The sequence below is a fragment of the Musca vetustissima genome, unplaced genomic scaffold (assembly GCF_032173495.1).
Source record: "Musca vetustissima isolate MV318-11 ecotype Yass unplaced genomic scaffold, APGP_CSIRO_Mvet_v1 utg5179, whole genome shotgun sequence".
NCBI classification, from domain to species: domain Eukaryota; kingdom Metazoa; phylum Arthropoda; class Insecta; order Diptera; family Muscidae; genus Musca; species Musca vetustissima.
Genome location: NW_026874484.1, coordinates 14,435 through 86,523, shown reverse-complemented (window position 1 = coordinate 86,523; position 72,089 = coordinate 14,435). Strand labels below are relative to the sequence as shown.

The 72,089-nt window shown below is 36.1% G+C and overlaps 4 protein-coding genes across 4 annotated transcripts; 3 read left to right on the top strand and 1 right to left on the bottom strand.

Annotated features, from left to right (window-relative positions):
• The first annotated feature begins 37,377 nt into the window (after positions 1-37,377).
• Positions 37,378-42,441, top strand: LOC133334077 (heterogeneous nuclear ribonucleoprotein U-like protein 1). The gene is made up of 3 exons (XM_061542376.1): positions 37,378-38,432; positions 41,778-41,888; positions 42,315-42,441. The coding sequence occupies exons 1-3, from the start codon at positions 37,378-37,380 to the stop codon at positions 42,439-42,441; spliced, it is 1,293 nt and encodes a 430-aa protein (XP_061398360.1).
• An 822-nt stretch (positions 42,442-43,263) lies between these two features.
• On the top strand, positions 43,264-44,907 carry LOC133334067 (serine/threonine-protein kinase Wnk-like). Its single transcript, XM_061542368.1, has one exon. It carries the CDS (start codon positions 43,264-43,266, stop codon positions 44,905-44,907), a length of 1,644 nt encoding a protein of 547 aa, XP_061398352.1.
• Positions 44,908-63,420: 18,513 nt separating this feature from the next.
• LOC133334056 (keratin-associated protein 21-1-like) lies at positions 63,421-63,966 on the top strand. The gene has a single exon (XM_061542358.1). The coding sequence runs from the start codon at positions 63,421-63,423 to the stop codon at positions 63,964-63,966; it is 546 nt and encodes a 181-aa protein (XP_061398342.1).
• A 2,815-nt stretch (positions 63,967-66,781) lies between these two features.
• Positions 66,782-67,360, bottom strand: LOC133334045 (keratin, type I cytoskeletal 9-like). The gene has a single exon (XM_061542347.1). The coding sequence runs from the start codon at positions 67,358-67,360 to the stop codon at positions 66,782-66,784; it is 579 nt and encodes a 192-aa protein (XP_061398331.1).
• Between the last annotated feature and the right edge of the window lie 4,729 nt (positions 67,361-72,089).

Genomic DNA, 72,089 nt, shown 5'->3' with positions numbered 1-72,089 from the left:
TATAGAAGCTATACAAAACGGAATAACGTAATTCAGGTCTCAACTTGATACATTGTACATCGAATAAACATTAGGACTTTGGTGCACCATTTACATAAAATCGGACGAAAATATAAATGGGATCAGTAGTGTTGGCGGTTTATTTGGGATACCATTTGTATTTTGTTTTTGCAAAATAGTCAGACTGAATCCCAGTTTGTTGTTAAAAAAAAACTATTTATTAGCGGGGAATGTATGACATTGTTTGTCGAGGGGTAAGGCAGGGAAGCCTATAGCTTCGGATCACGCCACTGATCTTCATCAGTTCCCTTAGTGTTTTTTGGGATATTCTCCCCAGAAGCTATTGCTTCTATACAAAAAACCTTTCATACCCAAATGTCTCTTGTAACAAATCGAAGTACTTAGCTGACCAACGACATAAACTGCATGAGAATTTCGCTGGTGCCTCACTTCGAGGTTAACAAGGCATTTACAAACAATACCATTCCTTTCCCACTGTTGTGTGTTTTCACATCGCGACGACTTTGTTGGTGTTGCTAGAATACAGCAACAAACAAAACAGTTTAACCGTGCCTGCGTCTACAACTTCAGTAGTGTTGGCAGTTTATTTGGCAGTCTGAACCGATTTTCACGAAACTTAGTTCACATCATTGTAGGCTTAATTCAGTACGCTGTGCCAAAAATTCGTGCAAATCGAAAGAAATATTGAGACTGTGGTGCACCATTTACATAGGGGAGCTATATCTAAATCTGAACCGCTTTCCACGAAACTTATAACATCTTTCTAGGCTTAATTCAGTACGCTGTGCCAAATTTCGTGCAAATCGAAAGATATATAGGGACTTTGGTGCACCATTTACCTTAAATCGGACGAAAGTATATATTGGAGCTTTATCTAAATCTGAACCGATTTTCACGAAACTGAGCACACATCACTCTAGGCTTAATTCAGTACGATGGGCCAAATTTCGAGCAAATCGAAAGATATATAAGGACTTTGATGCACCAGTTACCAGTTACGATTTTTCCCAAATTCAATAGGCTTCGTCCTTGGGCCAAATAAATGAGCTGTGCCAAATTTCGTTCAATTACAATCATAAATGCGACCCGTACTTTGTTTACAATTTAACATGGACAGACGGACGGACATGTATAAATCGACTTAGAAAGTGATTCTATGCATATTCCTTTACTTTTGCCTGTAACATATATCACGTATATCTCGTTTCCTTTTGCCTGTAACAGCCAGTGAACAAAGACATAATACCCTGCACCACAGTGTGATGAAGGGTATAAAAAATCCAGGCGGACGAGTCCGACTGTTGAACTTCACCACTTTCGGTATATACAAGAGATGCTAATATATACAATATCCTGTAGATAGAACAGGCATAGTATTTTTGAAAGACCATTGAGATGGAATCAGCTGAAATAAAATGTGTGATCTACATAGATATTTGAACCAATAAACCAGTAAGTAAAGTAGTAAAGTCGGACTGGGCCGACTAATATCAATCCTTACACATGCCATTCTGCAATCGATTTCATACTTTGTATATAGACTTTACGCACGCTATTTGGTATGCTTTTTAAGCTGTATTATCAATCTGGCACCCATTGATTATTTGGTGTACAATCAACATGAATAGGTCGAACCGATTTCAAGGAAACTTGCCAGAGATTAATTTCAGCACGTTTTGCCAATCGGCCTTGCTATGGGTCTTTAGTACACCTTTTACTTAAAATCAAACAAAAGTATATATAGGAGCTATATGTAAATCTCAACCGATTTCAAGAAAACTTGACACACTTTCTTTAGTGCATAATTTACATTAAATCGGACGAAAATATATATCGGAGCTATATCTAAATATGAACCGATTTTCATTCTGGACCCAATTTCGTGCAAATTGACAGATATATAGGGACATTGGAGACCCATTTACCTTAAATCGGACGAAACTGTATATGGGAACTATATCTAAATCTGAACCGATTTTTTCGAAACTTGGCACACGTCCTTCTTGACCTAATTGATTTATATAGGTTCTTTGGTGCACCATTAACCTAAAATCGGTCGAAACTATATATGGGAGCTATATCTAAATCTTAACCGATTTTTTCGTAACTTGGCACCGGTCCTTCTTGACCTAATTCAGTTATATAGGTTTTTTGGTGCACCATTAACCTAAAATCGTCGAAACTATATATGGGAGCTATATCTAAATCTGAACCGATTTTTCCCAATTTCACACATTCCATACTCTATGCCAAATTTTATACAAATCGAATGATATATAGGGACTTTGGTGCACCATTTACATTAAATCGGACGAAACTATATATGGGAGCTATATCTTAATCTGAACCGATTTTTTGGCACACATCATTCTGGTCCTAATTCAGTACTCTGTGCCAAATTTCGTGCAAATCGAAAGATATATAGGTACTTTAGTGGCCAATTTACCTTAAATCGGACGAAAATATATATGGGAGCTATATCTAAATCTGAACCGATTTTCACCAATTTCAATGAGGTTCGTCATTGGGCCAAATAAGTGACTTCTGCCAAATTGCATCTAAATCGGACCATAAATGCGACCTTTATTTTGTTTACAATTTAACATCTACAGACGGACGGACGGACATGCATAAATCGACTCAGAAAGTGATTCTATGCATATTCTCAAAAGGAACCATGTGTCTATCTCGTTTTATTTTGCCTGTTACAAACATATGCACAAAGACATAGTACCCTGTACCACAGTGTGGTGAAGGATATAAAAACAAACCCTATACCATTCTGAAATCAATGGAAAATTGCATGCCATATGTTCAGACTTGGATTCTTTGGTGTTTTTTATAAAATCGAGCTAAATGTAAATATGGACCTACTTGAGCAAACGTCGCACCATTTACATAAAATCGGACGAAAATATATATAAGACCTACATCTAAATCTAAACCGATGTCCACGAACCATAACACATATCATTCTTGATTCAAGTGCATTCGCTATGCATAATATTGTCTTAACCGCACAAATATTGGGAGTTTGACGGAACATTTACAAAAAATCGGAAGAAACTATATGGGAGCTATATATAATTCTAAACCGATTTCAATAAAACTTTGCATACATCAAACTGGACGTAATTAAGTATCCTGTGCAAAATTGTGCCGCAATCGGACAAATAAAATCGGAACAAACTACATATGGGAGCTATATCTAAATCTGAACCGATTTCACCCAAACATTGCATACATCAGCCTAGTCTTAATTTAATACTCTGTTGAAAATTTTGTCTCAATCGGACAAATATTAGGAGTTTGGTGCATCATTCACATAAAATCGGACGGAACTATATATGGGAGCTATATCTAATCTGAACCGACTCCAACAAAACTTCGCCTGGTTTTTGTTGCTGTTACAAACATATGCACAAAGGGGGTATAAAAATCCACGCCTAGAGAGCTCGGATGATTGATGGAAAATATTATTTAAAAATCCACGCCTGGAGAGCTATGTAGTTGATTATAAATTATTCTATAGAAAGTTTATTGAAAAATATTATTTATTTGCAGTTATTGAAAAATTGTTCCTTTAAAACTCCTAACTTATAACGCAATGCAGGAGTACTCTTATAACTAAATGTACTCCTATGACTTTAATGTTCTGTGGCAAAACATATTCATTAAAAACACAAAACACCGATTTCAATAAAAAATCTGTTAGTCTTTCTACATATTTTTTTTATTCCGCTTCAATTGCTTTCCACCAAAAATTTTCATTTAGATGTTAACAACAAATTTGAGGCCTACATCAATCCATCAAATCTTAGATAAGTTCATAAAATACACATAACTATACGTTTCACATTTGATTCATTGCAATTAGATTAATAATTCGAAGAATTAGTGGTGAGTGAATGAATTAGAGCTGAATGGATTATGCCAACAACAACAACAACAAAATAAAAGCAGATTTTTACATCATCAGTAGCTGGAAAGGAGTTGTACATACCGATGTAATGCAGAAGAATAAACAACAGCAAACAAAACATCAGCTATCGACGATGTTCATCCGCAACATTTGTGGTGGTGGTCAGACTTGTCCAACAATTTCCAGACGTCTGCGCGGGGTGCTGTAATGGCGAAGTGATCTCTTAACCGTCAATGTGTAACCACCACGCTTTTCAACAAATAATGTAGGAAGTTTACGAACAAGTTTTTTGCCATTGTACGTAAAACGAAAACGAGCTTAGCTGAGCTGAGCTACAAAAACATATCGGTCAGTAAGCCAAAGAGCGTTTTGGTATTTTCATTTGGTTGGAAGATAGTTTTTTGTTTTATTTGTTACTTTTTCATTGGCTACGTCTGAGTTATATGTTTAGCTAAGTAATTACCACTTTTTAGCGTATCTTAAGTTTGAACGATTTTTTTATTGAAATCGAGTGCAGCAGCATTAAAACAAAGCAAATCGAAATGAAAAAAAAAAAAATGTTATTTCATTCATTTCGTTGTTGTTTTTGGTGTGTCTTTAAAATAATAACCCATCTATGCATCGACTAATTGGGTACTCCACTTGGAGTTATTTGAAGCATTCATATTTTGGCAGACAGCAGCAGCAGCAGAAAGAAGTAGCTGGAAGATTGCATAGTGAGTTATAGATATGCATTAGACTGTAAACAGTCCAGTCGATTTGTTTCTAATATTGCAATATTATAAGTAACATGTTATTAAATTGTGTACCACAAAAAACTACACTTAGATCAAAAGGATTAGATTGGTTTTCAAATGTTTTCGATATAAGATGACAGTTTATATAATGTCAGTTTTTAGGAAGATAATTTGATGGAAGTCATTTTAATCGGTATACTTATCGATTGTATATTGTATGTGGAAAGTAAATATTCGCATAGAATGCCAAACAAAAAAAAATAATTTTTATACTCCACACTGTGCCACAGGGCATTATGTCTTTGTGCATATGTCTGTAACGTGCAAAGGAGACGAGATAGACCCATATTTATATTTTTGAGTATATACATAAACTCACTTTCTGATTCGATTTGTGCATAACCGTCCCCCTGCAGCATTGCCTGTTAAATTTTAACCAATTTATAGTTCGCGTTTATGATCCGATTTGTATAATCGGTTCAGATTTAGAAATAGCCCCCATATATATTTTCGTCCGATTTTATGTAAATAGTGCATCAAAATCCCTTTATATCCTTCGATTTGCACGAAATTTGGCAAAGCATACTGAATTGAGTCTAGTATAATGTATGCCAAGTTTCGTGAAAATCGGTTCAGATTTGAATATAGCTCCCATATATATATTTTCGTCCGATTTTATGTAAATGGTGCTCCAAAGTCTCTTTATATCCTTCGATTTACACGAAATTTGGAATGCATTATACTGGACTCAATTCAGTACGCTATGCCAAATTTCGTGTAAATCGAAGGATATATAAGGACTTTGGTGCACCATATAATCAACGGGAGTCTGATAAAAGATAAAATTTTGAACAGTGCAGGATACCACATAGCGTGTGTCAAGTTTGTTTTAAAATTAGCTTATGTTGTAGAAGGGCATATGTAAGGTTTGTTGTTAGTCGGTTTAGATATGGGCAAAGATCACATATTTAAGTTCGTTCAATTTTATGTCAATGTTCCTTCGAAAAGGCGACGTCTGTTAGGATACATATGACAAATATACCCAAAGTGTTGAAGGGTATCATATAGTCGGCCCCGTTCGAATTTACTACTTTCCTTACTAGTTTTTTATACCCTTCACCACACTGTGGTACATGGTATTTGGAGTCTTTGTGCATATGTTTGTAACAGGAAAAAGGAATCGAGATAGACCCAGGGTTCCTTTTGAGAATATGCATAGAATCACTTTCTGAGTCGATTTATGCATGTCCGTCTGTCCATCCGTCCATGTATTTTTGTGAACAAAGTACAGGTCGCATATATGATCTGATTTGGATGAAATTTGGCACATGTCACTTATTTGGCCTAAGGACGAACCCTATTGAATTTGGAGAAAATCGGTTTAAATTTAGATATACCTCCCATATAGTTTCGTCTGATTTTAGGTAAATGGTGAACGAAACTCCCAATATTGGCCCAATTGAGACAAAATTTTACATAGAGAACTGAATTAGGTCTAGATTGATATATGTCGAGTTTGGTTGAAATCGGTTCAGATTTAGATATAACTCACATATATATTTTCGTCCGATTTTATGTAAATGGTGTACCAAACTCCCAATATTGGTCCGATTTAGACATAATTTTACACAGAGTAGTGAATTAGGTCCAGATTGGTGTATTCGAAGTTTTGTTGGAATCGGTTCAGATTTCGATACAACTCCCATATATAGTTTTTTTTTCGATTTTTTGTAAATAGAACTCCAAAGAAACAAATTTAGGCCGATTGGCACAAATTGGCACAAATTGAATTAGGTCCAAATTTATGTATGCGAAATTTTGTTGGAATCGGTTCATATTAAGATACAGCTCCCATATATAGTTTCCTCCGATTTCATATAAATGGTGCACCATACTTTCAAGGTTTATCCGATTGAAACCTAATTTTGCACAGCAAAGTTTTGTTGGAATCTGTTCAGATTTAGCTATAGTTCACATATACACTATAGTCCGATTTTATGCAAATGGTAAAAATGAAGGAGTCTATCGGTTCGCATTACATGAAATATTGCATAACATATTGAATTAAAGATGTTTCAGGTTTAAATATTGCTTCCATATATATTTTCATCCGGTTTCATCAAAATGATGTAGCAAGTAACTAATTAGTGAATAACGTGTTTTGGATTTTGTGTCGAAATACATTTTGGATAGCGCACTGTGCTGCAGCATACGGTTGTTCAAATACGTCCATTTATATATATATACAGAGATGCTTAGAGTACGTGGGTACCTACCTTGCGGTCTTACCCCACTGTCCTGTAAACGCCAGTTAATACAAAGCGTCATCCAACGCCCCCACACCGAAATGCAGGTACCAATCGATCACACGTATTTGGACGCGATCACCTCCTTGGATGAGGAGCGGAGCCCATCTAAAACTCCTGCCTTTCTATGGGTCAGGCACCCGGTTGTAATGCAACTCCACACCGAGCCACAGCTCTACCCGCGATTTGGGTATAAACCACATCCAGCACGATGCTCCCCGAAGGGCCAACACCAACTGCCAGGCTAGATCCGCAGACCTAGGGGCCCTGACACCCGTGCTACCGAAACCTTCGGTCAGGTTTATAGCCAAAGCTATTACCAGTAGAACCCCAAACAGTTCGAGACTGGTGACTCACAGCTTCATAGCCAAAGCTACTACCATTAGGACTAACATGCAGGCTCTCTACAATGAAACAATTGCTGAAAGGGGATACAATGCAAAAGTGGCCACCAACATCACGCGATATTGGTAGCCACCATGCATCTCACCCCTCCCAACAATTATTCCACAAGCCTGCTAGTCCGGGAATGGTCCCCCACAGACTAAACTCTGCACGTTTCCTTAGCCGAAGCTACTACCATTTGAACTAATAATTGCAGGCTCTCCACAATGGAATGACCATAAAGAAAGAATGAAAACATATGCAAAAACCAACACCTCTCGATGCTAATTTCCACACCGTCTCCATCCTCACCCAATGATCATTCCACAAGCCTACAAAGTTCGGGAATGGTGACCCTACTAGTTTCGATCCACGATCCGGGACTAGTAAACCCAAAGACACTAAAGACACCACCGGAACACCAGAATACCCTCACGGGCATTCCGCACAACACACACACCAAACAGCAAAACCTCCCAATCTCCCAACAGTCCACACAACCCATCCACACAGGACAGTGACCGCAACCACTCGTCGGATCAAATACACTGGACAGTGACTAAAAACCCTCACGGATGTCCAGCCCGTCGGACCAAGCACCCGAACAACGAGCAACCAAGGGCCTAGCCAAACACATCTAAACAGACGGTTCGACACCACCAACAGACAACAGCGACCGAAACCACCACCGCAACACATCTTCCCATCAGACCACACATCTCACACCCACACAGGACAGTGGTCATAACCACTCGGGTATCCGGCCCGTCGGATCACTCACACTAGACACCCTAACGAATGTCCAGCCCGTCGGACCAAACACCCAAAAATATATATAGATACAACCAAATTTAGACCAATTTGAAAAATTTTGGATTATCATGGGGTAGAAAATCTCCCAACAAAAAAATCAATATTGTCCAGGCAGCCGTCATATAATGGTATACCCACTATTCGGTATTTTATTGGGTTCAAATTCAATTTCAAATTTGATTTTTAAAACTGTCCGGTCCGGTGTATATATAGGTCCATATTTTGATATAACCTCGTCTAAGAGATCTGCTTCTTTTTCGGTATTATGGAGGATATAACAAATATCAATCAATTTGACTGAAAACACGGCATTTCAATAATAAGCAGCAATATCATGGGTATTCGTTGATATCAACGGTTGGGTAAAATTCCTATATCTGGAAAAATAACAAGCACTTGATTTATGTAGACTAACCATTTATTGCAACAGTTCGTCTTCCTACAGTTGGGTCAATAGGTCAAAATGGAAATGTCTCCTTGGACTTTGGAAAACTGAAAAAGTAAACAAAAGAAAAAATAAAAGATTTAACACATAACATAACAGTTATGACTAATAATGTTTCTTTTAAAAAAAACTCGACTGCAGGCGGCGGCAGCAACAACAAAAAATGCTCCACACCAACTAAAAAGATGTTGCTGCTACATTGCCTTTGGTCTAAACATCATTACCTAGTTGTTTTTTTTTTCATTTTCTTCATTGCGGTTTTTGCTATGCTTTCGATTATGCTTTCCAAAATGCTGGCCGCCATAGCATTTCCATTTTTCCCATATATAAAGTGAAGATATTGGTCTATGCCGAAATTAGTTCACTTACAACGGTACAACACAACGGTGCAACATATAGCCAAGCAAAACAAAACGTTCGGTATTAGAAAAAAAACGAAGACGGAACAGCACAATAAAACAAAAGGATTACCAGTCAATCAGCAAGGATTTTCCAAGGATGTCTCCACTATACAATATTGCAATATTTTTATTATGGGCCATTACGCTTCTAGTGGGCACCAGTCAGGCTGGTGTTATTGGCCACTATGACGGCAAAGGTGTTGAATCTCATGATTTTAGCGATGATTTAGCCAAGAGTGCCTCGGCCCAATACGAGTCCTTGGGTTCGTTGGGCGATCATTTGGATGAATCACATTTTCCCACAGACTTTGGTGAAAGTCAACATCAGGGAGATGAATATGCTGAGGGTAGTGAACACATCGAGTACGGTGCCCCCTCGTCCTATGAGCATGAATTCCATCAGCCACAACATTTTGAATATAGTGAACATCAATTCCATAGTGGGCTACATGATTTCGAGACAAAACCAGTGCCTGGCATTGATCATGGCAAGGGAGCTCTTAGCTATAGTACTACCTATGAATTTCCAAAGGATAATAAACCATAAGTGAATGCTAGAGATGGAAAAGGATTTGAAATGTAACGAAAGAAAGAAAAAAAAACAAGAAAGTGAATAAGTGCGTGTGTGTGTGTTGGGAAAATTACTCAAACTTTAGTGGGGTCTACTATTTTCCATGTGAATAATTACTAACATTTTTTCTCGAGTGTATGTGTGTAATAGTGCATGAATGAGTGAACAATTATTTTCATTTTTTTTTTCTTTTTGTGGCATGGTGTTATATGATGATGCCACAAATCTAGTTTTGTATCTAATGAAAATATTTCATTCATAGCAATTTTCATTTCAATTCATAACATTTCGTTTATTATGGCTATTATATGCACTAACTGCTGTTAAATAGACCAAAGAAAGTATTTTTCACAACTTTTGCCAAAACATGAAAAAATGTTTTTCAACAGTAGAACATGATTATAATGAACATATTTACATTTAAATCACACAGGGCCTAAAATAATTAAATATTTGCATTGAATGTTTTGAATATCTTGCCTCATTCCACCACATTTCGCGAATATCCAGTATTCGCCGTTCCACTGTACCTCACTGTGAGTGCATTCAGCAGTTACACCAAGTGATCGACACGTTCCAGGAAGATCGCTGTTCACATTTGGTGTAAACATTTTTGTTTATGTTTTGATTTTTTTTTTCATTTCTTCCACACACCATTTCCATTTTCACTTTGTTTTGTCTTGTATTATGCTCTGACTGTGTTGTTTCTATTATTTTTGCTCATAGGTTAATTATCTGCTACCATTGTTGTTGTAAAGTTGTTGTTATTTTTTTATTAATATAAAATTTTTTTAATTTCAGTATTTTTTTTATTTTTTGTTAGTTTTGTATTATTAAATAATAATTGTATTGTGAAATAAATTAATTTTTAGTTAACTGATAAATGTTGTTTGTTGTTGTTTTTCTTTTTTTTCATCCATTTCGCGTGCCTGGAATCAATAAAATGCCAATGGCCTAATTTCCCACGCTTTATAAAAAATCTAAATATGCAATTCGAATTTTTATGCATAATTGAATAAATTGGCCAATATTGCATGCCTTAACTATTTTGGAGCAATTATAAATAACAGCTGATGTTGGGAAAATTGTGGTCAGATTTTCCATATAAATTTTGAACTGATAGAGTCCTACCGAATGGACTCCTATGGGGAATATGCTAAAATATGGTCATATATTGGACATTTTTTTCGTAATTACTAGCCGGGAAGATCGGGTGGAAAGTGCGCCTAAGATATGGACCCCAAACATGTGAGATGGGATAGGATCGGAAAAAAATATTTTAAAATTGACTTTTCCGCAGCAGAGCGTATATATGGGGAGTATGTTAATACATTATTTTTGAACAAGTTTGTAACCACTAGACTGGAATATCCGGTGGAAAGTGCGCTTAGAATTCAAAAATGTACCTAAATTTCTGGTTGCGAAGAAGTGTTCAACCATTAATTAAATCCACTTAAGTTCGAAATTATACCTAAATTAATGCTGTGCAAGCATGGGAACTGGTGCCCATGTATAAAAATTTCGTCCTCTGCGTTCTCTTTTAGTAAGTCATTTCATATGGCTGTTTCTCATTTGTTCTCTGAGCATTTTTTCGTTGTAGGTTACTTAAAATGATATGGCGATAAAAGTTTTACCCACAAAGAGGAAATAAAATACACAACCCTAATTATGTCAAAAAAAACTGTGAGCGGAGAGTACGATACCCCACATAAATACCACGAAAATCTTACATTTTTCTGTTCTATATTCTGAGCCTGGGCAATATTTCGCGATATTTGCACCATCTCCACTGATAATAGGTCAACAGCTCTACTTTCTAAGCCGGCCATATTTTCCAAATCTTGTTTCCCCAGGCGAATATTTACGCCATAAAATAAATATTTAGTCACTTTAGGTTTCGGTTGATTTGACCCTCGGAATATTGACCGATCATCATCTAAACAGCCGTTCTAAGTATTTTGTCAGATGCCCTTCATAAAATATGTGATATTCGGCGTATAATACTGACCTATAGAGCGAATAGAAAATATAACGAAAAAAAAATCGGTTCATTGCACTCCCTTCATGTCGTCTTAACATCACTGAAAATTATATGCTTCGTCCTTGACAATAACCGGAACTTCATGTAAAATTTAAAAGCGACCAGCCCGACATTTCCGCTTACTAGAGGGGTAAGTAAAAATTATCATAACACATAGACACCTCGAAACATTTATATATAAATCACACATCCGAATACTACATGCCCAGAATACAAATTTTGTAATTTTTCATACAAAAATCTGGGTCCATTTGATCCGCTCAATATAAATAAATAGAGATGGGCAGTGGGTAAATACCCAAAGGGTAAATACCCGGTAAATTGGGAAAATACCCGGTAAATTGGGTAAATACCCATGTGTGGGTATTTATTTGGGTATTTACTATATTGAATCGATAATACAACATCTTGCACCCTATTTCCGTGTTTCTGTTATCAAATCGATTAAGAATGAATAGTTTTACGATACTTTAAAGACGTGGGTAAATACCCGAGTTTTTACCCAAAAATTGGGTATAAACTCATTAACTGCCGAACCACTTGACATAGGCGGCCAAAATTTTGCACACATGTTTCTAATGACAAAGCAAATATAGAAATCCAACATGGGGTCCCTGGGTCCAAGTTTTGATATAGCCCCCATATAACCGTATCTCCCGATTTAAGGTATTTTTTGTCCATGCAAAATTTTATGTCCATGTAAAATTTTATGTATGTAGGTCCACGTTTACTGCTAGCCCCCATACAAAGGTACCCCTATTTTGAGTATTTACCCAAAAATTGGGTATAAACTCACTAACTGCCGATCGGGAGCTACGGTTATATGGGGGCTATATCAAAACTTGGACCCAGGGACCCCATGTTGGATTTCTATATTTGCTTTGTCATTAGAAACATGTGTGCAAAATTTTGGTACGGTTATATGGGGGCTATATCAAAACTTGTCTTTGTCATTAGAAACATGTGTGCAAAATTTTGGCCGCCTATGTCAAGTGGTTCGGCAGTTAATGAGTTTATACCCAATTTTTGGGTAAATACTCAAAATAGGGGTACCTTTGTATGGGGGCTACCAGTAAACGTGGACCTACATACATAACATTTTGCATGGACATTTTGTACCCAAAAAGAACATTCTGTGCAAAATTACAGCCAATTTGGCCTCAAAATGTGTCTAATAGGCTAAAAATACCTTAAATCGGGAGATACGGTTATATGGGGGCTATATCAAAACTTGGACCCAGGGACCCCATGTTGGATTTCTATATTTGCTTTGTCATTAGAAACATGTGTGCAAAATTGTGGCCGCCTATGTCAAGTGGTTCGGCAGTTAATGAGTTTTTACCCATTTTTCGGGTAAAAACTCGGGTATTTACCCAAGTATTTACCCACGTCTTTAAAGTATCGTAAAACTATCTATTCTAAATCGATTTGATAACAGAAACCCGGAAATAGGGTGTAAGATGTTGTATTACCGAGTCAATATAGTAAATACCCAAATAAATACCCGCAAATGGGTATTTACCCGGTATTTACCCACCCCTTGGGTATTTACCCGGTAAATACCATCTCTATAAATATTTATAAATATTATAATAAATCTTCATCAAAACAGCCATGCTTATTCTTTGGCCAGATTCCCTTCCTGGTGTAAGATTTCGGGTCATAATTGTGGCCTCTAAAGCGACCAGAAAAACTGACAAAAAAGTTGTTTGTCTATTTCATACCTTAACACAATAATCAAACTACTTTTATTACTGTATAAAGTAAATTTCTTATATGACCAGATCGGTACAACAACATCGAAACCCGTTTGCTACTCTAGAAACACATACGAACACACAAATCGGGAAAAATTAAATTTATATTTCCAGTCGATTTCACTCTTAGAGTAAAGTCTTCCTCTTTTTTCGAACGTTTTGTCCGCGCTCTTATTTTTCAAAAGGGGAAACCCGAGAGCCCTACCACCGAAAACAAATAATAACAACGTTTTGTATGATTGTAAATAATGTAACAAATATTAAAAAAATAGTTTAAAAAAATTTCTTTACACAATAAAAAATTTTTCAGAATGAAGTCATTTTGACCGATTTTAGGCAATATAGGTATATACAAAATTCCCTTCTTTCTAGTGTTAAATATTAACGAATTCTTACTGGGTCTAGGTCCAATATTTCGCGGCTGCACAAAGCCTTTAAATTGATATTTATTATATTGTTGTATACTGACGTAAATATTTATAGAGGTCTAAACATTCTGATATTCTTAAGTATTACCATTAGGTAGGCAATTTGCATGGTAGATTCATATGTTGACACAATTTGTTGGTTCAAAATTTCGGTTTGATAGTTTACATAGCAATTTTATCTATTTCTATGGTCCTAGGAACATTTTCCAACCCAAAATTACTAGAGATGGGCAGTGGGTAAATACCCGGAAAATTGGGTAAATAACCATTTGTGAACCGCTTATGTCAAGTGGTTTGGCAGTTAATGAGTTTATACCCAATTTTTGGGTAAATACTCAAAATAGGGGTGTCTTTGTATGGGTGCTACCAGAAAACGTGGACCTACATCAATAAATTTTTGCATGGACATTTGGTACCCTAAGCGAACACTCTGTGCCAATTTATAGCCAAGTTGGTCATAAAATGTGTCTAATAGACAAAAATACCTTAAATCTGGAGATACGGTTATATGGGGGCTATATCAATATTTGCTTTGGCATTAAAAACATGTAAGCAAAATGTTGCCCGCCATGACAAGTGGTTCGGCAGTTAATGAGTTACAAAGCTTCTTTACTGAAAAGTCTCTATATATGTCCATCCCCCATATTCCCCATATAACAATGCCGCCCATTTATTTTTGTATTTGTAATGCAATTTTTCAAACTACATTTACAATTAGTTAGTAGTAATAATTTGAAGTGCGGACCCATGGTTAAGGTCCAATGTAAGAGTCCGGACTAATTTTAGGTGTTTTGAATGCACCACTTATGGTGGGGGAATATAAAACAACTTATTTTCAAAGTAGGATTTGGCTTACAAATTTAATTGGAATCAGAGTCTAGTTAAAAATAAATTATATAATTGTGGCCATTTTTATACCCTTCACCACTCTGTGGTACAGGGTATTATGCCTTTGTGCATATGGTTGTAACAGGCAAAAGGAAACGAGATAGAGCCATGGTTCCATTTGAGAATATGCATAGAATCACTTTCTGAGTCGATCTATGCATGTCCGTCTTTCCGTCCATCCATGTATTTTTGTGAGCAAAGTACAGGTCGCATTTATGATCCGATTTGGATGAAATTTGGCCCAAGGACGAACCATATTGAAATTGAAGAAAATCGGTTCAGATTTAGATATAGCTCCCATATATAGTTTTATCTGATTTAAGGCAAATTGTGCACCAAACTCGCAAAAATTGTCCGATTGAGACAAAATTTTGTTTGTCCGATTGAGACAAAATTTGCATATATATTTTTGTCCGACTGAGGCAATATTTTGCACAGCGTACTAGATTAAGTCCAATTTGATGTGTGCGAAATTTTGTGGAAATCTGTTCAGGTTTACATATAGCTCCTTATATATAGGTCCTGTTTGATATTTATGAACTTTTGTTGCAATCGGTTCAGATTTAAATACAAATTTTTCATACTTTTTCCGATTGAAACAAAATTTTGCAGAGCGTTTTAAAATAGGTCCACATTGATGTAAACGGAGTTTTGTGAAAATAGGTTCAGATTTGGATATATCTCCCCTATACCGTTTTTTTGGTAAATGGTCCACAAAACTCCCAAGTTTTGTCCGATTGTTTCAAAATTTTGCACAACGTATTGAGATAGGTTCTTATTAATGTATACGACGTTTTGTGAAAATCGGTTAAGATTTAGATAGGGCTCCCATATATAGTTTCCTCCGATTTTTGGTAAATGATGCACCGAGGAGCCTACGTGTGTTCCATATACACGAGATAAAATTGTGAACACGCTCTGTGCTGCATTATATTAATGAAGTACCTCAGTAAGGTATATGTAACGGTTGCTCAATTAGGTCCAGATTTACATATAGCTCCACATACATTATTTTCCTAGATTTTTTACAAATGGTACACAAAAGAATCCGATTGGCATACAATTTTTCATAGATTGAATTTTTTACTTGGTTCACATATCTATGTAGATCACACATTTAGTTTCGCCCCATTCCATTTCAATGGTCGTCTATTTATAGGAAAGTGGTGAAGGGTATCATATAGTCGGCCCCGACCGACTTTTGAACTTTCCTTACTGGTTTTAAATTACACTTCCATAGAATTTTGTTGAATTACATGACTTTTTAAGTTTTACACTAAAACAATATTTACAATGGCAAATATGTAAGCAAATATTACGGCATTTGTTAACTAAAAGGTTCACAACCTACATGAGTATGTAAATCATTGTCAATGATAAAATACTCACTAGTACTATAAACTTTTCTGTAGTTTTTCTTGAATCTACGCCTAACTACTATTTTTAACTTATTGCTTTTATAAAAACAAAACAATAATGGAATTCTAAGAAAACCAGTTGTCGTTTTGTATTTAGATTTCCAACATATTTCATATGTAGAGTTGTTGCTGTTGTGTGGTTTTCCGCATTCACACATATTGACCACCTATTTATTTGCACAGTTAATTGCCATTGACAACAATGTATTGTAGTTGGCATCCACTTGAATATTTTTGAGAGAGAAAGAGAGTAAAATGTTGTAGTTAAATAAATGGAATTCAAAAATTCATTAATACCCTACAAAAATATTTGAATGATTTTAATAGTAACAACTGAAAAATGAGCTATAATAAAAACAAGTAAAAAATATGTTATTATACCCTCCACCATGAGGATGACAATCACAACATCTACAATTAATTGGGGCTCCTAGGAGAAAACTCATGTTTTGATAGGAACTTGAACATACCGAAAAATACGTGAGAAGAATATGATTGAAATTCTCAAAACATGTAATAGTGAGGGCTATATTAAAACGAAGATCAATATTGATCAATAGTGAGCCAATGAGAATACAGAATACCAAATTACAGCCAATTCGACTGAAAAACGTGTCCAAAATTCTCAAAATATCGACATGTTTCAATATAAATAATTTTAGTGCGGAGATATAGAAAAACGCGTCAAAAATCCCCATATGCGGGGTGTTCCTATATTACGGGGGCTACCCTTAAGGGAACCCCCCCCATTCTCGATTTTTTATTTTTAAGATTTTAAATGGGCTGGTAAATGAATACCAATGCTTGTTAAGGTTTGTAACTTGGCACATATATATTGAAGATTTAAAGAGGAAGAAAAATAATTTACCAAAATTTGTTGTTGTTGTTTTGTTGTTGTTTTTTGGGTTCAAAGAAAAGTCCTTATTTTCGACGGCGGGCATGATAACTCCTCACTGGAACATCGGAATCCGAAAATTCCAACTGTGTTAGAAAGAGGACATGTCTGGCTCTCGTATGAACTAGGATTTTTGACTTCGCACAACAATTAACAAAATGGCGGAACTTTGAAATTTTTTTTATGGAAAATCGCCTATTTTTTACCACAAACTAAGTTAAAAAATAAGAAAGATCTTCACCGATTGGCTTTATCCTAGTTCATACGAGAGCTACACACTCCCAGAGAAACGTGTCAAAATTTGATACCGATTGGATTATTAGTTTTTGAGTTATCGTGCCCGTGCCCTGCGTCAATATTAATTATATTTGGTACGGATATGTGTTATTCAATGAGAACCAAAAATACCAAATTATAGCCAATTCGGCTGGAAATTCTATCTAAAATCGCCAAAATACCGGCTTGACGCCACATACGTAGTCGTCATAGATCCGATTTTTTTATATCTCCCAGGATATTTTGTAATTCATAGGCAACAGACTACATTGCAGCCACTTTAGATGGTAAATTGCCCAAAAATTTGAATTGAGGACTTCCAGAAGACGTCCAAAACCCTGAAAATTTGGGGCCATGGGGGTTATGCTTAATCATGAATCTATACAGACCATATTCGATATTAATTTGACTACAAAATGCAAGTTTATTGTGTATTTAAATGGATCTGTTAAATGTATTAATGAAGTGACTGTAATTCACCCTTTGTGTCATCAGAAGGTAATATAAATCAGATCATCAGATATTTTTCAATATATGTTCAGTCCTTATATACTCGTCTCTCTCCATTTCAGATATTTAGATAGTTGCATTAAAAAAACGATGTGGCTGTAATTTGGCATTTTTGATTTTGAGAGAGTTTTGTTTGAAAAAAGGAAAAATCGCATTATATGGCGTATATATTTCTATATATATTTCCTGAAGGATTTAGTCCAGATAAGTTGACAGTACATCCAAGAGGAGTGGTTCACTTTTAAATTAATTCCAATAATATTGATGTATATACAGAGATAGGGGAATACTAAAATATTTACAGGTGTGTTAATATATTGTTTACTAGCAAATGCTCGCTACTTTGTTAGCGAACGCGAGAACTATTTAAATATGTAAAAAATTTTGTTTTCACATAAAACTGCATAGTCAGAAGAGCCAATCACTCTACCCACCAATATTGACCATAATTAAAATGTTAGTACCATTTAGTTCCTTTGTTATCTTATAGTACTTATTTCCAAAACCAATTCTGACTGCTACAGCAATCTAAATCTATATACATGTTGATACCATTTCTTACCTTCCGTACTCTTGAAGTACCTATTTCCAAAAATAATCCCAAATTTCATTATTCGAGCTCTATAGGTCAACTCAATCTTAATCTTACCAAGTTTAGTACCATTTTGTAGACATTAGTGTAAATCCAATAGAAATCATATTTTCCAATTTCAGGATTTCAGACCGATCACGTCACCCAAAATAATTGTACCATATTTAGTACAATTTAAAGCAAATCAGTATGAATCGCCAAACTTCCTTTATAACCCAATTCTACACCCCAACAATGATCCAAACTCCAAATATTAGAATTCCAGCTCTATCGCTTCCCCCAAATTTTGTACACAATAGTATGAACTTCAAAGACTTCCTACACATTTCAATCGTGCACCCAAAGGGTTATCCTTACTTAAAATTTCGAAATTCCACCTCTATCTGTACACCCAAAACCACATTGTTACCATTTAGTGCACATTAGTAGAAATTTCCAAAACTTCTTACATATCCCAATCCTACACACCAACTGTGATCCTAAAACTTTTGTCTTGTTCTACAGGAAAAACATTAATTAACTGAATAAATAAATAAATCCAAATTTCAGGATTTTAGCTCTATCGGTTGAACCAAAATTTAAAATGTACCAAATTTAGTACCATTTAGAATCCATAAGTATGAATTTTCAAAACTACATCCATACCTCAATCCTACTACTTCCAAAATTCAGCGTTCCACCTCTATCGGTTCAGCCAAATCCGAATTTCCAAAACTTCCTACTTCACCCCAATCCTACCTCCAACAATGATCCTAACTCCAAATTTCAGGATCCCATCTTTATCGGTCCACTGACCAAAAATTAAAATTGTATCAAACTTAGTACCATTTGGTACTCTGAGTATGTATTTCAAAACTACATCCATATCCCAATCCTATACTCCGAAAGTATTATGATTTTAAATTTCAGTGTTCCAGCTCTATCGGTTTAACCAAAAAAAGCCCAAAAGTCCTACATATTCTAATCCTACACTCCGACGGTAATGTAATTTCAAATTTCAGGATTTCTGCTCCATCCGTTTCTCCAAAGTCAAATTGTATCACATTTTTTAGTACTTTTCGGATACTAATAGGTTGAATTAAAAAAAAAACCCTTTTGTACATCTATACTACACTTTATCAGTCACCCTCAATGCAAATTTCAGAGTTCTAGCTCTACCGGTTCGCCAAATACAAATTATACCATATTTAGTACTTTTTAATACTTTTCGTTACGTTCTAGTACAAACTTCCAAAAACCCAGCCTTATCTGTCACCTTTGGACTAAGAGTGAACCTCACCCAACATTTCATTAAGATTGTATTTTCTGCCGTTTCGTCTGCGCGTTGATGAATCGTTAAGTCATTTAAGGTTGGATAACGAACGATACCTCCCATTATTCTGTATTTTGGGAACTTTTCCAGTCGATTTTGTTCTTACATGATGATTTGGGTTCTCAAATCGTTCGTTTTTTAGTATAGCAGACATAAAAGAGTCCAGGCTACCTTAATAGGTACTTTACATGAAGTGATGACTCCGGGACCTTAGTAGGTAAAAACATCATTACAGAATATTTGTAATATAAGTCCATAGTTCTACAGAGTTTTTTTTAAGCTAATGGCATGCTCGATGTCAACCTGAGCTTGTTATTTCTTTTCCTCCTAGAAGAAATTTACCATGACATTACCCCCATATATAAAAATCCCGATCGATATTGGGCATTTTTAATGTCCACCTCACTGTAGATTCTACATTCTGAGCTTAGGAAATATTTAACGATATTTGTACCCTCATGTCCGGCTAGAGGGCAACAAATATTACTAATATTTAATACAGCCCTTCTAATCACTTGTCACCGTGGGTTGCGTTGTGATGTTCGGTTCATAATTGTGGCATTTAGATCGAATAAAAAAACCAGTGAGCGGAGCAGTATAGTCGGACGGGGCCGACCATACAATATCCTACACAACTACCACGGAACTCAAATTTTCTGCGGATGTTTATTCCGAGCCTGGGCAATGTTTCGTGATATTTGCACCCTCTTGCTCGATTAGAGGTAAACAGCACCTCTTCCTCACACTGACAAATTTTTTCGAATATTACGAGTATTCAGTACAGCTATTGTCCAGATTCCCTTCACCGTGGGTTGTGTTGCGATGTTCGGCTTTCATTTGTGGTCTATAGATCGACTCCAAAATAACGCAAAAAATTAAGTTCTCGGTCCACTTCATTCCAATATTATTATCTGATCATCACCGAAAATTATAGGTGTTGTCCTCGACCATAACTGGAACCTCATGGAACACTTCAAAGCGATCAGCGCTATAGTTCCGCTCTCCAGAGTGATAATGGGTTACTAAATAATATACGAATACGGAGATACCTGTAAATATTTAGGTGTAACTCCCACATCCGAGCACATACAACAATATAATTGGTCTTAATTTAAAGGTCAAACACACCTCTTGGATCAACTTGTCGGGTATAGGTCCTTCGGGGGTAAATATATACGCCATAGAATACAAAATTTGTCATTTTTCACACAAAAGTCAGGGTCAATTTGACCCGCTAAATATTAACCGATCTTTATCCAAACGGGCATGCTTATTATTTGGCCCGATCCGCTTCTCCATGCATTTCACGATATTCGGGCCATTGTTGCGGCCTCTGGAGCGACCAGAAAAACCGACAAAAATTTTGTATTTGGTCCATTTCATCCCCTAAATATTAACCGATCTTTCCCAAAAACAATAGGGGTCTTCATTGGCCAGAACCCATCCTACATGCAAAATTTCGTGAAGATTGGTCCATAACTGTGGCCTGTATCGTGTTTACAAATTGGGTCTAGGTGGGTCTAGGACCAATATTTCGCGGCGTTACAAACTTTTGGGGCTGCACAAAGCTATAATACCCTGACAACATAGTTGTGTAGGGTATAACTACAGAAAATAAGTCCATTCCATTTGACCAGCTACATATTGACCGATCTTTATCAAATCAGGCATGCTTATTTTTTGACCCAATACCCTTCTCCAAGTAAAAATTTGCGATGTTTGGGCCATAATTGCCGTCCGTCCGTCTGTCTGTCTGTCTGTGCATGTTAAATTGTAAACAAAGTACAGGTCGCATTTATGATCCGAAGTGGATGAAATTTGGCACAGCTCATTTGTTTGGTCCAAGGACGAACCCTATTGAAATTGGGAAAAATCGGTTCAGATTTTGATATAGCTCCCATATATATATTTAACCGATTTAATGTAAACGGTCCCTATATAGCTTTCGATTTGCACGAAATTTGGTACAGCCTAATCATTTAGGGCTATAATTATGTCTGCCAAGTTTCATGAAAATCGGTTCAGATTTAGATATAGCTCACATATATAGTTTCGTCCGATTTCATGTAAATGGTGCACCAAAGTCCCTATATATCCTTCGATTTGCACGAAATTTGGCATAACGTACTGAATTGAGCCTAGAGTGATGTCTGCCAAGTTTCGAGAAAATCGGTCCAGATTTAGATATAGCTCCCATATATATAGTTTCGTCCGATTTCATGTAAATGGTGCACCAAAGTCCCTATATATCTTTCGATTTGCACGAAATTTGGCATAACGTACTGAATTGAGCCTAGAGTGATGTCTGCCAAGTTTCGAGAAAATCGGTTTAATTTAGATATAGCTCCTATATATAGTTTCGTTCGATTTCATGTAAAGGGTGCACCAAAGTCCCTATATATCCTTCGATTTGCACGAAATTTGGCATAACGTACTGAAATGAGCCTAGAGAGATGTCTGCCTTGTTTCGTGAAAATCGGTCCAGATTTAGATATAGCTCCCATATATATTTTCGTTCGATTTCATGTGAATGATGCACCAAAGTCCACATATATCTTGCGATTTGCACGAAATTTGCCAAGAATGATGTCTGCTAAGTTTCGTGAAAATCGGTTAGATATAGCTCCCATATATAGCGTCGTCCGATTTCATATATATCCTTCGATTTGCACGAAATTTTGATATAACGTACTGAAATGAGCCTAGAGAGATGTCTGCCAGGTTTCGAGAAAATCGGTCCAGATATCTATATAGTTCCCATATATAGTTTCGTCCGACTTCATGTCCCTATATATCTTTCGATTTGCACGAAATTTGGCATATTGGCACTGAATTGAGCCTAGAGTGATGTCTGCCTTGTTTCGTGAAAATCGGCCCAGATTTAGATATAGCTCCCTTTTATTATAGATTGATTTTAAGTAATTGACGCACCAAGGAACCAATAGGCTGATAGGAACAAAACGTTCTGAAATTACTTTAACCTAACCTGTGACATGTTTGTTTGAAATCGCTTAATATTTGGATAGAGCTTCCATATATATTTTCGACCGAATTACGTAGTTGCGTTTTCTAGATGTACAGACATAGCCCAACGGATGACCTATTTATATTTGTTTGAAGTCGATTTACATACTTTATGGATAGATCTAGGTAGATTCACATTTAGATAAATATCACATATTTTATTTCATCCAATTTCATGTTAATAGTCCTGTTTAATATACCCATAGTGGTGAAGGGTATCATATAGTCGGCCCCGTCCGACTTTACTACTTTCCTTACTGGTTTAATATAAGTCCCTAATTCTACATAGTTTTTTTTTCAAGCTAATTTCGGTATGCTCGATGTCAACCTGAGTCCTTGTAGCTTGTTATTTCTTTTTCTCCTAGAAGCAATTTACATTTACATTACCCCCATATATAAAAACTCCGATCGATATTAGGCAATTTTTAATGTCCAACTCACTGTAGAGGGTATAAACAGTTCGACTCGGGCGAACTTAACTACTTTTTTACTTGTTATTTAAAAAAAAAAAACAGGGAATTTCGAACACATTGCATTTATTTTATTTTGTATTTTCGAAAGTAGCTGAATTTATTCTCACAACAAACTTCACTTATTTTTTTTTTTTAAATATCTCAAACGCGTAAACAAATTATAAACGGCAAATTTTATTTGCCATACGATTTGCCGTAATGTTTGCCATGTATGTCGGCAATATTGTTAAAATCAACATTATCACTTATGTGAGCAGTCACATCAGCAGCAGCACCATGTATCTGGCCAATGTCAATAGCACCACTATCACCCAGATGACTGTTAATGCCAACACCGCTGCTGCCAGTTATATGAGTATGTAAACCACCGCCGGTAGGATGAGGTAACTCCACTTGTGACGACAAATGAGCATCACTGGATAAAACACTACTGCTTAGATAATCGCCACCACCACCATGAACACTCGAAGACGATCCAGATGCAATGGAATGTGTAGGAATATCTGATGCGGATTCATAGCTGGGTGATGGTTCTAGCCATAATTCAAAACTTGAGGAGGGACTTGATGGCTGCCAACCACCATGATCATATGAATTGCTAACATCTATAGATGCATGTTCGGCCGGCATGCTATATTGTAATACCCCTGAGCTTACTTGAATTGGGGGACCATAATCTGTAAGGGAAAATATTGTTCAATAAAATTCGAATTTTAAATTTTTTAATCTGTCCATATCGATTTCTTACCATTTCCAGCATATTTACTATAGCCCCTTTTAACTCTATCTGCAGATTTTTGTTCTCCAGCATTCTCCGACATTGGCATACCTTCCAAACGTTTAGTAAGCACAAAGAAAAAAATAAGTCCACATATTTTCATATAGTTCAACATTATTATTATTTCGTTTTAGTTCCTTCAATTGAAAAATAATATTAATTCAATTTATGCGATTCGCCATTAGCTTTTATAGTCGAATAATGGCTTTTGATTCTTAACACTGTCAACGGATGCCGTCACAATTTTTCAAGCTTCAGCGCCATTTGAGGACAAATTCATTTGAAGTTGCATTTAATTGGTCTGCATCGGTGCACCATTACATCGGTGACAATAGACAAACGTTCTTGGAGGCATTCAATGACTTTGAGTAATTGTTCTTTGAATGCATGACTGCCTAAAGTCGTTTATCTGTCACCCTGCTGTAGTGCGTTGTTGCTCTGCAAAGGGTTCAAAAATTATAAAACATTAAATAATTTTGATTATATCTGTAATCCGCTCTAACATTGAAACAAACATTGCTCAATATTTTTGAGGTTCATTAAGAGTATAACAAAATTGTTCGGGTATAATCTATAGCCTAAGCAGATATTCTTATTCGATCAGGATCCTATAAATGTTCAGCAGAATTTTCAAATACCAATCCCGATTTTTGTATGGGTTTTAATCAATTAAACTTAAATGATTTTATTTGAAAGACAAGACTTAGCGAATAACATGGAATACATGTTTGCTAACTAGATCGACTGTTAAAACAGCTGTTTATGGATTAAAAAAAAAATCTTGTTTGTTATCTGAAAATCCGGTTCAAATTTTTAGACCTTGGTAAATACAGTATTTTGCATAATGGAATCTATTTATGGTGGATATTTCAATAGTCTCATAATCTATACTAATAGAAGATTAAAGTGATTGACTGTCACTCATAGTCCAAAGGTGTCAGATAAGACTGTCAGGTGTCACATAAGAAAGTACTAAAAGTTGTACTATTAGTATTTGGCAATCCGGTAGAGCTAGAACTCTGGAACTTGGAATGAGGGTCACTGGTGGGTGTAGAATAAATGTAGCAAAGGATAATCATTTGGAAATTGTAACTAGAATTATCCAAAAAGTATTAAAATGAACTAAATTTAGTACAATTTCGTAGCATGCGAATGGACACAGCTAAAACCTTAAATTTTGGAATGATAATTTTGGTAGATGTAAGAAGGTGGGTTTTAAAATGTGTTCTCATGTATACCAAAAATACTGTATGGTACTATTTTTGGTATAATATTAATTTGGAGGTATGGACGGAGCGGGAATCCTGAAGTTTCGGATTGGGATATATAGGTAGTTTTTCATGTTTGTACTTATGAGTACTAAATAGTACAATTTGGATTTGGGTGAACCAATAGAACTGGAATACTGAAATTTGGAAAAAATTACAACTCCTTTGCAGAATTAAGGTATGTTGGTAATTTGGGAAATTCGTACTTATGTGTACTAAATTTGGTACAATTTGAATTCTGGGTAAATCAATAGAGCTGAATTCGTGAAATTTGGAGTTTGGATCAGTGTTGGATTGTGAGATTGGGGTACGTAGGAAGTTTTGGATATTTCTACTAATGTGTATTAATTGATACTCAATTTTGTACAATTTGGATTTAGGTGAACTGAGAGGTCTTGAATCCTGAAATTGAACTGAATAAGATCTCTATTGGATTATAGATTTAGGTAGTAATGGAAATTTTTATCTATCTATACTACATGGTACATTCAATGCAATGAAATTTGGATTTAGAGTGGATACCTGAAATTTAGAATTAAAATTTGGAGTATGGGTGTAGTTTTGGACATTTGTACTTATGATGGTACTCAATTTCATACCATTTGGATTTAGGTGATCCAACAGAACTGGAATCCTGAATTTTGCAATTATTAATAGGGTATGTGGGATGTTTTGGAAATTCGTTCTTATGATTGTTAAGGTAGGTAGTTATGGAAATTCATATTAATGTGTAGTAACTGGTACTAAATTCGAATTTGGGTGAACCTATATTTGAAATTTGGATTTTTTTGGAAATTGTAATAAATAGTAACAAATGATACCAAATTTAGTATAGATCTGTTGCTGTCAGAATTGGTGCGATATCTTTGTGGTTCAAGAAAAATGTATATTGTTGCCACGAAAAAACGAAATATCAAACTACAGACATTGGACTAGGACCTGGAATGCTATGTAGAAACATGGACAGTCACTTTTAATGCTAAAATATAGTCTCATTTTATCGAAAATGCTTAAAACATCTGCTTTGTATCGAATAGCTCTCCAAAAATATTCTATTAAATCCACGCTTTTATATCTCAGCTAATCTCTCAAAAATTATTCCTTAAAATCCACCCATACATATGTCAGCTAATTTCTCAAAAAAATATATTCCTTAAAATCCACGTTTGTTAAGAAATCCTCGCTTTAGCTCAGCTAAACTCTCTTAATATAATCTTTAAAGAATCCACGCTTAAGCTCTGCTAGAACTTCTAAATATACAATTAACAAGTGAAAAAGCGTTAAGTTCGGCCGGGCCGAACTTTGGATACCATCCACCATAGATATACTAAAAGGTAGTTGAAATGAGAATGTAGGGAAAATACCAAAAAGTGGACCTATACCGACATTTCTACAATGCGATTATGTAAACCATAATGTGAACCATGTTCCAGAAAATTTTGATTTCATCCAACCTGTGCCTATCTTATCATTCTTCCAAACTTAGTTAAGGTTCAAAGATGTGGACTATCGGTCCACTCCCTCTGATACCTCCCACACAGGTACTAGGCCTAAATGCGGATTATAGTTCGATATAGTTCTCGATATCCTCCGCAGGTTAAATGATTACGACAGACTCTTAGAACCAAACCCAAAACGCGGAACAAATTAGATAACTATTTTAATATAAAAAGTGGGTTTTATGGGGACTACCCCAAAAAGGGGGCGAATATAAATAATTTTTGGCAGGGAGATTTGTTACCATTTACGACTACAAAATACCAAATTGCAGCGAATTCGGTTGAAAAACGCGCTCAAGAACCACAAAATATTGGGGGTACCCTTATATGGGGGATACCCGAAAAATTGACCTATATTCATAATTTTTTGTGGAGAAATTTGGTACCTATTAAGAACTCAAAATACTAAATTACAGCCAATTCGATGTAAAAATACGATCAAAACCCCCAAAATACTGAAAATTAGAAGGTGCCGTTATATGGGGCTACCAGAAAAAGTCGACCTATACTCATAATTTTTTGTGGAGACATATAGTACCCAATAAGAACCCAACCTACCAAATTTCAGCGAATTCGGTTGAAAAATACGGTCAAGAACCCCAAAATACCAAAAATTGGGGGGTACCCTTATATGGGAGCTATGCCTAAACGTGACAAAGAGACAACCCTATGCAAAATTTCAGGACCCTATCTCAAATCCTTCAGAAGATAGCGTGATTACAACAGACGCACGGACGGACATGGCTAGATCGCCGTAGAATTTTACCCTGATCAAGAATATATATACTTTATAGGGTCGGAAATGAATATTTCGATGAGTTACAAACGGAATGACAAAATTAATATACCCTCCATACTATAGTGGAGGGTATAAACAAAGTCACGATTAAGTTCTGCTAGACTCTCCAAATATACACTTTAAACCAGGCATTTTCAGCCATACACGCTACCGTAAGTGGCCGTCTATGGTTAAACACACATTTTCACTTTTCTCTTTTCGTCAGTCGTTTTTAATGACAAATTCTCAGTTACGCTCACCCACACTTACTCTCAATTTTGTTATGCCCACCACTGCTTTAAACAAACGACTCTTAAGCTCTGCTAGGCTCTCTAAATTATACTCTTTAAAAAGCCACGCTTATATCTGTGCTAGACTCTCTAAATATACTCTTTAAAAAATACACGCTTAAGATCAGCTAGTCTCTCTAAAAATAATATTTAAGTAAAAATCCTCGATTAGGATCTTTAGTGGTCAATCTCTCTTCAAAAATATTCTCTAAAAATTCCACGTTAATACGTTTGTCAAAAACTATTATTTAAAAATTCCCACTTATATCACTGTTAGTCTCTCAAAAACATTTTGGAACTAGTGAACAAAGCAGTATAGTCACACCTGACCGATCAAATATATATGCATTCATTTGAATGATTACAGGCCAACATCTCCTCTTTTTTCCCCCCGACGTCAACATTTACGCCATAAATACATTTTTTTTTTCATTTAACACAAATATTGACGTGTCATTATCAATTTTAACGTTTTCTGTCCACGCCATCCTCTAAATATTATTTGGACATAACAGAAAATTACAGCCGCCATAACCGGAACTTCATGTGAAATTTCATAGCGATCATTAGTATATTCCCGTCATCTAGTGTGATAAGCTCTATCAGAAAAATTAATATATATATGTACTATAGTACTCCTTTCGGATATACCATATATACCATATATATACTATGAACTTCTCCGGTCTATGTCCTTCATCACTAATTACATACGCCATAAAATGCAAATTTTCACACAAAAATCTGGGCCATTTGATCCGCTAAATATAAATCGGTTATCGTGAAAAGAGTCATGCTTATTTATTGGTCCGTGCAAAATTTTGTGATGTTCGGGTCATAATTGTGGTCTCTAGAACGATCAGAAAAACAGACAAAATAAAGTCCTTGATCCATTTCACCGCCTAAATATTAAACGACCATTCCTAAATAGGTATCTTCTTTGACCAAACCGTCTGTGCTGTGTTTACAAATTATAATTGACAGGTGGGCGGGCACACATGTCTAGATCGACTCAGCTTGTCGATATATGACGGCACAAAGACATTAATAATTTATACATTGTCTACGTACTAACGGGAACAAAGCAATATTCTAAACCAATAAAAACCTGTAAGGAAAGTAGTAAAGTCGGGCGGGGCCGACTATATGATACCCTTCACCACTTTGAGTATATTCGACAGTTGAAACTCGGGAGAAAATATATATAGAAGCTCTATCCAAATCTGAACCGATTTCAAAACTTTAGTACGTTGTGCAAAATTTGTGTCATTTTTGTGTAAAATCGGACGAAAATATCTATGTAGAAGCTATATCAAAATCTGAACCGATTTCAATGAGAATGACAGAGATTAACTTATATTAACTACAGTTTATTGTACCAAATTGTGTGGCAATCGGACAAACTTTGGGTATTTAGTGCACAATTTACATAAAACCGATTTTCAGGAAACTTTACACACATCACTCCAGACTCATTTCAGTATACTATGCCAAATTTTGTGCAAATCGAAATATGTATAGGGACTTTGGTACACCATTTACATTAAATCGGACGAAAATTTATATAGGAGCTATATCTAAATCCGAACCGATTTTCAGGAAAGTTAACACACACCATTCTAGACCTTATTTATTTCCTCATGCAAAATTTCGTGCAAATCGAAAGTTATATAGATATTTTGGTATACATTTACATTAAATCGGACGAAAATATATATTGGAGCTATATCTAAATCTGAACCGATTTTCACGAAATTTAACACACACATTCTAGACTTTATTCAGTATGCAATGCCAAATTTCGTGCAAATCGAATGTTATATAGGGGCTTTGGGACACTGTTTAAATTAAATCGGACGAAATTATACATGGGAGTTGTATCTAAATTTGAACCGATTTCCATTAAACCTAACACACATCATTCTAGACCTAAATCATTACGCTGTGCCAAATTTCGTGAAAATCGAAAGATATATAGGGACTTTGGTGCACCATTTACGTTAAATCGGAAGAAAATATATATCGGAGATATATTTAAATCAGAACCGATTTTTCCCAACTTCAATAGGATTAGTCCTTGGGCTAAATAAATGAGCTGTGCCAAATTTCATATAAATCGGATGCGACCTGTACTTTCTTTACAATTTAACATGGACGGGCGGACGGACATGCACAAATCGATTTAGAAAGTGATTCTATGCATATTCTCAAAAGGAATTACGTGTCTATATCGCTTCCTTTTGCCTGTTACAAACATATGCACAAATACATAATACCCTGCACCACAGTGTGGTGAAGGGTATAAATATTCCTTATAAATATACGTTTAAAGCTCTGCGAGTATCTCAAAATTATTCCTTTAAAAATTCACGGGTAAATATCTGTGCTAGTCTCTCAAAAAATATCCACGCTAATAGCTCGAATCGGCGTTTAAAAATATATATTTGTTAAAAAATGTCCGCATTTATGTATCATTTAGAACGATGTAGTAAGTTTTGAATAAAAAAACATTTTCAATCTTATAAAAAATCGTGATTTCTTCTTTAGATCCTAGGTGTTGAAATTATTTTATATATAGGTCTAAAACAATATGTAATATCCGCATTCTCTTAGTCATTCTATTTCTAAGGTTTTTCCATATAAAAAAATATAAAAAAAAACTTCAAAAATGGTTCTTCCCATAATTATCACCACGTGCTTTTGTGATTTAGTGCTAAGTAAATATCGTTCTTTTTGGGTTCGCAAGTGAAATCTGTCGTTCAAATATAAAAAGCAAACAAAACTTGTATTTTTTTGGAGGAACATCTACTTAAAAGCCTAAAACCCACAAAATAGGTAGGTATGTTCATATGTTTGTGTTCTCAATTGATTGAAAACTTTGCCAAAAGTTAGAGAAGTGTGAAGATGCTATATTTACTGTGAATATTAAAAGATTTAAGCAACGAACTATTCTTAGTTAAATATGAATACGAAGTTTGTTGCTTAAGTCTTGTTATATTCTAAGGCACGCATTGCAACTTCCTTTGGCAATTGGCATAGTATTTAATATTCTAACCATCTCCATACTCTCTATGATTACGTGATAATAAAATCCCGAAAATAAATAATATAAACAACGAAAATTACCTTCATTACTCAGGTGTCTGTATGTAATACTCTCAATGTTACATCATTATCTGAAAATAATAATAAGATTTCCATCTTAGATATTATTATTGTTGTTTATAGGATGCTTATTCTAAATGTTAAAAATTGACTTGACATTACTACTCCCCGACTTTTGTTGCTGCTGCCGCCTCCGCTGCTGCTGATGATGATCTTTAAATAACAACGTATGCCCAGACATGCGTCTTGCATTGCACATGTAAATATGTAAACAATAACTATGGACGTGATTCCACACCCTTAGTCTATTGCTGAATGAAATATTCGTATATGGCGAGATCGACCTTAGACTAAATATACCAAAGCATATTTATTTATGGCGTATACTTGTGTGCTCATCTCATCATCCCGCCAAAACTCAAGCTGTCAGATTGTCATATGGCCAACATCAGCATTATTTTTTGTTTTTCTTATTTACACACATAGATTTGCAAACAAATCGTATCAATTAGCACTTCAAAAATTATAATTTCGTCGAAGTCAAAGGCCTGATTGGGAGAGGAGGTCGGAAATTCATTTAATATGGGGGCAGTGGGTTTATTACAAACGTATTCAGTTTATCTCAAATATTTTAATTTGTAATGCCAAAAGAGTATTATAGAGTCTTTGTTGTATTTTTTTTTTTTTCTGAGAGAATTTAGATAGTTCAATAGCTTGTAACTTACACTGTTGTTCAAAAATATTTTCAAATTTTCAGCTATCTTTAAGCGTGGACATTTAAAAATATTTAAAAACCAGTAAGGAAAGTAGTAAAGTCGGACTGGGCCGACTATATGATACCCTTCACCACTATGGGTATATTAAACAGGACTATTAACATGAAATTGCATGATATAAAGTATGTGATATATAACTTAATGTGAATCTACCTAGATCTACGTAATTCTATGCTCAATTTCAGCAACATTTCAGACAAACTGACAAACATGAGGAGTTTGATACACCATTTACTTCAAATCGGACGAAAATATATATGGAAGCTATATCCAAATATGAACCGATTCCAACGAAACTTGTCACAGGTTAGGTTATACTAATTTCAGTACGTTTTGTTCCTATCCTACTGACTCCTTGGTGTGTCAATTACTTAAAAGGGAACTGTATCTACATCTCAACCGATTTTCACGAAACTTGTCACACATCATTCTGGACTAAATTCAGTACACTATGTCAAATTTCGTACATATCGAAAGATATATGTGGACTTTGGTGCACCATTTACATTAAATCGGACGAAACTATATATGGGAGCTATACCTAAATCTTGACCGATTTTCACGAAACTTGACAGACATCACTCTAAGCTCAATTCAGTATGTTATCCCGAATTTCGTGCAAAACGAATGACCATTTGGTGCACCCTTTACATGAAATTGGACGATACTATACATGGGAGCTATATCTAAATCTGGACCGATTTTCACTAAACAAGGCAGACATCACTCCAGGCTCAATTCAGTACGTTATGCCAAATTTCGTACAAATCGAAAGATATATAGCGACTTTGGTGCACCCTTTACATGAAATCGGACGAAATTATATATGGGAGCTATATCTATATCTGGATCGATTTTCTCGAAACTTGGCAGACATTATTCTAGACTCAATTCAGTTTTTTATGCCAAATTTCGTGCAAATCGCAATATATATGTGGACTTTGGTGCACCATTTACATGAAATCGGACGAAAATATATATGGGAGCTATATCTATATCTGGATCGATTTTCTCGAAACTTGGCAAACATCATTCTAGGCTCAATTTAGTACGTTATGCCAAATTTCGTGCAAATCGAAAGATATATAGGGACTTTGGGGCACCATTTACATGAAATCGGACGAAACTATATATGGGAGCTATATCTAAATCTGGACCGATTTTCTCGAAAATTGGTAGACATCACTCTAGGCTTAATTCAGTACGTTATGCCAAATTTCGTGCAAATCGAAATATATATATGGACTTTGGTGGCACCATTTACATGAAATCGGACGAAACTATATATGGAAGGTATATCTAAATCTGAACCGATTTTCTAAAAACTTGCCAGACATCACTCTAGGCTCAATTCAGTACGTTATAACAAATTTCGTGCAAATCGAAGGATATATAGGGGCTTTGGTGCACCATTTACATGAAATCGGACGAAACTATATATGGGAGCTATATCTAAATCTGGACCGATTTTCACGAAACTTGGCAGACATCATTCTAGACCTAAATGATTAGACTGTACCAAATTTCGTGCAAATCGAATAATATATAGGGACCGTTTACATTAAATCGGTTAAATATATATATGGGAGCTATATCTAAATCTGAACCGATTTTTCCCAATTTCAATAGGGTTCGTCCTTGGGCCGAATAAATGACCTATGCCAAATTTCATCTAATTCGGATCATAAATGCGACCTGTACTTTGTTTACAATTTAACATCGACAGACAGACGGACGGACGGACGGACATGCATAAATCGATTTAGAAAGTGATTCTATGCATATTCTCAAAAGGAACCATGTGTCTATCTCGTTTCCTTTTGCCTGTTACAAACATACGCACAAAGACATAATACCCTGTATACCTGTGAAGGGTATAAAAAGAAACAAATATATATTTTTTTAAAAGTTCGATTTTTAAAACACATTACGGCCAGATGTTGAAGTTTATGGATTTTTTTTAATGTCATCAGGCTAGTAGAGATATTAGTTTGGGGAAAAGTAAATCCATTATTTTTTCGACAGATGGCTGTACTGATAGATTTCTCGTCGAAAATGTCGGAGAAATGATAGAAGTTGATAAAAGTTCGTCACATCGCCCAGGAGCTAAAAATGGACCATAACTGTTTTAAACCATTTACACAAAAGAAAACAGTAAGGGCCGACTATATCGTGCCATATTCGCCAAAAAAAAACGTAACCCTCAATTTGAAATTTTACAGGAGAAGGTTTTGTTTTAATAAATTCAGATTTAAAAAAGCTATTATTTTGTAAATTTAGAATTATAGTTTAAAGCAAAACTAGTTTGTAACATTCTGCAACCAATGCTAAATTTTGGAAATCGATTTAAAGCTTTTTAAAATTTTATCTCAATCAGACACCCATTGATTATTTGGTGTACAATCAGCAAACTTTTTATGTCGAAATTATATATGGAAGCTATGCTATATCTTAATCTAAACCGATTTCAAGGAAACTTGCCACATATTAGTTCATATTAACTTCAATATGTCAATGTGTTCATCGGCCTAGCTAAGGGGTTTTAGTGCACCATTTACTTAAAATCGGACGAAAATATATATAGGACGTCTATGTAAATCTGAACCAATTTTCACGAAACTTATCACACATCATTCTAGACTTAATTCAGTACGCTACGCCAAAATTTGTGTAAATCGAAAAAAATTTAGGGGCTTTTGTGTTACATTAACATAAAATCGGAATTTGAACTGATTTTCACGAAACTTATCGCACAGCATTCTAGACTTAATCAGTCAATCTGTCACGAAGGTGCAAATATCGCGAAAATTTACCCAGGCTCCGTAGGAACATAGAGCTCGGTTCAAGTTGTGTAGAGTATCATAGGGTCGGCCCCTTCCAACTATACTGCTCCGCTCACTGGTTTTAAGAATATTTTTAGAGAATTTATCAGACCTATAAGCGTGGATCTCTTAAAGAATATTTTTTGTAAGATTAGCAGACCTATAAGCGTGGTTTTTAAGAATAGTTTTTTGTGAGATTAGCAGTGACCAAAATTTTAATTTTTTACGTAAAAAATACGAATTAGAAAGTAAAAAAGTAAAATTTGGAAATCATGCCAAGGTAAGAAAGTGGAGCTATTCACCTATATTCAGTCAAGAGGGTGCAAATATCGCGAAGAATTACCCAGACTCCGCAGGAACATAGAGCTCGGTTGGAGTTGTGTAGGGTATCATATGGTCGGCCCGTTCAGTTCTATTTATAGGTCCCGTACAAGATTTTGCTCGATTTCATACAAATGATACACCAAAAACTTCAGGTCTGCCCGATTGACTTTTCATAGATTTGTGCATGGTTTTTATAACCTTCACCACACTGTGGTCCAGGGTATTATGTCTCTGTACATATGTTTGTAACAGGCAAACGGGAACGAGGTAGACACATGGTTCCTTTGAGAATATGCACAGAATCACTTTCTAAGCCGATTTTTGCATGTCCGTCCGTCTGTCTATCTGTCCATGTTAAAAAAAACCTTAGTGGTTTTTATACCTTTCACCACACTGTGGTACAGGGTATTATGTGTTTGTGCATATGTTTGTAACAGGCAAAAGGAAACGAGATAGACACATGGTTCCTTTTTAGAATATGCATAGAATCTCTTTTTAAGTCGATTTATGCATGTCCGTCCGTCCGTCTTTTGTGAACAAAGTACAGGTCGCATTTATGATCCGATTAGGATGAAATTTGGCATAGGCCACTTATTTGGCCCAGGGACGAACCCTATTTAAATTGGAAAAAATCGGTCCAGATTTAGATACAGCTCCCATACATATTTTCGTCCGATTTAATAATTGAAAGTCTTGAAAAATTAAAATCGAGAATGGAGGGGGTTCCCTTAAGGTAAATTGTGTACCAAAGTCCCTATATATCTTTCGATTTGCACGAAATTTGGTATAGCGTAATGAATTAGGTCTAGAATTATGTGTGTTAAGTTTCGTGAAAATCGGTTCAGATTTAGATATAGCTCCTATATATCTTTTCTTCCGAGTGTATATTTTCGTCCGATTTTACACATAAATTTTGACACAAATTTTGCACAACGTTCTTAAGTTAGTATAACCTAGATGTTGGATATAAATGCTTCGTCAAGGTGGGTCCAATCGGCACAAAATTTTGCACTGCGTACTGAAGTTACTATAACATAACTTGTAGCAAGTTTAGTTGAAATCGGTTTAGATTTAGATATAGCTCCTATATAGAGCTATATCTAAATTTAGATATAGCTCCTATGTACATAATGCATGTAACTTAACATGTTTAGATTTCGATATAGGTTATATATATATATATATTTCCTTCACATTGCTTTATATAATTTTGTCCCATTGGAAGAAGCAACCCTATATCTGACCAAATGAAAAATTTTGTGTAGGTTGCAGAATGGTCCTTCAAAAATTCGACTTCTGTTATGATTCATCTGTTGAATATACCCAAAGTGGTGTAGGGTATCATATAGTCGGCCCCGTCCGACTTTACTACTTTCCTTACTGGTTATTAGTGAAAAGTGGTGAAGGCTAAGTTCCTACCTAAATTTTACAATATTACTGCCTGTTTCTTGAAACGCTATTTCTTTCTCCACATTTACCTGTTTTCCACACTCTTGGCTCTACTTTGATATTTAAAATATAGCTCATATTAATGTCTAGCCTTTATAGGTATTCCTAGGTGTATATTTCGTAATTCGTATTCATAAGCGAATTTTCCAACCGTAGGGACATTCCGCGACGTTGGTGGGTAAACATCATCTTCATAGATGCGTTATAACACCAGGCTTCTACATAGACCCCATATAGATGTCGCTAGTCATTTTAGCCCTGGCCCAATTTTCCAACTTAAATGTTTTTGGTACATCGTTTTCTCCTCTTCTTTCCCTCGTATACCTCCGATTTTCGGTATTGAATGTCCACTTCATTTAACCAGTTTGTTTTCAATGTCTCCATTTAAATTTGGATTTATTGTATTCCTATATGACCTTGAATATTTTTGAACTATTTACAACCTTTTACAACTATCTATGTATGCCAATTTCAATTTGTCGACTAGTGCTACCAAAAGCAAACGTCCCATATAAATCAGCACGACAAATGTGTGATTTTTTTTTTTTTTTTTTTTGTCTGCAGCCATTATTGATGCCTATTTGACTGGAGATGAGAGACGACAATGTTGGTTCGTTTGGCATGCTTGATTGACAGACAACCAACCAAATCGACAAATGGCTAAATGAATGAATCTGCTGGATATGCTTACGGTTTATGGGTGGGGTATATTTATTTATTAATTAAACAAATATGAAATTGTTGTCTTTTTTGCAGCAGCGTTGGATAGGTTCTATCGTCGTGTACGCGTGTGTGTTTGAGTGAAATTTGCCTATGATATTAGATTTAGTAGTCGTAAGCCCATGGAGAAGCGTTAGAATGGCAGAATACAAAGCATCCAGCGAGGGGGGGCTAAATTTATTGACTCTTATGATCACCGGCTACAATGGGACAGCGGCAGCAGCCGAATGAACTGAATATTGGCAGGGAGTATAAATTTGTGCGTAGATAAGAAACAAGTTATCAGTTGACTACAATCGGTGGTTGGGATTACGCGTTTGATTTTGAACCAGGAGGAAGGAATCGAAAGATATAATGAAAGTGTACGTTTGCGTTTTGGTTGCCTTGTTGGCTATGGCAGCTCCCTCACAAGCCCTTTTGGGTGCCAAATTGGCTTTGTTGAGCAGCTTGAAGAGTAGTTTGGGTGGTGGTGGCGGCAATGTTGGCGGTGGACTTGGAGGATTTGGTGGTAAAGCCAACTATGGTGGTGGTAGTGGATACGGCGGCGGTTATGGCGGTGGTTATGGCGGTGGTTATGGTGGCGGCTATGGTGGTAACTACGCCTCCTCTTATGGCGGCAGCTCCAGTGGTTTCAACTACAACCGCCCTGTATGGACCGGCAGCAATTCTAACTCTGGATGGGGTCAACAAACCTATGGCGGTGGTTATGGTGGCAACACTCAAGTCATTAAAGTAATTAAGGTCATCGAACAACCTGCTGTCTATCCAACAACCTATGCTAGCAGTTCCGCCTCAGCATCTGCCTCTTCGTCGGCATCTTCTTCAGGCTGGACACCTGTTCCTGCCCCAGCTCCTGTTGCAGTACCCTCTCCAGCACCAGTTGCCGTTTCAGTTCCAGCTCCTGCCCCCGTTGTTGTTCCCCAGCCCAAACAAGTTTATGTTACAGTACAGCAAGCTCAGCCACAACCTATTGCTCCACCACGCCCAGTTTTTGTAGCTCCACCACCAAAACCTGTTTATGTGACCGTACCTCAACCCCAACCTCAACAATATTTACCTCCTCCACCACCAGTTCAACAACAACAACCCCTACCCCAATATCAACAGCCCATTCAAGTGACAGTACAAAGACCAATTTCCTACAGCGTTCAAACCCAACCACAACCTCAATATCAAACCTCATATCAAACCTCATACCAAGCTGTAGCTCCTCAGGTGCAACAACAACAAAATGTTAAGACTGTTCAATTGGTAGTTGAAAATGCCGCTGAATCGCATACACCCGCCCTAACCTATGGACCACCACCACCTAACGCCAACGCTGGTGCCTGGAATTCAAATTCATGGAGTCAATCGGTTGGTACCGGACCCTGGAAGAGTGGTAGCATTTGGGATAGCCTTGGTTGCTAGTCAGTAAAACGAATATTGCAAACCCAGCGAAGTCATCTTAGATTTAATTTTACGTTTAATGAAATTAGTGGATGCCATTTTTAATTTCTGTTTCGCTTTTGTGCATTTTTTAGAGAATAAGACCCAGATACGAAATCCTCACGATTCGAAGAGATATGAACGAATAAAATTACATGAATATTTTTTAAGTAAATACATCAATTGATTTTTATTTCAATGATTGATTTGTGTGGATTTGGGTAGGTCCAGGACGATGATATTTATATATCCTACACCGTAGTGTTAGATATTATGTCTTAATGCATTCGTAAGATATTGTTACTGTTGATGGAATACACAGCACTTTAAATCGTTTCTTATGTGGATATTGCTTTCATATAAAAGTTCATCAGATTTCCTTCATATTTTGGACCAAAAATTCTAAGTCTGTCTATTTGACCCGAAATTTTGCGTATGCTGCCGAATTGAATATATAATTTTGTCAAACTACAGATTTTTTTCAAGGTTTGACTAAATACAAATATTTTCTCTTAAAAAATCTACGCCTATTGCTTCGGCAATCCCTCAAAAAATATTCTTTATTCTACATATGTCTCCTAACAGACGTCGCGTGTTTCTTATATATATATATATATATATATCTGAACCGATTTCAGGGAAACTTGACAGAGACTAATTTATATTACTTCAGTACGATATGGCAATCGGACTGGCTATGGATCTTTTCACGCATTCAGTACCCTATACCAAAATTCGTGCAAATCGAAAGATATATAAGGACTTTGGTGCACCAATTACATAAAATCGCATATATATATATATATATATATATGGGAGCTATATCTAGCTCTGAACCGATTTTCACGAAACTTAACACACATCATTGTAGATCTTATTCATTATGCTGTGCCAAATTTCGTGCAAATCAAGAGATATATAGGGACTTTAGTGGACTATTTCCCTAACATTGGGCGTAACTATATATGGGAGCTATATCTAAATCTGAACCGATTATTACAAAACTGTACACACATCATTCTAGACTTAATTCAGGACGCTATGCCAAATTTCGTGCAAATCGAAGGATATATAGGGACTTTAGTGCAACATTTACCTAAAATCGGACGAAGATATATATGAGAGCTATATCTAAATCTGAACCGATTTTCACGAAACTTTGCAGACATAAATCTATACTTAATTCAGTGCGCTATGCCAAATTTCGTGCAATTTGAAAGATATATAGGGTCTTTGGTACACCATTTACCTTAAATCGGGCGAAGATATATATGGGAGCTATATCTAAATCTGAACCGATTTTGACGAAACTTTGCAAACATCAATCTATACTTAATTCAGTGCGCTATGCCAAATTTCGTGCAATTCGAAAGATATATAGGGTCTTTGGTACAACATTTACCATAATTCGGACGAAACTATAAATCTGAACCGATTCTCTAAAATTTTAATAGGGTTCGTCCTTGGGCCAAACAAATGAGCTGTGCTAAATTTCATCCAAATAGGATTATAAATGCGATCTGTACTTTGTTTACAATTTAACACCAACAGACGGGCGGACATTCATAAATCGACTCAGAAAGTGAATCTATGCATATTCTCCAAAAAAAAGAACCATGGGTCTATCTCGTTTCCTTTTGCCCGATTTTTCCCAATTTCAATAGGGTTCGTCCTTGGGCCAAACAAATGAACTGTGCTAAATTTCATCCAAATAGGATTATAAATGCGATCTGTACTTTGTTTACAATTTAACACCAACAGACGGGCGGACATTCATAAATCGACTCAGAAAGTGAATCTATGCATATTCTCAAAAAGAACCATGGGTCTATCTCGTTTCCTTTTGCCTGTTACAAACATATGCACAAAGACATAATACCCTGTACCATAGTGTGCGGAGGGGTATAAAAATCCATGCATCTTGCTTCGATAATCCCTCAAAAAATATTATTTAAAAATCCACACCTTTTGCTTCGATAATCCCTCAAAAATCTTTAAAAATTCACGCCTTTTGCTATGATGATATCTTTAAAAATCCAAGCCATTCTTTAGAAATCCACGACTAGCTGTAATGGTAGCTCAAAAAATATTCATAACAAAAACCCAACCTTGTGATGTTCCTCCATTTGTTATACCCTTCACCACACTGTGGTACAGGGTATTATGTCTTTGTGCATATGTTTGTAACAGGCAAAAGGAAACGAGATAGACCCATATATATATAATATAGACCCATATATCATAATATACCATATAGTTGGGCCCGTCCGACTTTACTACTTTTCTTACTGGAAAACTTTCTTTCAGCTTCAACCACTGTGCACCAACAAATGAAAGATAAACGAACAATTCCGACTTCAAGCCTCGGCCAATAAAGAAAAGATGCGAGAAGAACAGCCGGCAAGGAATAAACAATTTCAGAAAAAAACAAAGGAGTTCCTGATGTTGTCTCATTTTAAAGTGGTTGTAAAATGGACGTGTGACCAGTGACCTTCACCACACTGTGGTACACTTTGTGCTTCCATATATATGTTTGTCTGATCAAACTCAAACTCAAAAGAAATAACAAAAGGGAAGACCTTCGAGAAACCCTATTTTGCTAAAATGAGTCTCTGGTAATGGACAATACGACTATGAATGTGGTTATGCCAAAGACAAACGTTCGCATGTAAAGAGAATCCGACATTTCATACGCACCAACCTAATATTTTCGGCCGATTTAATGTAAATGGTGCACCAAAGTCCACATATATCATTCGATTTGCACGAAATTTGACATAGCGTACTGAATTAAGTCTTGAATGATGTGTGTTAAGTTTCGTGAAAATCGGTTCAGATTTAAATATAGCTCTCATATATATTTTCGTCCGATTTAATGTAAATGGTGTACCAAAGTCCCTATATATCTTTCGATTTGCACGGAATTTGGCATAGCGTGATGAATTATGTCTAGAATGATGTGTGCTATGTTTCGGTTCAGATTTAGATATGGCTCCTATATATATATTTTCTTTCGATTTATGTAAATTGTGCACTAAAGACCCAAAATTTGTCCGATTGCTACACAATTTTGTACAATGAGCTGTAGTTAATATAAAATAATCTCTTGCAAGTCTATCTGAAATCGGTTCAGATTTAGATATAGCTTCTACATATATATTTTCGTCCGATTTTATACAAAACTGTCACAACATTTTCCACAACGCACTGAAGTTAATATAAATGCTGCATCAAACTCCCCAGGTGGGTCCGATTGGAACAAATTTTTGCAAATTTAAAACCTCGGCACAACAATTTCAATTTCAAACTCCTACACTCACTCCCAGCATACGCATTGTTAAAACTGAACAATTGGTTGTAGAGGATGCTTCCAGTGATGTTCATGTCCCCGCCTTCACCAATGGACCATCACAGGTTGACAACAATTCCGCAGCTTCGTATAGTAAATCTTGAACTGATAACAGACCTTGTACCATAACACACATCTGTTTAAGTTTACGGTGTTAGCCGGGAGACTTTGCAATTGACCTGTTAATTTTACGTATTTCCAGTTTATACTCATAATCAGATTTTCTTACTAATATGAAAAACTATTGTGGTTTTTACCCATTACAATGAGCTGTAGTTAATATAAAATAATCTCTTGCAAGTCTATCTGAAATCGGTTCAGATTTAGATATAGCTTCTACATATATATTTTCGTCCGATTTTATACAAAACTGTCACAACATTTTCCACAACGCACTGAAGTTAATATAAATGCTGCATCAAACTCCCCAGGTGGGTCCGATTGGAACAAATTTTTGCAAATTTAAAACCTCGGCACAACAATTTCAATTTCAAACTCCTACACTCACTCCCAGCATACGCATTGTTAAAACTGAACAATTGGTTGTAGAGGATGCTTCCAGTGATGTTCATGTCCCCGCCTTCATCAATGGACCATCACAGGTTGACAACAATTCCGCAGCTTCGTATAGTAAATCTTGAACTGATAACAGACCTTGTACCATAACACACATCTGTTTAAGTTTACGGTGTTAGCCGGGAGACTTTGCAATTGACCTGTTAATTTTACGTATTTCCAGTTTATACTCATAATCAGATTTTCTTACTAATATGAAAAACTATTGTGGTTTTTACCCATTTCCGAAAATATTTGAAATCCGCAACTAAGTAAATAATAAAATTCGAATGTACTACTGTTTGGGACAAACCCAAAGCGATGCGTGTGTCGTTCTTAATTAAATAAATAAACCTAAATATAATTCGCCAGTCTCTGATTTCAATTTATTTACTAAAAGAAGTGTCAATGAACAATTTTATGCACCATCTTCTCGCCTGGGGAATTATATCATATTTCCATTTCAAATTATCACCCCCTATGGAAATCAAATACAAATATGCAACTATTTTTTTGGCAAAGTAAAGAAGAAAAAAAAACAAATAAACAACAAAAACATATTTTTTTGCAATTTGTTGCTAATTAACCTCACCTAAACCCTGCAATTTTAATAATAGAATTTAATTTTGGCGGAGATACAATTTAGAGTCTCTTTTTTTCCAATTGCAATGAGCGTGAACTTTTTGCAAAGATGTTTTTTTGCAATTTGCAGCCAAGGAAACTGGGTAAATCGGGTGGGTGGGAAGTGAATCCAAGTAGTATTACTCAATAATATGTTGTTATTTACTTTATTTGTGGTATAAATGCATGATTTGATAATGAGCTGCAGATCAGTTTTCTACGAACCTCGATTTGAATACGATTATTTGGGTCCATAGGGGAAAAAATTAAGCGAACATTTTTCGAATATGAAAGGTTTTAAGTCATTAAAATTTGCCACAGTTGTGGTGGTGATGGTGATTTCATTGGCAGCACCCTCACAGGCATTTTTCGATATTTTCGGATCATCTAAGGAAAGTGATTACAACAAAGGTTATGGCACCAGCTCAACAGGCTACACCTATAATCGTCCGGTATGGACTGGTAACACTAACAACAACAATGGTTGGGGTCAGCAAACATATGGCTCGGGTTCCAACGGTTGGAGCCAACAATCCTATAATTCCGGATACAATGCTGGCAACTCTCAAGTGGTGAAAATAATCAAGGTGGTTGAACAACCCTCGACTACCTCAAACAGCTATCAAACAAGATATTCAAGTAATTCAGCTGCATCGTCCTCCGCCTCCGCTGGAGTTGCAACATCATCGTCATCATCATATGGTTGGACACCAATCAGTGCACCTGCCCCAGTACCCGCTCCAGTTCCTGTTGCCGCCCCCGCACCAGTACCAGCTGCTAAGCAAATTTTTGTAACCGTAGCTCGATCACAACCCCAGCAACAACAAACAATTCAACAGGAACAACGTTACTTTGGAAATACTCAGCAATATCAAACACCTGTGGCCTATCCCGCAAAGCCCACACAAATCCAACCCATACAAGTTACAATTCAGAAACCTGTATCAGTACCAAAAACAATTGTCCAACAGCCCATACCATACCCCGTTCAAACTGCAGTTGTACAAAAACCAATCTCGTATCCAGTACAAACTCAGATTGTTCAACAACCTCCCCAACAAAATCCCGATAATGTCCAAACACCACCCCCAACACGTTCATACACGTACACACCAACACAACAAGTTCAAGCACAACCCATCCAAGTGACCATACAAAAATCCAATTCCTATCATGCACAGGAAGCTCCAGTTCAAACACCACCACCGCAGCAACAACAACAAATCCAACCTCTACCTTACACATGGCAAAGCCGTACCGTTCAAACATCGGTACAACAACCTCAAGTACAACCTATTCAAGTTACCGTACAAAAACAAAGCGAATCCGTATATCAACCTCAAATCTCTACAAACTGGCAATCTACAGTTCAATCTCCTCCTGTACAACAGCAACCTCAAGTTCAACCCATTCATGTGACTGTGGAAAAACAAACCGAAACCGAATATCATCCTCAGTTCCACGCCGACTGTGATGATTCAGATCACTCCTCTGAACAACATCTAACACAACCTATTCATGTGACTGTAGAAAAACAAGCGGAAACTGAATATCAACCTCAAGTTTCAACAGCCTGGCAATCTACTGTTCAAACCCCTGTACAACAACAACAGGTCCAAGTTCAACCTATCCACGTGACCATTGAGAAACAAACTGAAACTGAATATCAACCACAAGTCTCAACAGTCTGGCAACAACAATCTTCGGTTCAAGCCTCAGTACAACAACCTCAAGTTCAAACGCCAGCAGTCACTCCCGTCGAACAAACTGTTAAAACTGTTCAATTGGTTGTAGAACATGCTTCCAGTGATGTCCACGCCCCTGCCTTAACCTATGGACCCCCACCGGTTGACTCAAATACCGCAGTTTGGAATAATGAATCCTGGAATGATAACAGCCATTATGCCGACTCCCAAATATCTGATTGTTAAACGGTTTTAAATCGAATAGGTTTAAGAACGATTTTTCATGCGAATAGACAAGAAATTCTGTAAATTTGTTGTAAATATTAAAAATGTCGAATACGATAAATAAATAAATTCTAAAAAATTAAAAACAATATGCAGGTATTTAGACAGCGGACCGATAGAGTATTCTTTGATTTATATACTAATACCTAAAACGGTTCCAATAAGGGAGCTATATCTAAATCTCAAACGATGTTCACGAAACTTGACATACATCATTCAGGACTAAATTCAGTACGCTATGGAATATAAGAACTACGGTACATAATTTATATAAAATCGGACGAAAATATATATATCTAGATCTAAACCGATTTTCACGAAACTCAGCACACATCATTCAAGGCTCAATTCAGTACGTTATGCCAAATTTCGAGCAAATCGCAAGATATATAGGGACTTTGATGCACCATTTACATTGAATCGGACGAAAATATATATAGGAGCTATATCTAAATCTGGACCGATTTTCACGAAACTTGGCACACATCATTCAAGCCTCAATTCAGTACCAAATTTCGTTTATATCGGAAGATATAAAGGGACCTTGGTGCACCATTTACATTAAATCGGACGAAAATATATATGGAAATCTATCTAAATCTGAACCGATTTTCACGAAACTTGGCACACATCATTCAAGTCTCAATTCAGTACCTTATGCCAAATTTCGTGAAAATCGGAAGATATATGTGGACTTTGATGCACCATTTACATTAAATCGGACGAAAATATATATGGGAGCTATATCTAAATCTGAACCGATTTTTCCCAATTTCAATAGGGTTCGTCCTTGGACCAAATAAATGAGCTGTGCCAAATTTCATCCAATTCGGATTATAAATGCGACCTGTACTTTGTTTACAATTTAACACCAACAGACGGACGGACGGACATGCATAAATCGACTCAGGGATTCTATGCATATTCTCAAAAGGAACTATGGGTCTATCTCGTATCCTTTTGCCTGTTACAAACATATGCACAAAGACATAATACCCTGTACTACATATATAACCAGTGAGCGGAGCAGTATAGTTGGACGGGGCCGACCATACGATACCCTACACAACTACCACAGAACTGTATTATTTTTTTTGCGGATTTTTATTCCAAGCCTGGGTAATATTTCGTGATAGTTGCACCATCTTTACCGATTAGAGGTCAGCAGCACCTCTTCCTTACACTGACGTATTTTCCGAATATTACCAATATTCAGTACAGCCCTTCTAATTACTTGTCCATATTCCCTTCACCGTGGGTTGTGTTGTGATGTTCGGCTTATAATAGTAGCCTATAGATCGAATCGAAAACACAAAAAATAAGTTTTCGGTCCACTTTATCCCAAAATAATTATCTGATCATCACCGCGTTGTTCTTGACCATAACTGGAACCTCATGGAGCATTTCAAAGCGATCCGCGCTATATTTCCACCCTCTAGTGTGGTAATGGTTTATTAAATAATATCTGAGTACGAAAGCACCTGTAAATATTTATTTGTAGCTCCCACATCCGAGTACATACGACAATATAATTGGTATAAATTTAAAGGCCAATCACTCCTCTTGGATTAACTATTAACTTTTCGGCTCTATGTCCTTCAGGAGTAAAAATATTCGCTGTAGAATACAAATTTTGTAATTTTTCACACAAAAGTCAGGGTCCATTTGACCCGCTAAATATTGACCGATCTTTTTCAAAACAGACATGCTTATTCTTTGGCCCAATCCCCTTCTTCATGTAAAAATTCGAGATGTTTGGGTCATAATTGCGTCCTCTGGAGCGACCAGAAAAACCGACAAAAATTAAGTATTTGTATGGGAGCTATTGGGCTTCATTGGGCCGAACCCTTCTTACATGCAAAATTTCGTGAAGATTGGTCCATAACTGTGGCCTGTATCGTGTTTACAAATTATAATGGACAGACGGATGGACGGACGGACACACATGTCCAAATCGACTCAGCTAGTCGAGATATGACGATCGGTATACTTAAAGGTGGGTCTAGGAGCAATATTTCGCGGCGTTACAAACTCTTGGGGCTGCACAAAGCTATTATACCCTGACAACATAGTTGTGTAGCCACATGGAAACCTGTATAATTTGTTGTACTATAGTTCCGAATTCCAACTCTATTCCTACATCTAATATCAAGTTTATTACCATTTAGTACTCTTCATACACCTAATCAATAATTTGTGAAACCTCTTTCTTATGTCAAAAGTGATCAGAATTCCGATTCAATATTTTATCAATTTCACTAAATTTAGTATCAGTAAAACACCAAAATACTATTTTCATCACCCGTTGAAATAGAGAGCTTGTATGGCCGCGAGTTCACCCATAAGAAGTGTAAAAATGGGTTGAGACGTCGGGTTAGTTGCAAACACTCGGAAAACCCTTCTTACTATGAAAAAGCAACGAAAAATAAAACCAATCCAATCCCAACCAACCAATCCCTTGGCAGCCAATATTCGCACTCGTCTTAATGTAGCAGCAAAGGTGCGATTTAACAATACACGGAAACTCGACGTCGAAAAGCTGCAAACACAACAGATATCAGAAGCCTACTCTGCCCTACTTACCGACTTGGTTGACGAAAGTACTCCTTGTTCCTATAATAATATAGAAGCACAATGCAAAGAATTGTCCACTCCCTACAAACTGCATCAAAAGCAAAACTTGGAAACCAAAAACCACCACCAAGAAACCCATGGTATGACCAGAACTGTCGTAAAGCTACTTATGTGAAAAACGCAGCGTATAGGGCAACCCTGAAGACAGTAGCAGCACGAAATGCGATGGAGTATTATCGGGAGAAAGGGAGAGATGAGAAACGAATTTTCAGAAATAACAAGAAAATGTACAGGAGTCAGAATGAAGTCCGCAAATTTTACAAACGAGTAAAACACCGAACCGAAGGTTTTGGCACAGGGACATCCTCCTGTAGAGATGAAGATGGCAATCTGGTGACAGATACAGATAGCGTGCTGAGAATCTGGAAGGAGCATTTTGAAAAGCTTCTGGTATTAACTAGTAGCGGTGAAGATGATAACCCAGAACCAGTAAGATATGACGGTATAGAGTGTATACCTCCTAGCCAAGATGCGGTCAGAGTAGCAATTAATCGGCTGAAGAACAATAAACGGCACCTGTTGTTTTATTATGGATTATCAGCCGAACTATTCAAGACTGATGGTCACATGCTGGCCAGGAGCATGTACCAGCTCATTTGTACAATTTGGCTAGAGGAATGTATGCCCAACCTCAGCATCCTGTGTCCCGTGCACAAAAATGGTGACAAGGCGATATGTGCCAACTATAGAGGAATAAGTCTCCTTCCCATTGCATATAAAGTGATGTGTGAACGTTTGAAGCCAATGGTCAATGACATTATTGGACCATACCAATGTGGCTTCAGACCTAGCAAATCCACCATTGACCAGATTTTCACTGTTCGCCAGATCCTGGAAAAACCCACGAAAAATACGTCGACACATTCCACCTATTCGTCGACTATAAAGCCGCATTCGACAGCCCCATCCGTTCAGAGGTATCTAAAGCTATGTCTGTGTTCGGCAATCTTGCAATATTAATACGCATAACTTTAACTGGTACAATGTCAGCAGTTAAATTAGGAAAGGACCTCTCGGAGCCCTTCAATAACGAACTAGCATTCAGACAAGGTGACAGTTTGTCGTGTGACCTGTCCAATACCCTGCTGGAAAAGGATTATTCGCCTACGTCGACGACATCTACATAATGGGTCGGACATTGCGAGTACGTTTTGTTCCTATCAACCCTATATTGGTTCCTTGGTGCGTCAATTACTTAAAATCAATCGATCTATGCAATATTAGAATTTTGGTACATTATTTACATTAAATCTGACGGAAATATATATATATCTTAATCTGAACCGATTCACACGAAACTCAGCACACATCATTTAAGGCTCAATCCAGTATGATATACCAAATTTCGTGCAAATCGAAATATTTATAGGGAATTTGGTGAATCTTCAACATAAAATCGGACGAAACTAAATATGGAAGCTATATCTAAATCTGGACCGATGTTCACGAAACTTGGCAGACATCACTCTAGGCTCAATTCAGTACGTTGTGCCAAATTTCGTGCAAATCGAAAGATATATAGGGATTTTGGTGCACCATTTACATTAAATCGGAGGAAAATATATATGAGAACTATGTCTAAATCTGGACCGATTTTCACGAAATTTAGTAGACATCACTCTAGGCTCAATTCAGTACGTTATGACAAGTTTCGTGGAAATCGAAAGATATATAGGGACTTTGGTGCACCATTTACATAAAATCTTACGAAACTATATATGGGAGCTATATCTAAATCTGGACCGATTTTCACAAAACTTCGCAGACATCATTCTAAACTTAATTCATTTCGCTGTGCCAAATTTCGTGCAAATCGAACGATATATAGGGACTTTAGTGCACCATTTATCTTAAATCGGACGAAAATATATATGGGAGCTATATCTAAATTTGAACCGATTTTTCCCAATTTCAATAGGGTTCGTCCTTGGGCCAAATAAGTGAACTGTGCCAAATTTCATCCATCGGATCATAAAAGCGACCTGTACTTTGTTCACAAAAATACATGGACGGACGGACGGACAGACGGACAAGCGTAAATCGACTCAGAAAGTGATTCTATGCATATTCTCAAAAGGAACTATGGGTCTATCCCGATTCCTTTTGCCTTTTACAAACATATGCACAAAGACATAATACCCCGTACCACAGTGTGCTGAAGGGTATAAAAAGATTCCGATGACGGAGCCTTAGAGCAGTACGTGCTGTCTGACACTCAATGCTGAGACACAGAGGCCTTAAGATCAGCATTGCGTTCAGAGCAGCTTTGGGTATACTCCTCGTGGCATCAATTATGAGAATCGAGGCTGTCTATTTTACCGAATGGGACTCACCACTGTATAAAACATGCTGTATATGATCGATGGGTATAACCACGACTTTTGATAGATTTCTGTCCTCTCCTCAGCATTCAAATACCCTTCACCACACTGTGGTACAGGATATTGTGTCTTTGTGCCTATGTTTGTAACATGCAAACAGAAACGAGATAGACCCATAGTTCCTTTTGAGAATATACGAAATTTTGCACAACGTGTAAAATTGAGACTAGAACGACGTTTTTGCATTTTGGTGAATAAATGGTGCTTTAAAGGCCCAAAATAGATTCGAATTAAATCAAAAAACTAAATTAAATTTTTTGACACCGAGAATGGGGGATCCCCTTAAATAGAACAGTTTTTGGATGGCCGGCCTTCGTTAGGGTATATGAGACTTTCTCCTATGGACATATACCAACGCCGGCTACGCGAAAGAATTTCCATGAAATTATTCTAATAAAGATTTTATAAATTTGTCGGTGTTGTATGTGTTTTTTTAAACTTTTCTATAGAACTTAAAAATCACCCCTTTTCTGTCGATTAATGCGTTCTAAGTATTTTTTCATAAGTAGTTAGGAGGCCGGGCGGAAATTCTAAATTTATTAGCACCTTCATTTATACGTCATAAGAACAAAAAATATTACAATTAACAAAAATCGTAAATCGTATAGTTAAATATGTTCAAGTTTGTTTCTTAAGTCTTTTGATTTTAAGTGAACATACTTTTCCACGCCACAACTTTTAGTTGTTATATATCTACGCAATTGTTTCACTTGTATATTCTACAACTTAACACATATGCATGAATATACATAGAATACCTTCAGGTACGAACAAACAATTCATGACCAAGGTTCTTGTTATTAGCATTAAACATTTATTCACCAAAATTCCCCTCTTTACAAAACAAAACTCGGATTTTTGTTTTCAAAGTTATCTATGATAGAAAACAAACACATCACACATATTTATAACACATAACACCATATGATTATCTTAACAAACATATAGGCAAACATTGAAATTCATTGTCTGGCAGCATCTCTGTAAATAAACCCATAAATGGAAGCTAACACATTTTTTTTGCGTGAATTACCGAACAATCGAACGAAGCGACCTTGAAACGCATCTCATGGGAATTGCTAGATAGGTAAACTTTGTGTGTGTGCATAAAATCCCAATGAAATGGGTAACGAGATATGTATATAAATGGATTTGTAGTTTGAGATTTTATTACCAGCTGACACATTGTGTCATTGATACATGTAATTGAATAAATTCATCAATATACATTTTTGTACACGCACATTAGGGTGGAATTATTTCATTTGATAATTTTCTGTATTTTAAGGATATAAAGCCCATTTTCCAAATTCCTCCAGCAAAAATTAACGATATTGGTCAATGGTTAAATATAACCTCCTATTAACGTTGCCGCCAATTTTTGGAATGTTAAGGATTTTTATATTTTCAAAATATTTTCAATAAAAATGACTGCAGTGTATGCCTCTCGTCTTAAAAGATCAACTCGGAACCTTACGTCCACTTTCATGGTATATATCCAATATAACGATACCGTCAGTTTTTCATTACATAGGAAATTACCGCCACATTTTGCAACACCATTCGTTGTAGTATAACTCCAAGTGGCGTGGAAAATTTCATATAAAAATTACTCCTGAACTTATAGAAGAATAACAGAAGGAATAGTCAGATATTCCTCAACATAGAACAGGGAAATAATATAACAATGTGCAAGGTTTGAATGAAATCGGTTATTCCTATCAAACGGAATTCTGTGCACCAGCCTAGCGGGCAGATATACGAACGATAGGATCTAAGACAAATTCTTGCTGCTTAAAATTTATTTTTTAAAGACCTATAAGTTGTTATTCTAGACATTCAGACGTCATTCTAGATATACTATTTACATAAACATCGATCGAAAATGAGTTGAAGCGTCGGGTATGTTGTACAAACTCGCAAAACCCTTACTACTATGAAAACTAAAATTTTTTGTGCATAGCGGCCGTATTTTTGGGTTATTTATGAGTCAATTACTTAAAATCGGACGAAACTATATATAGGAGCTATATTCAAATCTGAGCCAATTTCCACAAAACTTCGCACACATCAAACTGCACCTAATATAGTACGCTGTGCAAAATGTTGTCTCAATCGAACACACAATTTACATAAAATCGGACGAAACTATATATGGTAGTTATCAGAGCTCCGAAATGCTCGCTCGAATTCGAGTAAAGAGTGAAACTCGCTCGAATTCGAGCGGCAGTACTCTTGCGAGTAGAAAAAGTAAATAGAGAATACTCTATTTTTCTCTGCCACTCAAATAAGAGCGCAAGTGCTTCGCTCGTTTTCGAGTGGGAGTGAAATACGCTCGAAATCGAGCAGATTACACTCTTACCGAGTACTCTTTTATTTTTATTTATTTATTTATTTTTTTTGTGATACCGTTGTTTTACTTGATGTTGTTTGTGTGCATTGTTTGTTTGTTTTGTAATGTTTGGATGTTTGGTTTGTGATGTTTGGTTTGCTGTATTGCTGGGAAAGCATGCATCAACAAGCACGTTATCTGCGTTCTCTTTATGTAAGTCTGAAATAGTGACAGCAAGACGAACCAGCATCCAAATTGAAACCCTCGACAATATTTTGATACTAAAATTAAATAATGAACCACTTATACATTTTTTAATGAATATCATTTTAAAAATTTGTATGGAGGTGTTTATGCTTTTAAAAAAATATTGAATTAATTAAATCACATGGTTGAATTCCTTTTATAAATATGAAATAAAAAAACATATAAAAATCGTATATGGTATAAGATTTTTATTTGTACCTCACATTTTCAATAAACAAAATAATCGATGTCCTTTTATGTTTTTTGTACATGATCTATCTCCCCACAACACACACAAGATCAACATCAAAAAATGTTTGCTACTACACACGCACACACAAATAACCAAACAACCAAATTTATTTGTCCACTCTCACTCTTAGAGTGAACTCATACTCTATTTCGAACATTTTGACTCACACTCTTTTTCTTCAACAAGGAGTACTCGCGAGCAGGAGTACTCGCGAGGAGTACTCGCGAGCTTACTCTTTACTTACTCCAACTTGGGAGTATTTTTCATTCGCGAGTAAAATCGAGCAAATCGGAGCTCTGGAAGTTATATCTCAATTTGAACATATTTCCACAAAACTTCGCATACATCAATGAGGACCTAATTCAGTATGCTGTGCAAAATTTTGTTTCAATCGGAAACATATTGAAAGTTTGGTGCACCATTTACCTAAAATCGGACGTAACTATATATGGGAGCTATATATAATCTTAACCGATTTTCTTCAATTTCAATAGGGTTCGTCCTTGAGCTAAATAAGTGCCAAATTTCATCCAAATCGGATCATAACTGCGACCTGTACTTTGCTCACAAAAATACATGGATGGACGGACAGGCGGGCATGCATAAATCGACTCAGAAAGTAATTCTCTACAGGAACTATGAGTCTATCTCGATTCCTTTTGCCTGTTACAAACATATGTACAAATACATAATACCCTGTACCACAGAGTGGTGAAAAGTATAACAAGAAACCCAAACACTGAAACCGACCTCCTCAAACGTATAAAGGACCACGATCTGCGAATCTGCACTTGCAATGTGCGCACGTTATACAGAACATGCGCAGTTCTCGCTTTGGCGGTTGTATTCAAGAAGTACAAAGCCGATATTATTGCCTTACAGAAAATGCGATGGAAAGGGACAGGCGTTAGTAAATCAGACGATTACGCACTGTATGAATTTGGCTGCGGATTTATGGTTGACAGGAGAATTAAAGACCTCGTCTGCAGATTCACTCCAGAATTGCTACAATCCGCATAAAAGCGAAGTTCTTCAACACCAGTCTTATTTGTACATATAGACATATTTTACGAGTGCCTAGAAAAATCTGCTGGGAGATTTTAATGCAAAAATCGGGAGAGGAATTATTGTTTGCCCCACCATCGGAAAATTCTGCCTCCTTGAAGAAACAACCGGCATTGGCATGGGCTTGATAGACTTAGCGGCAGCAAAAAAACATGGTAATTGGCAGGACAAGTTTTATGTATCTCGATATACACAAGGCCACCTGGATTTTTCCCGATCAAGCAACGAGAAATCAAATTTATCATTTTGTGATAGACAGAAGGCATTCATCCAGTGTTTAGGACTTTCGATCGATTCGAGGAACGAATATTGATTCGGACTATACCTTGTAGCAGCCAAGGTTCGCACTCTTCTTAATGTAGCAGCAAAGGTGCGATCTACAACACGGAAACTCAACGTCGAAAATCTGCTAGCACGACAGGTAGCGGAAGTCTCAGATGCTCAGATGCTGGTTGAGATCTTGCATCAGCTGATTAGTACAATTTGGCTAAATGAGTGCATGTCCAATAATTGGAATCTCAGCATACTGTGTCCCGTGCACAAAAAATGAGACAAGACGATATGTGTCAACTATAGAGGAATTAGTGTCATTCCCATCGCTATCTAGTGCTATCTAGCATGCTGTGTGGTCGACTGAAGCTAATGGTCAATGATATTATTGGATCGTATCAATGTAGTTTCAGACCTGGCAAATCCACTATAGACCAGATTTTCGCACTGTGCAAAATCGTGGAAAAGACCCACGAAAAACACATAGACACATTCCACCTATTCGTCGACTATAAAGGAGTATTCGACAGCCCTATCCGATCAGAGGTATTTAAAGCTATGTCTACGTTCGGCAGGATAACTTTAACTGACAGTTAAGATCGGAAAGGACTTCTCAAAGCCCTACAGTACCGAACAAGGATTCAGACAATGTGACAGTTTGATCTCTATAACATCTAGCAATATATTAAAAAGATCACATACTGGAGGCAAAGATGGCCAGAAATGGCACTCTGTACACCAAACAACACATGTTATTCGCCAACGCCGATGACATCGATATAATGGGTCGAACATTGCGAGCGGTAACAGAAGGAGTCTGCCAAAGTGGGACTGGCAGTAAATGGCGAAAAGACTAAGCTGATGGTATCAACGCGCAAGACGTCCTGAAGACTCGGACCAACTGTGGAACTTTAAATTCAGTTTTGTAATAGTGTTGGCCAACATATGCTACAAGGGATCAAGTTAGCAGTTTAGAAACAAGGCCGACTCCTGCCAGACCAAACTCACACTTTACAAAACGTTGATACTTCTCGTGCTGTTATATGGATCTGAAGCATGGGTACATTCGCAAGCAGATGAGGCAGCTTTAGGGGTGTTAGGGCCGATCTGCGTCGACGGTGAATATCGGCTTCGAATGAACCACGAGCTTTACAATCTATATCCGGACATCGACATAGTCAATCGTATCGAGGTGACAACGGTCATGTTGGGCGAATTAATGGGAATGTCCCAGCTCAAAAGACAGCCTACTGATGGTTCACGCAGAAGGGGAAATATGTAAAGAAAAATAAAAAAAAAAATCCTATAATTTTTGAAACCACCTTTATATGGTGGAGATCGTTTAAATATGTAATATTATTTATTTTTAAGTCGCAACAAACGTAACATATTTTCGGATGATATGTCTTTGTAAGGCTAACCCCGAACTCCTTGCTAAGCCATTCTTCCCCACATAATTACGATTTTCGGTAATATAATTTTATTTCTGCTTTTATTTCCACCCTAATGTCTATTGCGACTAAACACCACAAACGCCTCCTACAAATTGACACAATCTATTAGCCGTTATGACTGTCATAAAAATTAACGCTTTTATGTTAATGGTGTAGTTGGCGGGGGTAGTCTTTATGGTACTTCAGTTATAACTAACCATAGACCCAATAGATAAGTTTTTTTACAATTTTGTCATGTAATTTAATTGATCATTGCATTTCACCATAATTTTTGTAAATACATGTGAAAAATTTGGAGACAAGGTTGAAATTCACGTACAAGGTAGTCCGGTGTTAACGTTGATGTAATAATTATGGTATTCGGTAATGGGGCACATTGCACATTATTGGTAAAGTTATAATCGCCTTAATTATAAGGACATTCTCTACAATTATACCCTATCTGCAGAATACACCCACATTTTGTAGTATTTTGAACACGCTTTTCGACGGAATTGGATGTAGTTTGATATTTTCGGTTCTCGTTCGATGTTCTGAGATGCTTGGTTCTCTTTGAGTACTCTTGGTTCAAAGGGGCTCACCTGACCCCTTGGTTTTTGGAAATTCTTACTAGAACGGAACGAAAATAACTTAACCCTTTATGGCCCAATGTTGCCCACAGGCAACCAAAATTTTTTAGAGCTTATATTTAATATGCAACTGGAAGATTTCATATGTCAAGACCTGATTATGAATGGCACATACCAAAAGAAAAATCTGAAAAAAAAACAAATTTTTAATAAAGTCATGAGTTTTTCAATATAGAGAATAGGGCAAAAATGGGTACAGTACTACTTTGTGTATACGGTCCAAATTATTTAAATCGCTTCGCATTCGAATTGTACGAATTCTGCCAGAAATTTTTCTTGTAAAATAGAATATAGAGAATAATGTAAAATGATTCTTCTGTCGATTTTGCATTTGGTTTTCTTGATATTGGACTTTTATTTTTCAGAAAAAAATGCACTGTATCTCCCGAATGTAAGGATGTAGAGATGTCAGATTTTGTTCATATCCTATTTAGGATAGTTGCATTAAATCGGTGAACGAAAATTACGGAAAAAAATTCAGGCCACAAAGGGTTAATGTGGTACAATTTATATTTGGCAAACCGGTGCGGCTAGAACTCCGAAAATTGGACTGAGGGTCATTGATGGAGTGTAGGATAGATGTACCAAAGGGGTTTTGAAAATTCTAACTATAAGTATCCGAAAAGTACTAAAATGTACTATATTTGTTTGTAGCATGTGATTGGATAGAGCTAAAAACTTGAAATTTGGAATGTCAATGTGTAGGGTCGATATAAGGAGGTAGTTTTGAAAGCGTGTACTTATGTATACGAAAAGTACTAATTATTACAAAATTTGGTACAATTTGAATTTGGATGAAAGGATGGAGCGATATGTAGGAAATAAGATTATTACTGCATTGTAAAATTGATGTATGTTGGTAATTTGGGAAATGCGTACTTATGTGTACTAAATTTGGTACAATTTACATTTTGACTGAAGCAGTTAACGTCGCACAGTGTCACGACCGCGGCCAAAAATGGTCAAAACCAAGTACCACGGAGGACAAATTTTTTGATGAGAATTGATAGAAAATACTCCAATTAGAATAAATATGAAATTTTACATCGATATGTCGAGTAGTTTTGTCTCTACAAAGGTTCAAATCTGATAATTATTTATAAACTGATTTTTTACCATATTTTCGAAAAATGGGTGTGTTTTTCTGATGCTCAAATATTTGAATATTCAAATTAACGGTTATTATAAAAGTGTTTATTTTGGTTGCTGTGGATGTTAAAAACTAGAATTCGCTGCAGTTTGTATGTATATAGATATCATATGGTGTATACAGTCGTCCACACTTGAAGTACTTAGTTCATCAAATTTGTAAAACAAATTTTGAAATTAGTGGAGCATAAAAAAAAAGTTTAAAAAAGGTTAGCTCTATTTTTTTTATTTGAGTGGTGAAAAGTGTATTATTTAAGGAATAAAAAAAATTAGCTGCGGAGTCCTGCGGTCCTAAGAGTTATTTAACTTTTTTGGTGATCACCTTTTGAAAAAAGATGGCATATTCACGAAATGGTTAGAAGCGGATGGTTAAATATGTTATGTATACAATTAAATAAGTTATTGAGGGTCAAATAGGAAGGAGAAATTGGATTCAGAACATAGTAATAATACAATATTTTACATAAAATATGCAATTAAGTGGTAAAAACGTTATTCGAAGGGTAGATATGGGAGAATTGGTTTTAAAATATAGCTTTTAAACAAAATTTTCAGTCAGTTTGAAGATTATACTTATTTATCAGATCATTTGAGACATAATCTTATAATCTTAATTTAGAGGCCGCACATGAATTACCTTTGTGGAAAGTTCACACATAAAAATATTAGTTCATGGCATGGGATACGCAAAGTGCAGTACAATACCTTTTGAGCGACTTTCACAAGGTGCTAACAAGTCATGCCAACAAAAAATTAGTAGCAGCCCGAACTTTTGTTAAAGCCGAGTTAAATAAGGATTTTATTTAGTATTTTATATTACAATCCGACCTTGTAATATCCTTAAACAGCCATAAGGTAAAGGCCCGAGATTATAATGTGGATGATACTAAATCGTACATTTGGGAAGACAATATTATATGTATATATATATATATATCTGATGTGTGTTTTGAAAATGTTGTGAATGATAAAAAATTATTTATTATTTATTAAACGATATCAAATATCTTTTATATTATAATAAAAATAACAAAAATAAAACTACTATAATTTATTTAGCTGCATATAACGATTTTATAGTACAGAAAGTTAAATTTTTAGGGACTTTTGGTATGGTAGGTACCTGAAATATGGGCCAACAACTAAATTACAACACCTATTACTATCTTCGCCCAAATTTGATGTAATTTGGACGAAGAGATGAAAATTTTCGTGGAATTTGGATGAATATAAACAATTTATAGGTCCAAAAATCGGATTTTTCAAGACCCTTTGTATGGGAGGTAAATCAAATATTGGTCTGGTCTACCCAGTTTTTGGTCCGTTGCTTTATAGGCATAAGTAAATGTAAATTGCCAATTTTCATTGAATTTAGTTGAATATTAAAGATTTTATAGTCCAAAATAGTAAAGTTTTCAAGACCCTTTGTATGGGAGGTATATCAAATCATGGTCCGATCTACCCAGTTTTTGGTCAGTTGCTTTATAGGCATAAGTAAATGTAAATTGCCAATTTGCATTGAATTTGTTTGAATATTGAAGATTTTATAGGCCAAAAAGGGTGACATTCTCAAGACCCATTATATGGGAGGTATACCAAATCTTGGTCCGACCTATCTAATTTTTTGTCAGTTGCTTTTTAGACCAATAATAAGCACGTGTACCAAATTTCATTAACTTACGATAACTCCTTCTATTTTTGGCCGCTGTTTATATGAACTCGCGACATAGTGCGTCGGATTGAGATATGTAGGTAATTTTGGACATTTTTTGCTTATGTGCACGAAAAGTACTAAATCGTACTATAATTGGTACAATTTCGATTTGGGTGAACCGAACACTCGAACACTGAAATTTGGAAATACTGCTGGAGTGTAGGATTGGGGTATTGATTTAGTTTAGGAAATCCATACTTATGGCTACTAATGGGTACTAAATTAGGTACAATTTGAATTTGGGTGAACCGATAGAGCTGGAATCCTGAAATTTAGAGTTTGGATAACTGTTGGGCTGTAGTATTGAGGTTTGTAGGAAGTTTTGAACATTTGTACTAATGTGTAATATATATTTGGTACAAATTGATTTTATTGTGAAACGATAGAGCTGGAATCTTTAAATTTGGAGCTATGATCATTGTTTTGGAAATTCATACCTACTTACTTAGCTGGGTTGTGACAGAACTTTCGTTTTAAAAGTCGAGCTTAAAAAGAGTTCCAGACCCGACGGTCTTTTGCCATTGTTCCAATTTGAAAGACCCTGTTCGGCAATATTGTCTTCCACTTGATCTTTACATCTAATTCGTGACCTCCCCCGTCTGCGTGAACCATCAGCTGTTTCGCTTTTATTTGCGTTTTGGGATGGGGCATCTTCGTCCATTCTCACAACTTGACCTAGCCAACGTAGTCGCTGCATCTCAAATCGTCTAACAATACCGATGTTTGAGAAAAGCTGGTAAAACTCATGGTTCATCGACGGCGAATATCACTGTCAAGGCAGATCGGTCCATAGATCTTTCGGAGAATATTTCTCTCAAACACTCCATGAGCTGCCTCATCTGCTTGCGCAAATACCCATGCTTCCGATCCATATAACAGCACGGGTGGTATCAGCGTGGCCTTATTTCTAAACTGCTTACTTAGACCATAGCAGCATCTGTTGGCCAAAACTATCCTTCTCCGAATTTCAAAACCTATGTCATTAGGTAAATAAAATCTTTGACTACCTGGAGCGGTAGTTCTCAAGTTCCACAGTTGGTCCGAGTCTATTTGACGTCTTGTGCGTTGATACCATCAGCTTGGTCTTCTCTCCGTTTATTGCCCAGACCCACTTCGGCAGACTCTTTTTCAAATTGTTCAAAGTTGGCTGTAACCGCTCTCAATGTTCGACACATTATGTCGATGTCATCGACGTAGGCGAGAAACATGTATTGTTTGGTGTACAGAGTGCCATTTCTGTTAAACTTTGTCTCTCGTGTTAATGTGTTATTAAGTTGGTACAAATTGGATTTGATGAATCAATAGGGCATGAATCTTAAAATTTAGAGATAGGTTTAGGATGTATTGAAAATTCATGCTAATGTGTACTAGAGCTTGAATCTTGAAATTTAGATTAAGGATAACTGTTGGGGTGTAGAATTGGGATATGTAGGAAGTTTTTTCAAACTTTGAATGTGTTTTAAATTAAATGTTTTGGTTTTAACTGAAGCATGGAATTAGTTTTGGAAATAAGTACTACGACAGAACGAAAGGTAACTTATGGCACTAAAATTACTGCGGTCAGTGTTGGTGTAAGTGTTGAGATATGGAACGAGTTTTGGAAATATGTACGTATTATAAGAGAACAAAGGAACTAAATGATACTAAAATTTTAGTTATAGTCCATATTGGTGTGATATATGCAGTTTTCGCTAACATATGCTAGTCTTTAAAATTTCTAGTTATTTCCGATCGAAGTCCTGTCCACTCTTTATAAAATTTATATTAGATGTACCCAATTGTTTAGGTGAAGTGCTCATTGAGATTGTGTTTTACTTTAGGTGGCCTGAACACAGGGGGACTTCATTATTTATGTGGTCTGAATTCAGGACAAGGAGTCATAATTTGTGTTAGCTAAACGCAGGAAGTGCCTCGGAATGTTGTTGAACTGAACGCAGATAGAACGCCATTATTTAGATAAGCTGAACGCTGGGAGAACACCATTATTTAGTTGAACGCAGAACATCGTTATTTTAATATTATCTTTATTTGTTTTAGAGCTGGATATTGCGGGTCTTTTAAAGACTAGCAAAAGTGTGACTTTTTATAGAATTTTTTGTGGATTTTTTCTTTACAAAAAATATTCCTAATATAGGTCCATGTTTTTACATAGCTCTTATATATAGGTTCCAACCCATTTCGCGATTTTTAAATGTTTTAACCTCAGATGGTCAATATGAAGGAATACGAAATACCTAATGACAATTCCTTCGATTTGAACTGTAATAAGGTACTTCGTATTCGGATAATTCTTCCTCGAGAAGAATTTATAGTTCCATTTGTTGATATATTTTCTGTATATTGAAGTTGCAACCTAGATTTTCAACCGTAGTTCTTGCAATTTTGTCAGAGCATAAAACAATTATTACCTGGCCTCAAAGTATATTTAATTAGGCGTATGCATGAATTACAATCAAGTTTATGCTTGAATTAGGTGTATGCCAATGCCTGACATAAAGGTTTACGGACGGAGCCGACCATATGATATCCTACACAACTTCCATGAACATCTAACTTTCTGTGTTTCTATATTCTGAGATTGGGCAATAATTCGCGATATTTGCACACTTTTGACTGGCTAGAGGTCAGAAAATGTTACTAATATACAGTACAGCATCTCTAATTACTTGTCCAGATTCCCTTCACCATGGGTTGTGTTGTGACGTTCGGCTTTCGACACGAAAAGTGAAAATAATTAAGTTTTCGGTCCAATTCATCCGAAAAATTATTATCTGATCGTTGTCCTTGACCATAACTGGAACCTAATGGAACATTTCAAAGCGATCAGGCTATATATCCTTTAGGGCGGATAGGTAACTAAATAATATATAAATACGTAAGCACCTGTAAATATTTAAGTGTAACTCCCGCATCCGAGTACCTACGACAATATGGTTGGTATTAATTTAATGGTCAACCACTCCCCTTGGATATACTATCTGTCTCGGGTCTATGTCCTTCAGGAGTAAATATATACGCCATAGAATACAAATTTTGTAATTTTTCACACAAAAGTCAGGGTCCATTTGACCCGCTAAATATTGACCGATCTTTATCAAAACAAGTATGCTTATTCTATGTTCCGATCCCCTTCTCCATGTAAAAATTCGAGATGTTTGGGTCATAATTACCAATACTTCGCGTCGTTACAAACTCTTGGGGCTGCACAAAGATATAATACCCTGACAACATAGTTGTGTAGGGTATAAAAAGTACTTAGGTACTTACTATATATACAGCCATTTTAATTTTTCGAGTGATGACATATCGCTCATTTGTTGCGAGATTTTGCAGAAAATGCGTTTTAAGTTTTCAATTTACTCACACCCTACAAGGAACAGAGGAACTTCTACAGCTTCTCAATCAGTGTGTTCAACCGTTTGAGCCCCGAATTTTTTTCCGCAATCTTAGAACTAATTTCCGTTCACAGATTTAATGCAACTATTCTTAATAGGATATGCACAAAATCTGGCATCGCTACATCCTTGGACTGTATACACAAAATAATACTGTACACAAATTTACGATCTTCTCTATATTGAATGGCTCATAACTTTACCAAAATTTTGAATTTGTTTCGATTTTTCTTTAGATATGTGTCGTCCATAATCAAGTCTTGACATATGAAATCCAAATAATATAGATCTACTAGCTTCATATTAAATATAAGCTCTAAAAAATTTTGTTGCCTGTGGGCAACATTGGGCCACAAAGGGTTAAGATATATTCATTTGACTTTTTTACACAACATGATCAGACTTCATTGCGAACAATTTTACGTCATTAACTCAAAAATCACGATTTATGATGTATGCCTGTCTTGCAGCAAATGAGCGATATCTATTTTCAGTTTCACTCGAAATTAAAAAGTAATCCCCTTATAATTGGCCATAAAAATGTGCAACTTATTTAAACAAGAACCAAAACCAACCAAGTTAAGTAAATATTCGAAATGTGTAATAAGTTATTAGCCATTATGTGGATGCATTCTCAGTTGAGGTGTGAAAACAAATTATGTTTCAATATTTAAGTTAAACAGAAAATCACAAACCGCAAAAAAACCGCCCACTCTCTTTTCAAATAATCGAACGGAGTTAAAAGATATTTTAACGATCAAAGGCAAAATTCAAAGGAAACCACAAAAACAATGATTTCATTTTGTCAACTAAAATGGGGATTTTTTTCTGAGCAGTATAAAATCTTCCTTGTTTTCTGTTGAAAATATTAGTTGCTCAAATTCGTTCTTTGGAAGAACATAATTCGCATAGAATTATTTTGGGATTTAGTAATTCAAAATTATTTTCGAAAATGAAGTTCTACATTTGTGTAATTACTCTGCTCAGTGCTATGTTCGTGCCTTCACAGGCAACATTCGATTTAATCGCTAGTGTACCTTCGGCAGGAGGATATGGTGCAGGTTATGGAGGCGGTTATGGCTATGGAGGTGGTTACGGCTATGGTACTGGTGGTTATGGTGCCAACTATGGCAGTGGTTATTATGGCGGTTATGGTCCCAGCTATGGCAGTAATGTTAAAGTTGTTAAGGTAACTGTAGTTCCAAGCGTTGCGGGTGGTTCCTATGGAGCCGGTACATATGGTGCTGGAGCTTATGGAACGTTTGGTAATGGTTATGCCGCTGCTGTGACTCCTGTAGCCGCTGTTACCACACCTGTTGTTACCGCCGTTACAACGCCCGTTGTCACCTCAACTGTTGGCGCTGGTTATGGAACTGGATCATTCGGTACTGGATCTTATGGTTATGGCAGCAATATTCTTCCTGCATACGGTGGTTACGCAGCTGGCTATGGTAATAGTTTTGGATCAGGTTATGGAGGAGCTGTTGACTGTTTTTAAAAAATATATATTTTTAAATGTAACTAATTTTTCATAACCTTGAAATTTGTTTAATAAATCCTATTTTATACAATACTATATTTTGACAGAGGTCTTTACATATTCATTAGGGCCCCAAAATCATATAGGACCATATATGTGTTACCACTTTGGATGTATATCCATTCATAATAAATATTAAAATCCGAATAAGCTAAATCTTCTGTTGTTATGTTTAAATCTAAACAGATTTTAGTAAAAACCGTACACATTGTCCTGTACTAAATTTGATAGTACATTAGTCCATAATTTACGCATCGGAATTTTACGAATCAGAACCAAACTTGTCATATTACACACATTTTCATATACATGAAAATCTATACCGAATATTAATGATTTCCAAGATTCGTAGACCTGTACTTTGATTAATAGAACACATGGACCAGCAAATCGAGTTCCGTCAAAATTTCCAATTGTCGGTGAACTAAACTCCGAACTTTCGGAAACCTTTGCGAGAGATCATATATTGCAGCTTCGCCGTCACCAATTGCTGTGCCTTCTACGAAGCAACCGAACAAGTTAGCGATCACATTAACCTTTCGCAAATAGTTGCAACAGATCTGAGGGTCTCATTCTTTTCACAGCCGGTGATTGAGTTTAAGTTCAGCTCCCAAAATTGGCGGAAGCTTTCGAACTCGGCACTGCTGTCACGGGCACATACTGTTTCGCTTTCTCTGGGTTTGTTCTCCTAATGGCGGATGCGTCATGATCGTTTTAATCCTTTCTACGAGCCTTCCACCTGCACGATAAAGATCATATGTCAACCAGACCTTCGTACTGGTTGATGGTGCCAAATATTATACGTCATTTAAGGTAATTGGCTCTATTTCTCAATCTCTTTCCCCGAGGCGGGATTAAAATAAGCCCGAAGTAAAGAACCGTCGTGAGCCTTTATAGAAAAGTGTTGAAACCTAGAAAAGCGTCAAGGTTTATATCGAAAGCAGCAGCAAAGGCCGGAACTTACTCCGGATCGCCAAAACCTGTCAACCCCAGTTCCTGTAAAACCAACAACCGCACCGGAGCAGTAGCAGCAGACGTTGTAGACTTTAATAAATTTAAGTATATAAAAAAAAGGTATTGCTCGACGATCATTTGAAAATTGGCTCTAGGGTTTGATGGCAAACTTTTTGGTAATTTGTTTCCCAAAAGACTGCTGTGTCATAATAACAATTACAGAATTATTTTACTGGCCCTACACAATTTAGACAACCTTTTGCCTTCCCTCGCACTGGTTGATAGTGGCAAATAGCTCTTGTCATCCAGAGATCTCCTCGACAGTCCGGTGCTGGTATATCACTCCAGTTTACAATCAGTCTCCTCCACAGACGGGAATCAACTTGGGACATCCTCATCAGTTTACAGTTCACTTTTCAAGAATGCATTTTAGTGGTCCTTTGTCTGCACGCCCTTTTCTTCTCTTGCACTGGAAATAACTCTTGTCAATCAGGGATCTCCTCTAGGGTTCTGAATTAGAAAAGGTATTTATATTAATGTTACTTTCAGTATCCTCCCCCAATAGCGGTTGACTTGAGACATCGTAATCAGAGAAATTCGGCTTTGCAATCGTCAGCATTGAGCTGGGCTCTCCAAGTCCATTATTACCTCCCGTCTTTCTCACTTCTTGCAATAATTCGACTTTATTTGATCAGTCAACTCTATTACCGCAGTGTCAAACCCAGAGCCATGACGTCGTCCTAGCTTGTCAAGGGAGATTTATCCCAGAGTTAGGTTTAAATGAGTTATTGGATAAGACGGATAGACTCACATTTATCTAGCGTTAGAGACGTTATTTTAGTTGGAAAGCGACTTATTACCTTATGTGGACGCCAATTCATCCTCGACAGTCTTGGGATCATAAACATTCAATTCGCACCCAGCCAATAAATTTTATTGAGGTCCCCACTACCAGCAATCTGAAGACATTAGGGAAGAAATTCGGCTTTGCAATCGTCAGCATTGAGCTGGGCTCTCCAAGTCCATTATTACCTCCCGTCTTTCTAACTTCTTGCAATAATTCGACTTTATTTGATCAGTCAACTCTATTACCGCAGTGTCAAACCCAGAGCCATGAGGTCGTCCTAGCTTGTCAAGGGAGATTTATCCCAGAGTTAGGTTTAAAGGTTAGGTTTAGAGTTAGGTTTAAAGGTTAGGTTAGGTCACATTTATCTAGCGTTAGAGACGTTATTTTAGTTGGAAAGCGACTTATTACCTTATGTGGACGCCAATTCATCCTCGACAGTCTTGGGATCATAAACATTCAATTCGCACCCAGCCAATAAATTTTATTGAGGTCCCCACTACCAGCAATCTGAAGACATTAGGGAAATCATATTAATTTGTATGTGGCCTAAGACCTTAAAAAGCTTGCAACCTATGGACATTAGGTCACTTTTATTTGGAAGTGACCTAAGGCCGTATAAAGATTATGGGCGCCAATTCGAATCTACAATATTGGGAACATATGCAGTCACTTATTTCCTCAATGGCACTGTCCGTTCATTGTCCACGACTGGTTATTTAATTTGCTGCTAGCTAAAGAATTTTACTGCGATTTTCACTATCCACCAACTGTGAATATCTAATTGTCAAATAGTCGACATATTTAATTCCATTTTAGAAAAAGAGACTTCAAACAAGATCTTCTCACAATCAAAAACAAAATGTTCAACATTAATTATTATTTTTTTTTATTATTATTCAATAATTTGTAAACATTAACAACAATTAAGGGCTTCGGAATATTCGTGGAAAATTTTGAAAATCGATTCTTTATTTAAAAGCATCCAGCAGCTGCTCCATAACCTTGTCCAAAGGTGTTGCCATAACCATAAGAAGGAATAATATTTCCGCCATAACCATATGATCCAGCACCATAAGATCCAACACCATATGAACCGACACCGGCATATGCGCCAACAGTTGAGGTAACGACAGGGGTAGTAACGGCAGTAACGACCGGTGTAGTGACGGCAGCAGTTACAGGAGCCACAGCAGCACCATAACCATAAGATCCAACACCATACGAACCAGCACCATATGAACCAACACCATACGATCCTGCACCATAAGATCCAGCTGAGAATGAGCCACTTGGAACTACAGTCAACTTGACAACTTTAACATTATTGCCATAGCTGGGACCATAACTGCCATAATTGCCACCATAACTTCCGCCGCCATATCCAGCACTATAGCCTCCACCATAACCAGCACCATAACCTCCACCATATCCAGCACTATAGCCGCCAGCATACCCTCCTGCCGAAGGTACACTGGCAATTACATCAAATGTGGCCTGTGAAGGTTCCAACAAGGCAACAACCAAAGAAAGAACGCAAACGAAGAATTTCATTTTTAAAATATGGTGTAGGTTTAAAATCTATATCTCTCCTTTGGATTCCGCTGTGTTCTTCCAATGATAGAACACAAACGACTAATGACATTAATGAAACATAAGGATGATTTTATAGTACAAATTAATGATTTTCAAATGTCGCTTGACAATAAGGAATCATTGTTTCAAAAAAAATATTTTTGTTCCGCTCGCATTTTGTCCACTATAGTTAAAATTTAGTTGTACACATCCGTTAATACTAGTACGCAGTACGCATTTTTTGTTTAATTTTGTGGTTAACTAAAATATTGAAACATAGAAATTCGCACCTTAACTTTTAATTCATAATCACTCGGCCATGCAAGCTACTAAGTTATTAAAATTGCGCGAAGAATGATTGTTTATACCCTTCCCCACAGGGTACATTGTATTATATCATCATTGTGCATAAAAAAGAAAACGAGATAGACACATGGTTTCTTTTGAGAATATGCATAGAATCTCTTTTTAAGTCGATTTATGCATGTCCGTCTATCCATATATCTGCCATGTTGAATTGAAAACAAAGTACATGTCGCATTTTTGATTCGAATTGGATAAAATTTGCCACAGCTCATTTATTTGGTCCAAGGATGGACCCTATTCGGAAAAATCGGTTCAGATTTAGATATAGCTCCCACAAATATTTTTGTCCGATTTAATGTAAGTTGTGCACCAAAGTACCCATATATATTTTTCGATTTGCACGAAATTTGGCATAGTTTACTGAATTAGGTCTAGAATAATGTGTGTCAAGTTTCCTGAAAATCGGTTCAGATTTAGATATAGCTCCCATATATATTTTCGTCCGATTTAATGTAAATGGTGCACCAAAGTCCCTATATATATTTCCATTTCACGAAATTTGGCACAGTGTAATGTATTAGGTCTAGAATGATGTGTGTTAAGTATCCTGAAAATCGGTTCAGATTTAGATATAGCTCCCATATATATTTTCGTCCGATTTAATGTAAATAGTGTACCAAAGTCCCTAAATATATTTCGATATGCACGAAATTTGGCATAGCGTACTTAATTAAGTCCAAAATGATATGTGCTAAGCTTCTTGGATTCAGATTTACATATAACTCCCATATATATTTTCGTCCGATTTAATGTAAATTGTTAACCGAAGTCCCTATATATCTTCGATATGCACGAAATTTAGTATAGCGCACTGAATTAAGTCTAGAATGAGGTGTGTTAAGTTTCGTGAATATCGGTTCAGATTTAGATATAGCTCCCATATATATTTTCGTCCGATTTAATGTAAATATATATATCCCTATATATTTCGATATGCACGAAATTTGGCATAGCGTAATTAATTATGTCCAAAATGATATGTGCTAAGCTTCTTGGATTCAGATTTACATATAACTCCCATATATATTTTCGTCCGATTTAATGTAAATTGTTAACCAAAGTCCCTATATATCTTCGATATGCACGAAATTTAGTATAGCGCACTGAATTAAGTCTAGAATGAGGTGTGTTAAGTTTCGTGAATATCGGTTCAGATTTAGATATAGCTCCCATATATATTTTTTCCGATTTAAGGTAAATATATATATTCCGTTCAATTTCATGTCAATGTTCTTTCGAAAAGGCGACGTCTGTTAGGAGACTAGGAGACTACTACCCAAATTGGTGAAGGTGAAGTAGGGTATAGGTTTTACTCCCAGTAGAAAGTGTCTTGCAGACAACATTAACGAATCGTGTAAGACAATGGCAATTCCTTGAAGACACTTTGCAGACAACAATGTGAAATCGTTGACGAAATTTTCACACAAGTGTCGCAGTATTCATGCACGACAACTTGGGCGACAGGGTAAGCGAAGTTGTCGTTGACGACAACTTCGGCGACTAATCTCCCCACTTTTCGTTAACGACAGATTCACTTCCTGTCGTTTACACATTCGTTGATGACTGTATACCCATTGTCATCAATCATACCCCATTAAAAATGCAAATAAAAATATACATACATACATATGTATACATTTTCAATTTATATTTTTGTAGCATGCAATTTATTATATAACAAGAATTATACATTGCATTTACGTTTATAATAATATAAATAAATACATTGCATGATAAGTTGTCGCGATGATTTTCTCCATTTTAACATCATCTGTAAAGAAACAACTACATTAAAACGCTTTAAAATATGAAACATCTTTCAGATATTACTTACAATATTTCACCAATTGTCATTTATTTGCCCCATCCTAAGAGTAAAACGGGCATGTTCTGGCATTCACTTCAACGCCAGAAGTGTATTGAACACACGCCGAGGTGTTCTGTAACACACTTTACACCCATTTGAGGTGTATTCTTTACACTTACATTTCCATAGTGAGAGTCGGGTGTATTCATGTTTTTTCATATAAAACAAAATCTTTTTTGAAATAAAAAACGCACATGATGATAGATCGATATGTTATTATTGCGTATAATTTGTTTAAAATCACAAAAAGGACATGAAACACCATTAAAAACAAATTTTAAATAGATACTAAGGTTTGTCTTGAATTTTCTTCAACTGAATTTCTTGCTTGACACAAACAGCTGATTTGAAGTAAGGCCGAAGAAGATAGGGTTACCAAATGTTCCCCTTAAATCAATCAACAAATTAATGATATTACAGAGGTTTCATACATATATTTTATGTTGCGAATAATAAAATATTAAAAAAATAATAATAAAATTGTCGTTAGAATTAACGAAATTACTAAAAAATTACAGAAACAATGTTAAAAACGAATACAGTTTATATTGTATGGCAACACTATTTCTGCAAAGTACCATGTCGACGTTTATTTTTGTCGCAGTTCAAAATTTCAATTCACGTGAGAAGCAGAACAGGAGGTAGCTTCTGAGGTGAAGTGTATGTGTAAAGTGAAAAGAACACACCGTGAGTTCCAGAACATACCCGAAAGAAAGCATTTAAGAAATGATACAAATAATTATATATTCACATAAGCTTACCTATTTTAACCGCGATTCTTAATTCTTATATATTTAAATTTAACCTAAATATCTTTATATTTTTTCAGAAACATTTTTCTCTTCGTTTCTGTCAATCGGGCATGTTCTGGCATTCACTTCAATGGCAGAAGTGTATCGAACACACGCCGAGGTGTTCTGTAACACACTTTACACCCATTTGAGGTGTATTCTTTACACTTACATTTCCATAGTGAGAGTCGGGTGTATTCATGTTTTTTCATATAAAAGAAAATCTTTTTTGAAATAAAAAACGCACATGATGATATGTTATTATTGCGTATAATTTGTTTAAAATCACAAATAGGACATGGAACACCATTAAAAACAAATTTTAAATAGATACTAAGGTTTGTCTTGAATTTTCTTCAACTGAATTTCTTGCTTGACACAAACAGCTGATTTGAAGTAAGGCCGAAGAAGATAGGGTTACCAAATGTTCCCCTTAAATCAATCAACAAATTAATGATTTTACAGAGGTTTCATACATATATTTTATGTTGCGAATAATAAAATATTAAAAAATAATAATAAAATTGTCGTTAGAATTAACGAAATTACTAAAAAATTATAGAAACAATGTTAAAAACGAATACAGTTTATATTGTATGGCAACACTATTTCTGCAAAGTACCATGTCGACGTTTATTTTTGTCGCAGTTCAAAGTTTAAATTCACGTGAGAAGCAGAACAGGAGGTAGCTTCTGAGGTGAAGTGTATGTGTAAAGTGAAAAGAACACACCGTGAGTTCCAGAACATACCCGAATATTTCATAGTACACTCGATTCAGACTATTTTTGTTTTGTTTTCATATTTCGAGAAGAACGACATTTTCGACGACATATCATGTGTTTACTCATGAATGACAATTCCATAAATTTCGTCAACGTTTCGTCAATGAAATTGTCACGCACGAGAGTATTTTCTACTTGGTCTGTCCCAATAGCTCAATCCTCAACAGTGATTTTAATTCCTAATTTCAGGTTTTCAGCTCTATCCGTTCACCCAAAATCCAAATTGTACTAAATTTATTAACATTTAGTAGTTTCGTATCCATAAGTACGAATTTCCTGAACTCCTCAATCCTACACTTCAACAGTCATTTTAATTCCCAATTTCAAGACTCCAGTTCTATCTGTACACCTAAATCCAACTTGTATCAAATTTTGTACTTTTAGTCCTCTACTCCAAAAGTAATCCTAATTCATATTTTCAGGACTCCATCTCTATACGCTTAAATAAATGTAAATATTACCAAATTTAGTACTTATCATACACATAAGTACTCAAAATTTCATGCTTCTAGCTTCAGCCGTTTCGTCTGGGCGATGATCTTACAGTCACTCACTCGCTTACCACTAAGCTCCTTTATATATTAAGGTTATATAAGGTATTCTCGATTTAATTTATTAACAAGCAATGGCCCTTAATCTGGGGTCTATGACGTTTAATCCGGATTAAGTCTTAATCCCTCAATGGCCCTTAATCCTGAGTCAATGACTTTTAATCCGGGGTTAATAACCCTTAATCCCCTCAGTGACCCTTAATTTCGCTTAAGCCTTAATCTCCTCAATGACCTTAATCCGGGGTCAATGACCCTTAATCCGGATTAAGCTTATATCTCCTCAGTGACCCTTAATCCGGGGTCAAAGACCCTTAATCCCCTCAATGACCCTTAATACCCTCAGTGACCCTT

Coding starts and splice junctions, on each gene's coding strand:
- LOC133334077 (XM_061542376.1), top strand. CDS start 37,378: ATGAAAGTGTACGTTTGCGTTTTGGTTGCCTTGTTGGCTATGGCAGCT. Junction 38,433..41,777: donor TGGGATAGCCTTGGTTGCTA/GTCAGTAAAACG, acceptor ACTCACTCCCAG/CATACGCATTGTTAAAACTG. Junction 41,889..42,314: donor GACAACAATTCCGCAGCTTC/GTATAGTAAATC, acceptor ACTCACTCCCAG/CATACGCATTGTTAAAACTG.
- LOC133334067 (XM_061542368.1), top strand. CDS start 43,264: ATGAAAGGTTTTAAGTCATTAAAATTTGCCACAGTTGTGGTGGTGATG.
- LOC133334056 (XM_061542358.1), top strand. CDS start 63,421: ATGAAGTTCTACATTTGTGTAATTACTCTGCTCAGTGCTATGTTCGTG.
- LOC133334045 (XM_061542347.1), bottom strand. CDS start 67,360: ATGAAATTCTTCGTTTGCGTTCTTTCTTTGGTTGTTGCCTTGTTGGAA.